Raw genomic sequence first — 72,089 nt, 5'->3', positions numbered from 1 at the left:
CTGCCCTGCCGCTAGCGTTTTGTCAGAGCGGGTTTTTAGTGCCGCTGGTGGAATTATAACTGATAAGCACAACCGCCTGTCAACTGAAAATGCTGACAGGCTGACTCTTATAAAAATGAACAAGGGCTGGATTGGGCCAGACTCTCTACACCACTGAATAATAACAGCGAACCACAACCTCCAATACAGTGTCTTTTTTTGGGAGGTGTATTCCCATGCACCACTTCACACCCACACATGGGTATACACTTCCTGATTTAGCTATTTGGTGTTATCCTCCTCCTCATCATCATCCACCACCACTAGAACACCAGGGTCAACGTGTTCTGTGATGCTACCGCTCCTTTAAATTGGGAATAGATTCTTAGGAGGACATGCTCCATGTCTCTTCAGACACCACCACTAGAACACGAGGGTGAACGTATTCCATGATGCAACAGTCACTCTATTTTTTGGCAAGGGTGTTTATGATGCCAGTAAATAATAATAAAAAAAATTTCACCCCCAAGCGGGAAATGTTTGTCAGCCCATACACTTAGTGACCCGCTCCTTTATAATAGGAACATTTTTTTATTAGGCACTCCTCCACATCTCTTTCATGTGGCATTGGAGTGCCTCCTAATATTTTGCAGGCCTTGCATTCACTGTATAGGCAAACACTATGGGAGACCCACTTCCTAATAATGGGAACATTGTTTTCAGGAGGCCCACCTTTATGTCTCTTCCAAGACTTATTGGGGTGCATGTTACTTTAGTGCAGGGCAGGCCTTGCATGCAATGCATAGGCTAACAGTATGGCAGTACCAAATGAAAAAATATGGGAACTTTTGTTTCATGTGGCCATCCAGTATGGGGGCTCAAAGACTTATTGGGGTGTGTGTTACTTTGGGGCAGGACAGGCCTTGCATTCAATGCATACACTAACAGTATGGCAGTACCAAATTCCTAAAAATGGGAACTTTGATTTCATGTGGCCATCCAGGACATCTGTTCAATGGGTTGTTTGGGTGCGTGTAACTTTGGTGCAGGGGAGGCTTGCATTCAATGCATAAGTAAACAGTATGGAAATACCAATTTCATTATAATGGGAAGTTTGGTTTCATGTGGCTATCCAGGTGTCACGCTCACGCCCTGACTGATAGGTGTGAGCCAAGGGGGTTTGTGGCCCCACTGTGCCATGAACCAGACTACCCTGAAAGGGGCGTGACTATGACAGCTGCCTTGGTTTTCACTGGAGCTACTGATGGTGAGGTCAGGTGTTATGATCCGGTGACCTTGGAGCCGCATGAGACTTTCTCAGGAGTAAGTGGAACCTATACTGACCGCAATCCCTAAACTGACACCGCAACTAGAAGTAGCCGTGGGATGTACCTAACAATCCTAGACACCTCGACACAGCCGGAGGACTAAATACCCCTATAGATGGAAATGGGAATTCTATCTTGCCTCAGAGCAGAACCCCAAAGGATAGACAGCCCCCCACAAATAATGACTGTGAGTATAAGAGGAAAGACACACGCAGGCAGAAAACAGGGTTTAGCAAAAGAGGCCACTCTAGCTAAACAGGAAAGGATAGGACAGAATGCTAAGCGGTCAGTAATAAAACCCTGAAAATATCCACAGCAGATAATACAAAAATTCCACCTTCTAACTAAAGATATGGAACGTATATCTGCATCTCCTGAGAATCCAACTTGACTGGAAAAATCCTGGCACAGTCTAAGCTGGACAAGAAAAAACAATGAATAGCACTGATCTGTAAAGCACACATCATGTGTGCTGCAGAAACAAAAACCAGACACTTATCTTTGCTGAATTGGCTGCAGGGCAGGAGGAACCAGACTGAGATCCAAACCTTCCAAGAACAATGGACAACTGGCAAGGACTAATGAATCCTGCAACCTTAAATACCCCAGTCAGCACTGCAATCAGCAGGGACACCTGCCCAGGATTGCAACCCAGGGACCACTGTATTACCACCAACAACCACCGGAGGGAACCCAAGAGCAGAATTCACAACAGTCAGGCTTGTGCGGCAGGCAGCTGCCAGGTGCTACTCCAGGGTGGTGTCTGGCTGTGGCTGCTGATCCCACTTGGAGAACAGGAACACTAGGACAGGTGCAGGCATCAGGCAGATGAGCACAGCTGAAACTCAAGCGAGTAGGTTGGCACGGCTGAGATACAGGGCTGGCAGAGACACAGGGCTGGCAGGCACGGCAGAGACACAGGGCTGGCAGGCACGGTAGAGACACAGGGCTGGCAGGCACGGCAGAGTCACAGGGCTGGCAGGCACGGCAGAGACACAAGGCTGGCTGGTGTGGTGTATGAAGGAACAGGTAGGGACCTGTTCACACAAGAGGTGCAGGTATGGAAACAAGCCAGAAGGAAAGGAGAATGAAGGAACAGGTTGGGACCTGTTCACACAGGAGATGCAGGTACGGAAACAAGCCAGAAGGAAAGGAGAATGAAGGAACAGGTTAGGACCTGTTCACACAGGAAGAGAACCGCAAGGCAGCGGATAGGAGCGGTAGAGCAGCAACAGATAACGCAGCAGCAAAAGCTAAGCAGAGCGGAACCGCAAAGAATGTGGAGAGGAGCTGCAGCAAGAGATTGCTGCAGCAACAGAAGCTAAGCAGAGCGGAACCGCAAGGAATGCGGAGAGGAGCTGCAGCAAGAGATTGCTGCAGCAACAGAAGCTAAGCAGAGCGGAACCACAAGGAATGTGGAGAGGAGCTGCAGCAGGAGATTTCTGAGCAGCTAGAGCAGAGTAGAACCGCAGGAGTGCAGAGCAGAGGTAAAGCTGCAAGAGAGCGGAGCACAGGCAAAGCTACAAGAGCCGCAAGAGTGTGGAGCATAAGCAAACAGAGGACACAAGGAAAGACACAGCAGGGAAAGAAGCCACAGACAAGGAGACAGAGGTAGGACAAGTTCAGACAAGGTAATGGGACAAGACAAGGTACCAGAACAAAGACACAGGGACCAGGATATTCTGCCTCCTGGAGGGCGGAAAACACTAACAAGGCAAAGCTAGAACAGAAACACTGAGACCAGGATATACAGCCTCCTGGAGGGCAGACAGACAAGATCAAGACAAGACTAGGAGTAGAACCTCCAGAGAAAGAGGAACACAGAGCAAGGCCTGGCAGCTCAGAAGCTAAACACTAACTGAGTTAACACATTGCACAGGCCCAGTTCACAGGGTGGAGCTGTCCTAAATACTGGAGGCCTGTTGGTAATTGGTCAGGAACAGATTGGACAGGTGCACCTGATTCCTATAAGAACCAGAGTTCTGGCGCCGCCCCCCTATGCACACAGCCAGGAAGCATGCAGAGAGCAGAGGCACAGAATATGGAGCTGGCAACAGACAGAACACAGCATGACATGGAGCAGTGAGTAAGATGGTGTGTGAGGGAAGGAAGGCCATGTAGTGATGCCAGCAGAGTTGTTACACCAGGACGTCTGTTCCAAGGGTGATTGAGGTGCGTGTAACTTTGGGGCAGGGCAGACCTTGCATTTACCGCATTCCCAAACAGTATGGGAGACCCAGTTCCTAATAATGGGAACTGTAGGGATTAGTCAGCTGCTTCGACAATGCAATTCTCCACTTTTTTTTTCTTCACCATCAATACTGCAGTTCTCCACTTCAATTTCTTCAGCCTCAACATTGCAATTCTCCACTCCAGGTTCTTGGGCATCAACACTGCAATTCTCCACTGCCAGGTATTCTTTAGCCTCAGCACTACAATTCTCCACTCCAGGTTCTTCAGGCTCACCACTGCAATTCACCAATGCAGGTTCTTTAGCTTCAACACTGCAATTCTCCACTTCAGTTTCTTCAGGCTCAACACTGCAATTCTCCACTGCCAGGTATTCTTTAGATGCAACACTACAATTCTCCACTCAAGGTTCTTCAGGCTCACCACTGCAATTCACCAATGCAGGTTCTTCAGCTTCAACACTGCAATTCTCCACTTCAATTTCTTCAGGCTCAACACTGCAATTCTCCACTGCCGGTATTCTTTAGCCTCAGCACTACAATTCTCCACTCCAGGTTCTTCAGGCTCACCACTGCAATTCACCAATGCAGGTTCTTCAGCCTCAACAATGCAATTCTCCACTTCAATTTCTTCAGCCTCAACACTGCAATTCTCCACTGCCAGGTATTCTTTAGCCTCAAAACTGCAATTCTCCACTCCAGGTTTTTCAGGCTCACCACTGCAATTCACCAATGCAGGTTCTTCAGCTTCAACACTGCAATTCTCCACTTCAATTTCTTCAGGCTCAACACTGCAATTCTCCACTGCCAGATATTCTTTAGCCTCAACAATACAATTCTCCACTCCAGGTTCTTCAGCCTCAACACTGCAATTCTCCGCTGCCAGGTATTCTTTAGCCTCAACACTGCAATTCTCCACTCCAGGTTTTTCAGGCTTACCATTGCAATTCACCAAAGCAGGTTCATCAGCTTCAACACTGCAATTCTCCACTTCAATATCTTCAGGCTCAACACTGCAATTCTCCACTGCCAGGTGTTCCTTAGCCTCAACACTACAATTCTCCACTCCAGGTTCTTCAAGCTCACTACTGCAATTCACCAATGCAGGTTCTTCAGCCTCAACACTGCAATTCTCCACTTCAATTTCTTCAGCCTCAACACTGCAATTCTCCACTCCAGGTTCTTCAACCTCAACACTGCAATTCTCCACTGCCAGGTATTCTTTAGCCTCAACACTGCAATTCTTCAATCCAGGTTCTTCAGGCTCACCACTGCAATTCACCAATGCAGGTTCTTCAGCTTCAACACTGCAATTCTCCACTTCAATTTCTTCAGGCTCAACACTGCAATTCTCCACTGCCAGGTATTCTTTAGCCTCAACATTACAATTCTCCATTCCAGGTACTTCAGGCTCACCACTGCAATTCACCAATGCAGGTTCTTCAGCCTCAACACTGCAATTCTCCACTTTAATTTCTTCAGCCTCAACACTGCAATTCTCCACTCCAGGTTCTTCAGGCTCACCACTGCAATTCACCAAAGCAGGTTCATCAGCTTCAACACGGCAATTCTCCAATTTCTCCAGTCTCAACACTGCAATTCTCCACTCCAGGTTCTTCAGCCTCAACACTGCAATTCTCCACTGCCAAGTATTCTTTAGCCTTAACACTGCAATTCTCCACTCCAGGTTCTTCAGGCTCACCACTGCAATTCACCAAAGCAGGTTCATCAGCTTCAACACTGCAATTCTCCAATTTCTCCAGTCTCAACACTGCAATTCTCCACTCCAGGTTCTTCAGCCTCAACACTGCAATTCTCCACTGCCAAGTATTCTTTAGCCTCAACACTGCAATTCTCCACTCCAGGTTCTTCAGGCTCACCACTGCAATTTACCAATGCAAGTTCTTCAGCTTCAACACTGCAATTCTCCACTCCAGGTTCTTCAACCTCAACACTGCAATTCTCCACTGCCAGGTATTCTTTAGCCTCAACACTGCAATTCTTCACTCCAGGTTCTTCAGGCTCACCGCTGCAATTCACCAATGCAGGTTCTTCAACCTCAACACTGCAATTATCCACTCCCGGTTCTTCAGCCTCAACACTGCAATTCTCCACTGCCAGGTATTCTTTAGCCTCAACACTGCAATTCTCCACTCCAGGTTATTCAGGCTCACCACTGCAATTCACCAATGCAGGTTCTTTAGCCTCAACACTGCAATTCTCCACTTCAATTTCTTCAGCCTCAACACTGCAATTCTCCACTGCCAGGTATTCTTTAGCCTCAAAACTGCAATTCTCCACTCCAGGTTTTTCAGGCTCACCACTGCAATTCACCAATGCAGGTTCTTCAGCTTCAACACTGCAATTCTCCACTTCAATTTCTTCAGGCTCAACACTGCAATTCTCCACTGCCAGATATTCTTTAGCCTCAACAATACAATTCTCCACTCCAGGTTCTTCAGCCTCAACACTGCAATTCTCCGCTGCCAGGTATTCTTTAGCCTCAACACTGCAATTCTCCACTCCAGGTTTTTCAGGCTTACCATTGCAATTCACCAAAGCAGGTTCATCAGCTTCAACACTGCAATTCTCCACTTCAATATCTTCAGGCTCAACACTGCAATTCTCCACTGCCAGGTGTTCCTTAGCCTCAACACTACAATTCTCCACTCCAGGTTCTTCAAGCTCACTACTGCAATTCACCAATGCAGGTTCTTCAGCCTCAACACTGCAATTCTCCACTTCAATTTCTTCAGCCTCAACACTGCAATTCTCCACTCCAGGTTCTTCAACCTCAACACTGCAATTCTCCACTGCCAGGTATTCTTTAGCCTCAACACTGCAATTCTTCAATCCAGGTTCTTCAGGCTCACCACTGCAATTCACCAATGCAGGTTCTTCAGCTTCAACACTGCAATTCTCCACTTCAATTTCTTCAGGCTCAACACTGCAATTCTCCACTGCCAGGTATTCTTTAGCCTCAACATTACAATTCTCCATTCCAGGTACTTCAGGCTCACCACTGCAATTCACCAATGCAGGTTCTTCAGCCTCAACACTGCAATTCTCCACTTTAATTTCTTCAGCCTCAACACTGCAATTCTCCACTCCAGGTTCTTCAGGCTCACCACTGCAATTCACCAAAGCAGGTTCATCAGCTTCAACACTGCAATTCTCCAATTTCTCCAGTCTCAACACTGCAATTCTCCACTCCAGGTTCTTCAGCCTCAACACTGCAATTCTCCACTGCCAAGTATTCTTTAGCCTCAACACTGCAATTCTCCACTCCAGGTTCTTCAGGCTCACCACTGCAATTCACCAAAGCAGGTTCATCAGCTTCAACACTGCAATTCTCCAATTTCTCCAGTCTCAACACTGCAATTCTCCACTCCAGGTTCTTCAGCCTCAACACTGCAATTCTCCACTGCCAAGTATTCTTTAGCCTCAACACTGCAATTCTCCACTCCAGGTTCTTCAGGCTCACCACTGCAATTTACCAATGCAAGTTCTTCAGCTTCAACACTGCAATTCTCCACTCCAGGTTCTTCAGCCTCAACCCTGCAACTCTCCACTGCCAGGTATTCTTTAGCCTCAACACTGCAATTCTTCACTCCAGGTTCTTCAGGCTCACCGCTGCAATTCACCAATGCAGGTTCTTCAACCTCAACACTGCAATTATCCACTCCCGGTTCTTCAGCCTCAACACTGCAATTCTCCACTGCCAGGTATTCTTTAGCCTCAACACTACAATTCTCCACTCCAGGTTATTCAGGCTCACCACTGCAATTCACCAATGCAGGTTCTTTAGCCTCAACACTGCAATTCTCCACTTCAATTTCTTCAGCCTCAACACTGCAATTCTCCACTCCAGGTTCTTCAGCCTCAACACTGCAATTCTCCACTGCCAGGTATTCTTTAGCCTCAACACTGCAATTCCCCACTCCACGTTCATCAGGCTCTCCACTGCAATTCAAAAATGCAGGTTCTTAAGGCTTAACACTGCAATTCACTGCATAGGCAAACAGTATGGAAGTACCAACTTCCTAATAATGGGAACTTTGGTTTCATGTGGCCATCCAGGATGTCTGTTCAATGGATGGTTGGGGTACGTGTAACTTTGCTGCAAGGCAGGCCTTGCATGCAATGCATAGGCTAACAGTATGACAGTACCAAATGAAAAAAATGAGAACTTTGGTTTCATGTGGCTATCCAGTACGTGGGCTCAAAGGCTTATTGGGGTGCATGTAACTTTGGTGCAGGGCAGGCCTTGCATTCAATGCATAAGCAAATAGTACCAAATGAGTAATGTGGCAGTACCAAATGAGTAATGTGAACTTGCTGTTCTTGTGGCAATCCAGTACGTGGCCTCAAAGGCTTATTGAGGTGCAAGTAACTCTGGGGCAGGGCAGGCCTTGCATTCAATGCATAGGCAAACACTATGGGAGACCCACTTTCTTATAATGGGAACATTTTTTCAGGAGGTCCTCCTGTACGTCTCGTGAAAGAGGTATTGGGGTACGTCCTAATTTTTGGAAGCCCAGCCACTCACTGCATAGGCAATAGCAGTATAGGAGACCCACTGTATAAAAATAAGAATATTAATGCCGCCTGATGCCACTATAAAAATAGGCTTTGTGACTTTAAGAGTCTCTCCTTCATAAATGAAACAAGATGTGTTTTACGATGTGTCACACACCAGATGGCCAGCTAAGGTTGCTAAATGTTACAATGACATTTCCCAGTCAATGCATTTGTATTGGTTGAAAGCAATGCTAAAGTTGAAAAACGCATCAAAAATGCTACGTGTGAACATAGCCCAAGTGGTGGAGGAGCATTTTTGTTTTGGGTTACTTAATTTGCCTTATATATAATTCATTACCCTGGAAAGGATGTTTATGAACATATTTCCCAGGAAAATCCATTTTGGTTTCGTTTTTGTATGTTTTTGGGTGCGCCTGTAAAAATGGCGTAAGACTCTGACAACATTGCTCAAAACTGTTACCTGGGAGTCAGAAATGCTTCCAGGGACATTCTCTATGAAGTTCCCATGTCATTTGAGCACTGTTTCCATCATTGTCATACGTTTTTAGACCTTTAAAAGACCCCCGGGGGGATCGCGGTAAAAATGCTCGGGTTTCCCAGAGACTTACATTAGGCTCGTTGTTCTGGCCGAGTAGACAAGTATTACAAACTGCTCGACCTGAGCAACGAGCACCAGAGCTTTTTAGTGCTCATTCATCACTACTCTGCACCAGATCTGCACACAGCTGAATTTCAGCAGCACTAAAATACAAGGTGAAATATGGAGTGTTGAATCACGTTAGTAACAGAAGAAAGAATTGTTTCAGTGTGGATAAGGCCTGTATATCAAAGAAGATATGCGCCAAACAATTTCAAACTAAGATCTCCCCTACCATATCACGTTATTATCAGAAGAAAGAATTGTTTCGGTGTGGATGAGGCCTGTATAACAAAGAAGATATGCTCCAAACAATTTCAAACTCCCCTACTGTATCATGTTAGTAACAGAAGAAAGGTTTGTGTGGATGAGTCCTTTATAACAAAGAACATATGCTCTCAAACTGAGAACTCCTCTATTGTATCACGTTAGTCACAGAAGAAAGAATTGTTTTAGTGTGGATGATGTCTGTATAACAAAGAAGATATGCTCCAAACAATTAAAAAATTGAGACCTCCCCTACTGTATCACATTAGTAACAGAAGATTTATTTGTGTGGATGAGGCCTGTATAACATAGCCTACATGCTCCAAACAATTTCAAACTGAGATCTCCCCTACTGTATCACGTTAGTAACAGAATAAAGTATTTTTTTTTAGTGTGGATGAGGCCTGTATGACATAAAAGATATTGTTCTAAACAATTTCAAACTATGATCTAGCCTGCTATATCAAGTTTGTCACAGAAACATTTTTTTTACTCTGCAACAACTGTGCACAAAGATGAATTTCGCCGCCACTAAATAACAAGGTGGGATATGGCGCACTGTATCATGTTTAGCAACAGAATTTTTTTTACTCTAAAACAGCTGTGCACAAAGATGAATTTCACCATCACTAAATTACAAGGTGAGATATGGCATGCTGAATCACGTTAGCAACTGAATTTTTTTTTTACTGTGCAACAACTCTGTACACAGAACAATTTCACTGCCACTAAATTACAAGGTGGGATATGGCGTACAGTATCACGTTTAGCAACAGAAAAATAAATATATTTTTATACTCTGCAACAGCTGTGCACAAAGATGAATTTCACTACCACTAAATGACAAGGTGGTATATGGCGGGCTGTGTCACATATGGCAACCAAATTTTTTTTTTACTCTGCAACAGCTGTGCAGAAAGATGAACTTCACTATTTAGCAATTGAAAAAATAAGATTTTGAAAGGTCTACTCGTGCATGGAGGACAATAAGAAGCACAGCACAACACACTTCTGTGACATGTGCCCTGCTGTCTTTGTCTGTGGACCTCACAGCAACACCTGACACTAGCCATCTAAACTGTTATGATCCGGTGGTAGGATCTCAAAACTGACCTGACACATATAACCAGAATGATAGGACAAGTTCTGGGGATGTGGAAGCTATACGGACCGCAATCCTGATCCTATCCAACACACTAAAGGCAGCCGTGGAGCGTACCTAAAAACCTAGACGCCTCTTCACAGCCTGAGAAACTGACTGCCCCTAGAGAGAAAGCAAAGACCTCACTTGCCTCAGAGAAATAACCCCAAAGTTATAGACAGCCCCCCACAAATAATAACGGTGAGTTAAGGGGAAATTACAAACGTAGAAATGAAACAGGTTTAGCAAATGAGGCCCGCTAACACTAGATAGACAGAAAATAGATAGGAATCTGTGCGGTCAGTACAAAAACTATCAAAAATAAACCACGCAGAGAATACAAGAACCCCCACACCGACTCACGATGTGAGGGGCACACTCTGCACCCCAGAACTAACCAGCAAGCAAAAAATCACATAAAAGCGAGCTGGACTGAACTCATCATATACAGAGAAACGTTTTCAAGGAAATAATGAGCAAAATGAACAAGCAAACTTAGCTTCACCAGCAGGAGACAGGTCACAAGGAATATTCAGGAGAGCTCAGAATCAGGACTGAACACACCGACAGCAGGCAACAAATGAAGGTCCAGGTGAGTTAAATAGGCCCAGCATAGAAGGAAATGAAGCAGCTGAGCCCAGCCATATCGCTAAAGGCCACCAGAGGGAGCCCAAGAACAAACTCACACAGTACCACTCATGACCACAGGAGGGAGCCCGAGAACGGAATTCACAACAGTACCCCCCCCTTGAGGAGGGGTCACCGAACCCTCACCAGAGCTCCCAGGCCGATCAGGACAAGCCGAATGAAAGGCACGAACCAAATCGGCTGCATGGACATCGGAGGCGACAACCCAGGAATTATCCTCCTGACCATAGCCCTTCCATTTAACTAAGTACTGAAGCTTCCGTCTCGAAATACGAGAATCCAAGATCTTCTCCACCACATACTCCAACTCCCCCTCGACCAAGACAGGAGCAGGAGGATCAACAGAAGGGACCACAGGCACCACATATCTCCGCAACAATGACCTATGGAACACATTATGAATGGCAAACGATGTTGGAAGGTCCAAACGAAATGACACAGGGTTGAGGATTTCCAAAATCTTATAAGGACCGATGAAACGAGGCTTGAACTTAGGAGAGGAAACCTTCATCGGGACATAACGAGAAGACAACCACACCAAATCCCCCACAAGAAGTCGGGGACCCACACAGCGACGGCGGTTAGCAAAGCGCTGAGCCTTCTCTTGGGACAACGTCAAATTGTCCACCACATGGTTCCAAATCTGCTGCAACCTATCCACCACAGAATCCACCCCAGGACAGTCAGAAGGCTCAACCTGACCCGAGGAAAAACGAGGATGAAAACCAGAATTGCAAAAGAAAGGTGAAACCAAAGTAGCAGAACTAGCCCGATTATTGAGGGCGAACTCAGCCAATGGCAAAAAAGTCACCCAATCATCCTGATCAGCAGAAACAAAACATCTCAAATAAGTTTCCAAGGTCTGATTAGTTCGTTCGGTTTGGCCATTCGTCTGAGGATGGAAGGCCGACGAAAAAGACAATTCAATGCCCATCTTAGCACAAAAGGACCGCCAAAATCTGGACACAAACTGGGATCCTCTGTCAGACACAATGTTCTCTGGAATACCATGTAAACGAACCACATTCTGAAAAAACAGTGGCACCAAATCGGAGGAGGAAGGCAGCTTAGGCAAAGGTACCAAATGGACCATTTTAGAAAAACGATCACAAACCACCCAGATGACAGACATCCTCTGAGAGACAGGAAGATCCGAAATAAAATCCATGGAAATATGCGTCAAAGGCCTCTTCGGGACAGGCAAAGGCAAAAGCAATCCACTGGCACGAGAACAGCAAGGCTTGGCCCGAGCACAAATCCCACAGGACTGCACAAAGGAACGCACATCCCGCGACAAGGAAGGCCACCAAAAGGACCTCGCCACCAAATCCCTGGTACCAAAAATCCCAGGATGACCCGCCAACACCGAAGAATGAACCTCGGAAATAACTCTACTGGTCCATCTGTCCGGGACAAACAGTCTCTCCGGTGGACAACGGTCAGGTTTATTGGCCTGAAACTCCTGCAACACCCGTCGCAGATCAGGAGAGATGGCAGACAAAATCACCCCCTCTTTGAGGACACCAGTCGGTTCAGAAACTTCCGGGGAGTCAGGTACAAAACTCCTAGAAAGGGCATCAGCCTTTACGTTTTTCGAACCCGGAAGATATGAAACCACGAAATTGAAACGAGAGAAAAACAGCGACCATCGAGCCTGTCTCGGATTCAACCGTTTGGCAGACTCGAGATAAGTCAAATTCTTGTGATCCGTCAAGACCACCACACGATGCTTGGCTCCCTCAAGCCAATGTCGCCACTCCTCAAATGCCCACTTCATTGCCAACAACTCACGATTACCAACATCATAATTCCGCTCGGCAGGCGAAAACTTTCTTGAAAAGAAAGCACATGGTCTCATCACAGAGCCATCAGAGCTTCTCTGCGACAAGACAGCCCCTGCTCCAATCTCAGAAGCATCAACCTCGACCTGAAAGGGAAGAGAGACATCGGGCTGGAGCAAGACAGGAGCCGAAGAAAATCGACGTTTCAGCTCCTGAAAGGCCTCCACGGCCGCAGGAGACCAATTCGTCACATCAGAACCCTTCTTGGTCAAATCCGTCAAAGGCTTAACCACACTAGAAAAATTAGTGATGAAGCGACGGTAAAAATTAGCAAAACCCAAGAACTTCTGAAGACTCTTCACAGATGTAGGTTGAGTCCAGTCATAAATAGCCTGGACCTTGACTGGATCCATCTCAATAGTAGAAGGAGAAAAAATAAAGCCCAAAAAGGAAACCTTCTGGACTCCGAAGAGACATTTAGAGCCCTTCACAAACAAGGCATTGGCACGCAGGACCTGAAATACCATCCTGACCTGCTTCACATGAGACTCCCAATCATCAGAAAAGACCAAAATATCATCCAGGTACACAATCATAAATCTATCCAGATACTCTCGGAAGATGTCATGCATGAAGGACTGAAATACAGAGGGGGCATTAGAAAGCCCAAAAGGCATCACCAAGTACTCAAAATGGCCTTCGGGCGTATTAAATGCTGTTTTCCATTCATCGCCCTGCTTTATGCGCACAAGATTATACGCTCCTCGAAGATCTATCTTGGTGAACCAACTGGCCCCCCTAATTCGGGCAAACAGATCGGACAACAGTGGCAAGGGGTACTGAAATTTGACCGTGATGTTATTTAGAAGGCGATAATCTATACAGGGTCTCAGAGAACCATCCTTCTTGGCCACAAAAAAGAACCCCGCACCTAAAGGGGATGAGGACGGGCGAATATGCCCCTTCTCCAAGGACTCCTTTATATAACTCCGCATAGCGGCATGTTCTGGTACAGATAAATTAAAAAGTTGTCCCTTAGGGAACTTACTACCAGGAATCAGATTTATAGCACAATCACAATCCCTATGAGGAGGTAGAGCACTAGATTTGGGCTCATCAAATACATCCTGGTAGTCCGACAAAAATTCAGGGACTTCAGAAGGAGTAGAAGAAGCAATTGACACCAAAGGAGCATCGCCATGAATTCCCTGGCAACCCCAACTTGACACAGACATTGCTTTCCAATCCAGGACTGGATTATGAGCCTGCAGCCATGGCAGACCCAACACGACAACATCATGCAAATTATGTAGCACAAGAAAGCGAATCACCTCCTGATGTGCAGGAGCCATGCACATGGTCACTTGGGTCCAGTACTGAGGTTTATTCTTGGCCAATGGCATAGCATCAATTCCCTTTAGTGGGATAGGGAATTGTAAAGGCTCCAAGATAAAACCACAGCGCCTGGCAAATGACAAATCCATCAAATTCGGGGCAGCACCTGAATCCACAAAAGCCATAACTGAGTAGGATGACAGAGAGCAAATCAAAGTAACAGACAAAATGAATTTAGGTTGTACAGTACCAATGGTGACAGACTTGGCGAACCTTTTTGTGCGCTTAGAACACTCTGAGATAACATGAGTAGAATCACCACAGTAAAAGCACAACCCATTCTGACGTCTGTGGTTTTGCCGTTCAACTCTGGTCAGAATCCTGTCGCATTGCATAGGCTCAGGTTTCTGCTCAGAAAATACCGCCAGATGGTGCACAGGTTTGCGCTCCCGCAGACGCCGATCTATCTGAATGGCCAAAGACATAGACTCATTCAGACCCACAGGCGTGGGGAACCCCACCATAACATCTTTAAGGGCTTCAGAAAGACCCTTTCTGAAAATCGCCGCCAGGGCGCACTCATTCCATTGAGTGAGCACAGACCACTTCCTAAACTTCTGACAGTAAACCTCTGCTTCATCTTGACCCTGAGAGAGAGCCAGCAAAACCTTCTCTGCTTGGTCTACTAGATTAGGTTCCTCATAAAGCAATCCAAGCGCCAGAAAAAACACATCCACATTTAGCAATGCAGGATCTCCTGGCGCCAGAGAGAATGCCCAATCTTGAGGGTCACCACGTAACAAAGAAATAACAATTTTAACTTGCTGAACAGAATCACCAGAGGAGCGAGGTCTCAGAGAAAGGAATAACTTACAATTATTCTTAAAGTTCAAAAACCTAGATCTATCTCCGGAGAACAGCTCAGGAATTGGTATTTTAGGCTCTGACATAGGACTGCGGACTACATAATCCTGAATGCCCTGTACCCTTACAGTGAGATGATCCACACTAGAAGACAGACTCTGAATGTCCATATCTGCAGCTGAGTTCAGAACCACCCAGAGATTAAGGGGAGGAGAGAGGCAAAACACTGAGCAGAGGAAAAAAAAAATAAATGGCTTCAGGATTTCTCTTCTCCCTCTTCTGCTGCATTAACACTTTGTGGCCTCCTGTACTGTTATGATCCGGTGGTAGGATCTCAAAACTGACCTGACACATATAACCAGAATGATAGGACAAGTTCTGGGGATGTGGAAGCTATACGGACCGCAATCCTGATCCTATCCAACACACTAAAGGCAGCCGTGGAGCGTTACCTAAAAACCTAGACGCCTCTTCACAGCCTGAGAAACTGACTGCCCCTAGAGAGAAAGCAAAGACCTCACTTGCCTCAGAGAAATAACCCCAAAGTTATAGACAGCCCCCCACAAATAATAACGGTGAGTTAAGGGGAAATTACAAACGTAGAAATGAAACAGGTTTAGCAAATGAGGCCCGCTAACACTAGATAGACAGAAAATAGATAGGAATCTGTGCGGTCAGTACAAAAACTATCAAAAATAAACCACGCAGAGAATACAAGAACCCCCACACCGACTCACGATGTGAGGGGTGCACTCTGCACCCCAGAACTAACCAGCAAGCAAAAAATCACATACAAGCGAGCTGGACTGAACTCATCATATACAGAGAAACGTTTTCAAGGAAATAATGAGCAAAATGAACAAGCAAACTTAGCTTCACCAGCAGGAGACAGGTCACAAGGAATATTCAGGAGAGCTCAGAATCAGGACTGAATACACCGACAGCAGGCAACAAATGAAGGTCCAGGTGAGTTAAATAGGCCCAGCATAGAAGGAAATGAAGCAGCTGAGCCCAGCCATATCGCTAAAGGCCACCAGAGGGAGCCCAAGAACAAACTCACACAGTACCACTCATGACCACAGGAGGGAGCCCGAGAACGGAATTCACAACACTAAACTATCTGACAGATTTTAGCTAGTTAGCTAGGTGGTTGTTTCTATCAGCACTCAGGCCCAGTGTCAGAAGCAGCTCCTGTTATCCTGACAAAATGGCTATAAAACAAGATGTCTGTTATTTATATAGAGAGGAACATGTAATTTCAATAGCCAATAATACAAGCCGTTGTGTCTGGACATTGTGGATGTTTCCTGCGCTCTGATTGGCTAGCTGCAATGTGCACACATAAAGTTAGAAAGAAAAAATTTGCAATCATGACGCTCCTCTGAGCTCTCCCCACCCCTACCCTTATCAAACATGTGCCCCATGCTCATTATACACCACCATTATCCTATCCAAAGTGCTCAAAATACTTTTGTGACAAAGCAAATATTTTCCCGCACTTTTACCAAATGTTAACAATTTTTACAGATTTTATGAAAATTTGCTTGTGTTTCTGATCATGAATCTGAATGTGCCATATTCGTGCCAAATTTGTTTGGCGATTGTTTTTTGAACATATTCGCTCATCTCTAGCCTCTACCAATGCTGTTGCAATCCTGATGTTGGAGATCATCATAATAATAATCTTTATTTACGGGCAGCACGGTGGCTCAGTGGACAGCACTGCAGCCTTGCAGCGCTGGAGTCCTGGGTTCAAATCCCACCAAGGACAACATCTGCAAGGAGTTTGTATGTTCTCCCTGTGTTTGCATGGGTTTCCGCCGGGTGCTCCGGTTTCCTCCCACATTCCAAAGACATAATAAAAGGGAATTTAGACTGTGAGCCCCATTGGGGACAGCAATGATAATGTGTTCAAACTGTAAAGCGCTGCGGAATATGTTAGCGAAGGAATATAAACCAGCTCACCCGTGGTGAATAAGCTGAGTTTCGGGAGCACGGACCTGCTGTGTCCAGGCGTGTAGAATCCAAAAGAAAAAAATGTCCATCTTCACCGAATCTGTGAACAAAAGTTTTCTTTATTCACAACATAAACATGGAGGTGGGCTTAGCTCCTCTTCGATTTTGGGGATGACAGGTTCCCTTTAAGACATACTCCCCTGTAGTGAGGTGCCTGTACAACACCCTCCTTAGTCTTAGTTTGAATTTGTCGCTGTTAGTTTGTTGCCAGGTTCCTGAACCTGTTCCTGAACTGTTCCCTGAAACTATTGTTAGTTTCTGAACCTGGGGTGAGGGGTGGTGAAGGGGGTGGGATTGGCATTATGCATGACGGATAACAAGTCAGGAGCTGGGAGGGATTGGGAAGTAGGTGAGCATCTAAGTGTTGTATAAAACTTAGTGGGCTGGAATAAACTGAATGGAATATTAGGAATTAACTCCTCAGCTTAGAATGTAACCATAGTGCAGAGTTAGGCTCTAGTGGTCAATCTACACGTAAACAAGCTGTACACTATGTAAGATAAAAGCACTCACAGCAGTAATGACAGCAGATAATAATAGCAAGTCAACTGAAAACTTTAATATTTTCATACTGCCTTAGACCTCTTTCACACGTCCAGATAATTCCGGTACCGGAGAAATCTGTACCGGAGTTATCCGTGTCCGTGTGTCCGTGTGCTCACGTGGCACATCAGTGTGGCACACGTGCAGCATCCGTGTGCCGCTCGTGTGCCGCCTGAGGACCACACGGACCGTGCAGGAGAGACAGCGCTACACTAAGCGCTGTCCCCCCTGCGTGTGGTGCTGAAGGCGGCATTCATCTCTTCTCCCCCGCAGGAGAGAAGAGATGAAAGATCAAGTTTTTTTTCTTTTTTGTTAAAAATAAAGTTTGCTGGTGACCTCCCGCCTCCCATCCCCAGTGCGCCGCCTGGCCCCTTGCATAGAAATACTCACCCAGCTCCCGCGATGTCTCCACTCTCCTCTCAGCGCTGGCCCCTTGTCCTGTGTGAGCGGTCACATGGGACCGCTCATTACAGTGATGAATATGCGCATATTCTTCCTCTTCCTCTCCATACACAGACTCCTGTCTGTAGTGTCCACCTGGACACATGGAAATCTGTCCACCCTGACAGACTCCCAAACACTCACTCCCATGTGCCAAACACACCTCCATAATGTAGCCTAAAACCACACCCAGGAACCCATCACATGATTAGACATGTGGTTCTGACATCACCACAGGTCCTGAAACAAACATAGATAGGCATGGTTATGTCCCTTACCCAGGGGTGAGGTATATGGGTAGCCAGACCCTCCCATCTCTCATAGCTACCCGTAACCCGGACCCAAATATACTAAACAATTCCTTATTGCTTTATGTGCATTACAGAAAACACTCCGGGTTACATCACAGCGACAAGCCTTCTCTGTGATACATACCTCCCGTCGACTATGCAACCTTTAGCCATGCTACAGCGTGTAGGGCGCTGTAGCTTGTAAAATAAAGGGTTAAATGGCGGAAAAAATTGGCGTGGGCTCCCGCACAATTTTCTCCGCCAGAGTGGTAAAGCCAGTGACTGAGGGCAGATATTAATAGCCTAGAGAGGGTCCACTACAGGTCATTCCCCTGCAATCCATTCATTCCCGGGGGTTTTACAGGCACGAGCACTGCTTTAGCAGAGCTCCTGGCTGTAAAATGATTTAACCCCTTCAGATGGATTTACTTCGTGGGACTTGACCTGAGCGACGGAAGGTATGAGATATTGTTGTTTTTTCATTTTTCCTTTGTTACAGAACGAAGGTCTTCAGGTGGATTACCAGTATAATAAAATATTACAACACCCCGTGTCTTTATTTCATTAAAATACTTTTAAATAATGTGTGTGTGTGTTTTATTAACCATTTCGTACTATTGGATTAATAATGGATAGGTGTCACAATTGACGCCTCTCCATTATTAATCTGGCTTAATGTCACCTTACAATAGCAAGGTGACATTAACCCTTCATTACCCCATATCCCACCGCTATACGGGAGTGGGAAGAGAGTGGCCAAGTGCCAGAATAGGCGCATCTTCCAGATGTGCCTTTTCTGGGGTGGCTGGGGGCAGATGTTTATAGCCAGGGGGGGCCAATAACCATGGACCCTCTTTAGGCTATTAATATCTGTCCTCAGTCACTGGCTTTACCACTCTGGCGGAGAAAATTGCGCGGGAGCCCATGCCAATTTTTTCCGCCATTTAACCCTTTATTTTACAAGCTAGAACGCCCAAATTTTGCACATACACACTACTAACATTAGTAGTGTGGAATATGCAAAAAAAAAGGGATATGAGATGGTTTACTGTATGTAAACCATGTCTCATATCCTGTAGGGTTTGGGAAGGAGAAATGAAAAGCTGGCAATTGAATTACCGGCTTTTCTCTAACACTGGTGCGTATTTCTCGCAAGTCACACGCATGGTCCGTGTGTAATCCGTATTTTCCTCACCCCCATAGACTTTCATTGGCGATTTTTTGGCGCAATACGGTGACAAACGCAGCATGCTGCGATTTTCTACGGCCATACAAGACCGTATATTACTGAAGCGTAATATACGGCAGATAGGAGCTGGGCCATAGAGATTCATTGGGCCGTGTGCAATGCGTATTTTACGGACGTAGTTTATGAGCTCATACGTCCGTAAAACTCGCTAGTGTGACGCCGGCCTTAGACGAGCACGTACTCCGTGGGTCTATGTGCTGTCCTATAAAAAACCAGGGGACACGTCGACATTCACAGGGATGCATGACTGTACCATTAACAGGGAAAATAAGCCTGCGTGGTATTTATGCTTCTTCAGGGTATGTGCACATGTTTTTTGTTAGGTGGGCAAACCAGCCCAATTGTTTCAAAATGCTTCAGGAATATGCAGCTTTTTTTTTCTTTTGTTCCTGAGGGGCCTTTTTCAGTGTTTTTAGCTGCAAGGCTTGTAACTGCTGGTGTTTTTTTCTTGCGTGGGCTTAGGGCGTTTTTTGCACTTTCTTTTTTTAACTGCATTTAGGCTATGTGCACACGTTGCAGATTTCCTGCAGATCTGCAGCTTTTTTTTCCGAGCAGAAACGCTGCAGTCCCGCAAGTGATTAACAGTACAATGTAAATCAATGGCAAAAAAAATGCTGTCCTAATGGTGCGGAAAAATCTGCACAGAAAGCGCAGCAATTCATAAAAGGACCATGTCAATTCTTTTTGCAGATCTGCTGTGTTTCTGCACCTATTCCATAATAGAAATCTGCAGGGGTAAAAAAAGGAATAAATCCGCACAAAAATCTGCAACGTGTGCACATACCATTAACCCCTTACTGACCTCGGACGGGATAGTACATCCGAGGTCAGAAGCCCCGCTTTGATGCAGGGCTCCAGCGGTGAGCCCGCATCAAAGCCGGGACATGTCAGCTGTTTTGAACAGCTGACATGTGCCCGTAATAGGCGCAGGCAGAATCGCGATCTGCCCGCACCTATTAACTAGTTAAATGCCGCTGTCAAACGCAGACAGCGGCATTTAACTACCGCATCCGGCTGGGCGGCCGGGAAATGATGGCATCGCCGACCCCCGTCACTTGATTGGAGGTCGGCGATGCTGCAGAATAGTAACCATAGAGGTCCTTGAGACCTCTATGGTTACTGATCCCGGATAGCTGAGAGCGCCACCCTGTGGTCGGCGCTCACAGCACACCTGCAATTCTGCTACATAGCAGCGAACAGCAGATCGCTGCTATGTAGCAGAGCCGATCGTGTTGTGCCAGCTTCTAGTCTCCTATGGAGGCTATTGAAGCATGGCAAAAGTAAAAAAAAAGTTAAAAAAACTGTGAAAAAAATACGGAACACGGAAAAACGGAAAATCCCAAGGTCATGAAGGGGTTAAAAATGTAGAAACAGCTAGCAGCTTATGAACCAAAAACACTGGCGAAATGCTTAAAAGGACGTCCAGATATTTTCCCATTGACTTGTATTGTAAAATAAAGCGCGTCTTCAGAGCAGAAAACGCCTGAGGAACAGACAGTCACTTCTTGTAACCTGAGGGGATGAAAAGCCTGAACCTATGAGCCGCCGTCGTTAGGCTACGTTCACATTAGCGTTTTGCGGCGCAGCGTCGGGCGCAGCCGCGGCGACGCATGCGTCATGCGCCCCTATATTTAACATGGGGGGCGCATGGACATGCGTTGTCTTGAGTTTTGTGACGCATGCGTCATTTTGGCGCAACTGTCAGGGCGCAGAGGACACTGCATGATGCAGTTTTTTCTGCGCCAAAAATCATGCAAAAAATGAACGCATGCGTCACAAAACGCTGCGTTGTGCATGCGTTTTGCATGCGTTGTGCGTGAACGTAGCCTTCAGGACGGTCATTCGTTTGAGCGTTTTCTACGTTTGGATTTCTTTTGCTGCTTGGAACTGACAAAATACAGCAGCTTTTTCGTCAGTGAACTCAACTGGAGGCTCATTGCAAGTGATTGGGACACGTAAATTTGTGCGGAATCCACGTTACTAAGAAAGGCTCAGTGTGAACATTGCCGAACGTGTGAGCTCTGAGTGACACAGCCGCAGTCACACACCGCCGGCTTGTGATAAAGTTCCACAACGTCAACGCTTGATGAAAGGGGGCGGGGCTCTTCACTCAACCCCGACACGCGTCTCCTCTAGTGAGTTTTCATTGGCTAGGGCTGTTGTCAATCTCGCGACCGGGAGTTTCCACCCAGTCACCCCGGCTCTAGCCAATCCCCGACGAGTGTTCAAGCCGAATCCTTATCCCATTGGTAATGGCTGGAGCACGGCCGTGACGTCACGGGGAAGTTAAAGTGCTGCTGATAAAGTGAAGTGTTGCAGTGCTGGAGCTGCGGATTGCGGGGAGGGAGGTGAGAGATGGTGCGGAGGGACTGCTGCTGTCAGGTGAGCGCTCGTGTCCAGCTTCCCGGTGTGGGCTCCGGGCCTGTCTTTCTGGGGTCTCTCCCCTGTAATGAGCGGTGTTCTGGGGGGGCAGACCTCGGTACAATGGGCACACTGCCCGCACTGGCATCGCCACCCTTTCCTAGAAGTATTGCAGCCTGGCATTGTACAGACTGGTGCCTGCTGCATTACTGAGAGCACAGGTGCCGGGCCGAGCCCCCAAATCTCACTCCGGTGGGCTCCTTGTAGTGTATCGGCTCCATGCATGTGTAAGTAACGTCTGCCTTACTGTTATTGCCCAGGGGCAGTCATTAGCGCTTACTACAGTGCCCAAAGGGCTTGTCTGGAAACGATGACCCTCGGGCCCCGCACTGGTCCGCAGAATGGGAAATCTGTATGCCTGGTACAAGGTATCTGAGCTCCGCTAAATCCAATCTCTGGGGCTGTTGGAAGAAGAGCGCAGCGCTTGGCGTAGGGAACGAGGTGAGCTGTGGTCGCACGTGGCAACGCCTCCATTCTATCGGGGGATAAAAGTGCCCGCTCTACCGATCTCTGTGGGTCTCAATGGTCAGAACCCCACCGGTCATATCGATGGTTTTGGTTTTTTTGTTTGTCTTTTTTTATACCAGAAATTACCCTTTAATCATCAAATTGACAATTACAGACAGACCTCCGACCGCCCCCAAATGTGGTGCCCGCAGCTCCACTTCTGTGTTTATCCTGACACTGGCAGAAACCTGCCCCTCTGTATCGGTGATGTGATGAATGGGGCTGACGGCTCAGTGCAGCATTTAGCAATATAAAGTATTTTATGTGGCCGTAATGGCGCTGTTATACTGATTACGCCAATACCTGCGATGAAGGAATCCGACATCTGGTTCTTGTTAAATCGGCCTATAAAGTTCTTGGCTAATGATATTTCTGTGCATCGGGCAGGACTGGAGTAGTGTCTCCTGTTCCTCCGCCTGCCTCCTGTGTTTCTGTATTTCACTATTCTAGAGACAAGTATACCGTATGTTCTACTGCAAGTCCACCTTAAATGACCGTTATACTTTAAGGGTATGTGCACACGCTGCGGATCCGCAGCGTTTCCCCAGCTGCGGATACACAGCGGTTTCCCATGCATTTATAGTACCATGTAAAGCTATGGGAAATGAAATCCGCAGTGCACATGCTGTGGAAAAAAACGCATGGAAACGCAGCGGTTTATTTTCCGCAGCATGTCAATTCTTTGTGCGGAATCCGCAGCGGTTTTTCACCTGCTCCAATAGGAAACTGCAAGTGAAAACCCGCAGCGGAAACCGCAATAAAAACCGCGATAAATCCGCAGTAAAAACCGCAGCAGTTTTGCCCTGCGGACTTATCAAAACCGCTGCGGAAAATTCCGCAATGGAATCCGCAGTGTGCACATGGCCTAAGGGCTTGTGCAGACTCTTATCAGTGCAGTCGACAAAACATCAGCTCGCACTGAGACCAGTGTTGTTCTATGGGGTCGGTCACATGTATGATTAGTTTTTTTTTTTTTCCGATAGAGCTGGTCCAGGAGAAAAAAAAAACAGTACACCCAAGATTGATCCAAAATTCAGATCACATGGGTGGAAAACATCAGACTGCACTGTGATGACATCTGAGTGCAGTCTGATTTCCATGGACTGACAGAATGGAGAAGACGGGGAGTTTTTTTTTTTTTTTTTTTTTAATTCTCCTCATCCAAGAGAATCAGATCACACTATGCTCACTCTTCTCATAGGGAGAAACTTTCAGCAAAAATGTACTGACTTCAATGTTTACCAGAGAAAAGTAAACAGGCAGATCAATAAGGACACGTCTCTGTATGTCACAAGTAACAAGAGGCCAACTTCATAATCTCCTGAAAAACTCATGTCCACAGTCCACCAGCACAGTGATAACTCTGATGTCATGAACTTCTACTACTCCCCTGCTGATCCTGGTGCCACGGCACATTACCGCTGAGGCCAGTGATCGGGGGCAGCTGGCACATGACCATAGCGTGTGATGAGCTAGAATGGTGGAGCTGGAACAGAGGGTCATTTGAGATGTACTATAATTAATAATAAAAATAAATCTATATAGCACCAACATATTCCGCAGCGCTTTACAGACATTATCATCACTGTCCCCATTGGGGCTCACAATCTAGATTCCCTATCACTGTCTTTGGAGTGTGGGAGGAAACCAGAGAACCCAGGGGAACCCCACGCAAGCACGTGGAGAACATACAAACTCCTTGCAGATGTTGTCCAATTGTAGATATGGTTGTCACCCTCCCCCCTGTGACCAAACCATATCTACAAAAAACCTACATGAACCCCTACATAAACAGTGGTTTTATGAAGAATGGCTTCAGGCAGCTGGATGTTGCTTTAATATCTGCATTTTATATTTTACTGCTTACACTTTTGGGGGTCGGCATTTGTCGTTTCTTCCCTTCGTCTTCTCAATAGTTAAAGTGCTGAAATGGTTGAGGGGAAAAGCACTATAAAAGTTTGTTACATATAATGGGGGGAGGGAGACAAAATTGATTTTCTTAACTGTAAATTCTTTTGTACTTAAAATGCCAGAAAACCTTATTCTATGAAGGTGCTCTATTGATGACTCTTCTCTTTGCTTCCTTAGCTTGAAGATGCCATGGAATAACTATGAGATGAGTTCTGGGAGACATCAGCATTCTTGTCCTTGACTAACCAGTTGCCCGTCCCTGCTCACCTTGAATAAACCAGTCCTTTTTTTTTTTTTTTTTTTTGCCTGGGACTTCATGTTGGGGCAGTTATTCTATATTTTTGCCTCTCGCCTGATCATATCTAAGTGATTAATGGGGAGCGACTGTGTCTCTTTAGCACTAAAGGCCATAGAGGGCAAAGACTGCTTTGGACGGCTCTCCCCGAAGTGTGGGCGAGTGTCACACTCGCCATATAAGCATTGTTTGGACTATATACAGGCTTAGAGGCTATCACAATGCCCCCTGTTCCTGAACATCGAGATGATGGTGCTTCCACTAACATTGTCCATCCTGTCATGGAGGACCACCAACATGTGGATGTAGATAACAATCCCCTCATGGTGAACCCAAGTTTTCTGGAGCAAGATGAAACCGAGGTGGTGGTGATAGGTTCCCGTGCAAATACCAAAGGGGTGCAAGAAGAAGATGCCTTACTAGAAAATGGTAGCCAGAGCACAGAAAGTGAAGATCCCAATATCGAGTCTTCTTGTGAGGCTGTGGTGCCGCTGAAGGAAACTTCTTTTACGATTGGCCTCCAAGTTCTGTTTCCTTTCTTATTGGCCGGATTTGGAACTGTGGCTGCAGGGATGGTTCTCGACATAGTGCAGGTAATTTTTCCATAGATGGCAGAACTTGACTCCAAGCTGACAAGCATTGTGTTATCTGTCACATTGTCAAGGGATATTGCAGTCTTACTTCAAGCTTCATTACGACTCCTCTGTTCTAATTAAGTTTAGGTATGTGTGCTGGAATGTTCTTATAGGTTTGTATGAGTACAGGTAATCAGTCACATGGTATTTGTTCGGCATATGTTCACCTTGTCTGAATTAGGCCGCACCTAACAATCATTATAGTGTAAAAAGCTTCTAGTGTACACGCCTAATTGAGTCGTAGGTTCCCATTGACCCAGTGGATACCAAAAGTTTCATTTTGGCCTTCATAGGTATAGCATGTATCACTAAACCTTTTTTTCCAGGTCATCCACCTGACAGCACCATGGGAGGTTGTCTTCTTATCCACAGTGGGACAGGAAACCACGAGCATAAAAGGACCCTCCCCTTACCAATCATCAGTGTTTTTCCTGTCCCACTTTGGATAGGAACTACGAGGATTCCGGCAGCTCCGTTTGGGGGAGTGTGGATCGGGGGGTCTCGGCCCTTATTACCCTTCCCACTACAAGTCCCCGTAAGCCGAAACCCGACACAGGGTCCCTCAGCTCACCCGGTGCAGCGCTGCTCCTGGGATTGCCGGTCGTTTCCTCCTGGAGAGGCTCTCGACCGAGCACGCCGCCGAGCGTTTCCGGGTCTGCCTTTGGAACAGAGCAGACAGCCTGGACGCTCACCGCAGCTCTGTCTCCCTGGAACGCCGCACGCTGAGCCCGGCATAGCACTTCCGGGTCGCGGTCGACAGGGGGCGGGGGCGGCGTCCCCATCTCTCTATGGGGAAGATGCAGCACTTCCGGGGCATGCCGGCGAGCGCGAACGCTCCAACGCCAGGAGGACAAGCATATAAGGTAAAAGCCGTAGTTAGACCTCTATCCTGCAATATCCGAGATGGAGGATTCCGCCAGGATAGAGGGTGATAGCCAGGCTCACGTAAGTCCCCTTGCAGAGGGCAACTGTTAAATGCCTACCTCCCGGGTGTTTCTACCTCCTTCTAAAACAGGGCCACTTCTATTATTATAGGTAGCCTCCACCGCCGCAGCTAAGAAAGGGAGATGTAAGAAGTGCCCGTTATGCTCCGCTAAACTAAAGGACACATGGCAGAAACCCCTGTGTGAGCCCTGCACTAACCGCATACTGGGCGAAGAGCAGGCCTCTCTCATGTCTAACATGCGGACTATGATCAGGGAGGAGGTACAGGCATCAGTCTCGGGCTTAATGACCCCTCAACCCTCACAGCCAGATAAGAAGAGAATGAGGGATTCGGACTCTTCATCTGAAGGGGCCTTGTCCGATTCAGAGCTGGAGAACGAGGAGTTTAAAGACCCTCCCGGCAGGGGGAAAAAATACTTATTTTCCTCTGCGGACACCGACGAGCTCCTGGGCGCAGTAAGGCACACCATGCAAATTGAAGAGCCGCCAGCCTCTTGTTCAATCCAAGATGAAATGTTTGGCGGATTACGAGCCCAGACCTCAAAAGTCTTCCCCGTCAACGCTCATATTCGTGGAATGATTCTGGAGGAATGGGAGGAGGCGGAAAAACGCCTAATCATTCCTAAAGACTTTAAGCTACGCCTCCCTTTTGATCCAGCGGAGGTCAAAGACTGGGAGGATGTCCCTAAAATAGACGTTCCCTTAGCCAGAGTCTCCAAAAGAACTGCAATACCCTTTGAGGACTCATCTAATTTAAAGGAGGCTATGGATAGGAAGGCAGACAGTCTCCTAAAACGAGCCTGGGAGAGCTCAGCAGCTGTAATGCGTGCGAACATAGCAGCAACTTCAGTAGCACGGTCTATGCACCTATGGGTGGACGACCTAGCGGACCAGCTTTCCTCTAAAACCCCTAGAGAAACAATATTAAAATCCCTTCCCCTCCTTAAAATGGGTACAGATTTCTTAGCAGATGCGTCGGCGGAAACAGTAAGGTTTACGGCTAGGAATCAATCCCTATCAAACGCGGCCAGAAGAGCCATCTGGCTCAAGAACTGGTCCGGGGACGTTCATTCCAAAAATAAGCTCTGCGCCATACCATTTTCAGGGGGAAGAGTATTCGGTCCGGTACTAGATGACATCTTAGAGAAAGCGTCAGATGATAAAAAGGGGTTCCCAGAGGACAAACGTAAAAAATTTCAGCCCTTTCGGAGACCACGTTATAATCAAAAAAGTGATTATAGGGGGAAAGGGAAACAAGGCAGGTGGAGTTACCCAAAGGGCGGAGAATCCAGAACCAAGAATAAGGAATCCACCTTTTCAGGTTCAACACCGAGCTACCATAGAAAATGACGCCACCAGAGTGGGGGGGCGTTTAACCAGATTTTCAGGAGGCTGGCAAAAGATCACTACAAGCCCATGGGTGTTACAACTAGTTGCTCAGGGCTACAGAATCGAGTTCTCTTCTCCTCCCCCACAAAAATTCCTGATCTCCAGCCCCCATCTCACCACAACATCGCCCATGTGGGTAGATATTCAGGATCTGCTAAAAACAGCTGCGATTGTCCCGGTACCTCCCCAAGAGATAGGACAGGGATTTTACTCAAGCCTATTCTCTATAATAAAACCTTCGGGAGAGTCAAGAACTATCATAAATCTCAAACACCTAAATTCTTGGGTAGTATACAAACGATTCAAAATGGAATCGATAAAATCTACGATTCCCCTCCTGGACAGGGAAGTGGTTATGTGCACTCTAGACTTAAAGAGTGCGTATTACCACGTTCCTATCTGCCTAAACCACCAAAAATATCTGAGGTTTGCAGTAGAAAAAGGAGGAAAAGTCCTTCATTACCAGTTTCGTTGTCTGCCGTTCGGTCTAGCTTCAGCGCCAAGAGTTTTTACAAAGATTATGATAGAGGTAGTAGCCTACCTAAGAAATCGAGATATCTTAGTCATCCCGTATCTGGACGACTTCCTAGTGGTAGCAGACACGGTAAATCAACTCAGGACCGACTGTCAGTTCGTAATCTCCACACTGCAGAATTTGGGGTGGATCATAAACTGGAAAAAATCCGATCTAGTACCCAAACGGAGGATAAAAATTCCTCGGGGTCATGTTAGACTCAGATGTCAGGATGTCCTTTTTGCCGGAGGAAAAACTCCGAGGCATAATAAGCAAGATTCATCTCTTCGCGAAAAACAGAGTTTCCATCAGGGATGCTATGAAAATCCTAGGAATGATGACGGCATGCATACCTTGCGTAAATTGGTGTCAGTTTCACTCCCGACAGCTTCAACAGGCGATTCTCTCATCCTGGGACAGAAGACAGGGGTCCTTGGACAAGGTGATACAGTTGCCAAACCAGGTGAAAACCTCGTTGCGTTGGTGGACAGATCCCAAAAACCTCAAGCAGGGAGTACCCTGGAGTCATACTCCCGAAGTAATAATTACCACGGACGCAAGTCAGCAAGGCTGGGGAGGCCACATCCAGGGAAGGTATTACCAAGGTCTGTGGACCCGAGAAAACAGCATGCGGTCCTCAAACTTCAGAGAGCTGCTCGCAGTCTGGAAGGTCCTATCTTCAGCGCAAGCCTTGGTGAAGAACAGGCACGTGAAGGTGCTCTCGGACAACACGACAGCAGTGGCGTTCCTTCGACATCAGGGTGGCCCGAGACACAGAGCTCTACAGCAGTTGGCGGAACGAATCTTCAGGTGGGCAGAAGTGACGGTACTCTCGATCTCCGCAGTTCACCTGGAAGGTTCCAGCAACCAAGTAGCAGACTTCCTGAGCAGGAGGACGGTGCTATCTACGGAATGGGAGCTAAACAACGTGGTTTTCAGAGACCTGTGTCGTCATTGGGGGTATCCGGAGATAGACCTCTTTGCAACCAGACAGAACGCAAAGACCAGCATCTTCTATTCACTAAACCCTCAGGAAAACCCAGCTGGAGTCGATGCCTTCTCCCAATCATGGGACAGAGGCCTGTTGTACGCGTTCCCACCGCTTGCCCTAATCCCAAGAACTCTCAGGAAGATCGCAGAAGATGGAGCCAAAGTCCTTCTTGTAGTACCGTACTGGCCGAAGAGGAGTTGGTTTACCTTACTGAACAAGATGTCAAAGGGGAAACCAGTTATTCTTCCACAAAGAAGGGATCTCCTCTTTCAAGGTCCCGTTCTACACCAGAATCCGGAATCCCTCCGTCTATCAGCCTGGATCCTGAGCGGCAAGTCCTAAGAGCAAAGGGTTTATCGGACGAGGTGATCTCTACGTTAAAAGCAAGCAGGAAGCCAGTAACCTCTTCTATCTACTTAAAAATCTGGAAAAAATTCTGCAGCCACTGTGGAGAAACTGCAGTCGATACTGACCGGCCTAATGTTCCCAAAATCCTTGATTTTCTCCAGGCAGGGTTTAATGCAGGTCTCAGACCCAGTACCTTACGGGTACAAATCGCGGCCCTTAGTGTTTTCTACGACTGTACTTTATCAGCTCACCCATGGATAAGTCGATTTTCCAGAGCAGTTGCAAGACTAAAACCTCTATTAAGGAAGACTATCCCACCATGGGATTTAAATCTGGTTCTTAACGAATTATGTAAAATTCAGTTTAATTTGGACGATAACCCAGACATAGGTAAATTGTCCCTAAAAACGGCCTTCCTTGTAGCCATTACTTCCGCTAAGAGACTGGGAGAGCTTCAGGCCCTCTCTATTCAAGATCCGTACTTACAGATTTTTCATGACAGGCTGGTTCTGAGACTGGACCCAGCTTTCCTTCCGAAGGTGGTCTCCGATTCAAATATTAATCAGGAAGTCATACTCCCTTCTTTCTTTCAGTCTCCCAGAAATCAAAAAGAGTCTCTTTATCATAGTCTGGACGTTAAAGAATCGGTTCTTAAATACCTAGAAATTACAGCACCCTGGAGGGTAGATAATAACCTTTTTGTTCAATTTAGAGGCCCGAATAAGGGTAAGAAGGCATCTAAATCCACAATTGCGAGATGGATTAGATCCGCAATAATCTCGGCCTATAAAGCCCGGGGGAGGGATCCACCGGGTTATATCAGAGCACATTCGTCTAGGTCAATGGCAGCCTCATGGGCAGAAAAAGGGGGGGCTTCAGCAGATCAAATTTGTAACGCCGCTTCCTGGTCTAACCTTAGTACTTTTTCCAAACATTACAAACTAGACGTGATGTCAACACAATTAAGTTTTGGCAGGAGGGTACTCCAGGCAGTATTCCCACCCTAGAAAGTAGTCTGCTTTGGTACTTCTCCATGGTGCTGTCAGGTGGATGACCTGGAAAACGGTAATTAGTCTTACCGGTAATAGTATTTCCAGGAATCCATCCTGACAGCACTGCTAGTTTCCCTTCCCATGCTAATTTACTAAGATCTGATGTGACGTAAACATTTGTATCTTGTTTGTGTTTAAATAAAATATTCTTTTTTGGCATCCATCCAGATGTGGTACTTTGAAAATCACTGATGATTGGTAAGGGGAGGGTCCTTTTATGCTCGTGGTTTCCTGTCCCACTGTGGATAAGAAGACAACCTCCCATGGTGCTGTCAGGATGGATTCCTGGAAATACTATTACCGGTAAGACTAATTACCGTTTTTTATTTTATAGGAAAGCCCAGCAGACTAATATGCCCAACACTTACTGCTATATGACTGCGGTATATAGCCTGTTGTGAAACCCAACCTTCTTTGAAAGGAACAGAATATGTGGGATTATTTTCTTGTCAGGCACATTAGGTTGAACACTTGGATCTCCCATACTTCATTAGAACTGAAGTTGGACCACCAACAGTTTTTACTTATTGTATTTTGGAGTTTTTTTTTTTTTTTTTTTTCATATATAAACCATTGATTAGGCAGCTTCTGCTTGAAAGCCAAAGAGCGGAAAAGTACCGTAATTTGTTTTAGCTGCTTCATGGCTCTCGAATTTGTTAAAATAAGCTTAAAAAAGACTGAACATATGCATTGCAAGTCGTTTTGAAATTTTTTTTGTTTACAGACAGATTCAATCCCCCTCTCCCCACCAAAAAAAACAAACCTCTGGGGGGTTGTCAGAAGTAGGGGAGCAGACAAACAATAGTATTGTGCTCTTTATAAACATACACAATCTGTTTAATTTAAATGTTAAAGTTGTGCCAGGTTTGAATAATTAAAAGATATTCAGGTTTGTTGTCACTAATTTAGAAGCTTAAAAATCCTGGCTTGTGAATAATCCTATTAAAAGCAGGAGCAGATGTTTCTTCTTGGACTTTTGTTTGAGAACCTAAGCAAAGGCTTGGAACTAATAGAAAAAATTGTAGTTTTTCTCAACAATGAAGCACAAATACAGTGGGGGAATATAAGTATTTGATACACTGCAGAAAACTTGCAAAATCTGCAGTGTATCAAATACTTATATTCCCCCACTGTACCTAGTTTAGCCCACTCGACCCCAGCCTGTCTTCACATTCATGACCAGGCCAATTTTCTGAATTCTGACCCATGTAACTTTGAGCTCCACTCCTGGATTGCTTCAATGTATCCCAGTAATTGAGATTTTTTTTTTTTTTTGTGTGACATTAATCTGCTTTTTATATTAGGCCAGAGACGCACCATTGTATCACTTCCAATGCGAGGTTCTCATGACACTCTGCTCCTGCGAGCGTGAGCCCAGTGTCAGTGCTCCGATCCGCCCTAGCATGAGAGAATTGCCAGCACATCTGCGGAGAAAACTGAGTAATTTCTCCATCTACTCCATTGCCATCACCGCACTGCACTCTGGTGATATCCAAGTGCGGTGCGATGTTTCACCCGCACCCACAGACTTATATGTGCGCGATCTGATTTTTGCATGCAATTGTAGCCCCAAAGTGACACTATTTTAAAAACTGCACCCCTCAAGGTGTTCAAAACCACATTCAAGAAGTTTATTAACTTTTAAGGGGCTTCACCAGAATGTAAGCAATGTGAAAGGAAAAAAATGAAACTTTAACTTTTTCCCACCAAAATATTGATTTGGCCCCATATTTTGCTTTTTAAAAAGGATAACAAGAGAAACTGAACAACAAGTTATATGGTCCATTTTCTCCTGAGTACGTAGATGCCCCATATGTGGTGGAAAACTACTGTTTGGACTTATTGCCTCAAAAATATTGGTTTAACCCCAAATTGTTCATTTTCACAAGGGTAACAGGAAACCGACTGTACAATTTGTTGTGCAATTTCTCCTGAGTACACAGATGCCCTATATGGTGGAAAACTAGTTTTTGGCAGGGCTCACAAGGGAAGAAGCACCATTTAAAGGGCCACTGTCACCCCCCCCCCCCCCACCCCAGCCGTTATAAACTAAAAGAGCCACCTTGTGCAGCAGTAATGCTGCAGTCTAACACGGTGGCTCTTTTAGTTTTTGATTCATTTATTACCTCAAAAAAGCGTTTTAAAAATTGGCCACACATACCAGATATTGTACCAGGAGGCGGTCCGAATCGTCCTGTATGAAGCTCCCAACTGCCGTCACTCTTCTCTTCAGGGGCGATGGTACCCGCCCCCTGAGCGCTGTTATCTTCTGAAATCCGGCGCCTGCGCTGTGCGTGCCTGCCTGGGGCCTGCGCAGTGTTCATTGTCAGTGCGGCCACACTGTTGCTGAATCCCCCGCCCCGCACTGTTATTCATTATGCACACTGCGGGGCTGGGGTTCCTGGGCATGCGCACTGCGCTGTTTAGACGCTCCCCAGCTCCGACGCTCCCCAGCCTTCCCAGGAACCCCAGCCCCGCACTGTGCATAATGGCAGGCGCCGGATTTCAGAAGATAACAGCGCTCAGGGGGCGGGTACCATCGCCCCTGAAGAGAAGAGTGACGGCAGTTGGGAGCTTCATACAGGACGCTTCGGACCGCCTCCTGGTACAATATCTGGTATGTGTTGGCCAATTTTTAAAACGCTTTTTTGAGGTAATAAATGGATCAAAAACTAAAAGAGCCACCTTGTTAGACTGCAGCATTACTGCTGCACAAGGTGGCTCTTTTAGTTTATAACGGCTGGGGGGGGTGACAGTGGCCCTTTAGATTCTGGTGCAATTTTGGTTGGAATAGATTGCGGACGTCATGTCACAGCCCTTGACGTGCCAAAGCAGCAGAAAGGCCATGCTATGGTGCACATTTTGTTGGAATGATTTGAGGTGCAATGCCACACTGGCACACACCCTGTGGTAAAGAATAGCAGAACCACCCCCTTTGCCCATAAGTGACCCCATTTTAGAAACTACACCTCTCAATGAATTTATCTAGGGATGCAGTGAGCATGTTAACACCAATGTGCTTCCCAGAGCTTTGAAGAGAGAATTACATTTTTACCACAAATTTTGCTTTAACCCCAGATTTTAAATTTTCACGTGCGGAAACGAGCAAAGCTGGCAACAAAATTTGTCAGACAATTTCTGCTGAAATGTGGCTGTACAGTAATGCTTGGCCGTACTGTGAGACTCGGGAGAGAAGGCGCTCTGCTTGACTCTCGGTGAACACGTTATTGTAGAATAGTTTGCAGACTCCAAATACAGAGCTCTTAAGTGTTTAGAAGAACATAATCCCCCTCAAGTGATCCTCCATTTTGTTAATTACACCTCTCTGGGAATTTATCTACATTTGTAGTGACTATTTTGACTCCACCTGTGTTTTCTAGAAACTAGCAGCAATGGATGTTGCTGAGTTAAAATTGCAAGTCTGCCATTGTGGTAACCATTTCATACTTCTGGAGACATGGACCCCGTAAGCTAGGCGGGCTCTCTTGGCTAGAGAAATGCCAACCATGTGGATGCTATATGTGGTTTAGTCACACTGGGGCTCAGAAGGTTGAGGGGGATTTGGGAGCACTGGATTTCTTTTGGGAGTGAGGAGCCATTTTGCTTTTCCAGAGCCCTTTGTATTACCAGTAATGTGGAGGCCCCCTATATTTCCATTGACAGATGACTGACCTGAATGAGGCTTTTCCTTTATTGGCAACATTTTACATAACATTTGGATCACATTTATCCTGTGCTCCATATCCTGTATCATCATCCTCCATCCTGGTCCCTATACAGCAGCCATCATCCCCTTTCTGCCAGTCTTCACATTACCCATTTAACAAAAACCTTCTCTCCCGTCTTCCACAGCCGGGACAGCGCCTCGCAGTGTCGTCAGATGCTGCCAACATCAGCTGCTGGGCTCTGACTAGTGGCTGACACTGGTATTGGCTTTTTCTCGTCACCTTGACTTTAGTATTCTTTGGTTTACACTTGCCTTGTTTTGGAGCTTCCATGGACTTTATCCTCTTATTACCACTTTTTACGTTTTTTCACATATTGTGTTAGTCTTTTGTTACAACTATTTAGACTCCACTATATCAGTGGATAGGTTATATTTGCATGTATGGTCTCTTGTATACTAGCATATATGACCAGTTGTGATGAGCAAACATTCTCTGATGCTAATCGAGTGACATGCGTGCTCAAATAATATTGCCTCAAACATATTTTTCGAGAACACTGAAGATGCTCGGTAAGCACATGACCATGCTCACATAATGCCTTGATGATGAGCGAACATGCTCAGATAATGACCAGTGATCAGATTGCTATTAATTTCCTTTCTTATATATTATTGCATAGGGATAAATTGGTGATTGGCTCTACACTACATATACATATATACCGGTATATGAACAGACAAACAACAAACACTCCACAAGCACACCATACAAAGATCATGGGGTCAATCATTTTAGTCTAACAGTTGAGTCAACAGTAACCACACAATGAGGGTTAACATCTGGGTTCAAGGGTACCTGAGCCGGGCTAGGCCGTGATCTTACCTGGTCCCGGTCGACTAGAAGCAGGGAAAAACCCATCCACAAGTGGAATGACCTAGGCAGAATATAATCAGTATTCTTACCCCAGCGCTGTGTGATGCCACTAGTCCCGGGAAGTCCCCTGGTCCATTACTGGAGTCGGCTGGGTCTCAGATGAAGCACTCAGGTCCCTGTTCGGGCAGCCAGAATTGTTGTCGCAGGTCTCGACCTACTCTGAGCCCACTGTAGAGATTAATTCACGGCACCGGAGAGATAAGACACAATACACCAGGGCTGTATCTGAAGTATTTCTAGTTTTATTAAGCTTACACACACTTCTTATGCATTCTTATGTCGGAGGCGGATTCTCCATATATGGGCTAAGCGTCGGAGTGTTTTACTCCCTAGTCTCCCTATGGTTTCGAAAACAAATTTTTACACAGAACATTATTCGTTATCTTACCAAGGACATTTCATCCTCCATGCTTCTGCTACAATTAGTTCTTAGCAATCAGCAATAACAGCACAATGAAGAATAGTGAACAATGTCTTGTTTTCCTGACCTTTAATAACACTTATATAAAATGGAGGCAAGCAAGATAAAATGGATCCTGCTCTAACATCATCACTGGAGCTTGTGGGCCACATGAAATAACCTGAGGGGCTGCATGTGGCCTGCGTGTTTCAGACCCCTAGTCTTTAGCATTGGTCCTCAGTTAGTGGCATTCTTTGCTGATACTCCCATGGTATGCAGGTGCATCATATTAACGGTGTCTGCAGTTACAGATGCGACTCCTGCAATAACATTAGGTGCTTGTTTATAGATTCTAGTGGACTTATGTACATGGATGTTTTAGAAAATAGGTTCCAAATACAGGCAATGTAAAGGCCTCAATGATGGACTGCTGAATGATTAACTCCATTCACTGCTCATTGCCCGCACTATTCTCTACTTTTTGCTGAACTTCAATCTGAAAAGCGTTAAACATTAAATTTGATTTATCAACTAGAAAATTTACCATGCAAAATATTAATGTTGTTGCATAATATAGAAATAACTGTTATGAATGCCCCACTGTGCATCTTGTTAATCCTGGCTGAGCTTTATTGGCAACAGCTTTGCATGTAAATCCAGGGATGAGATGATGGAGATCTGTTCCTTCCTTGCGCTCCCCTCCACCCTTGGGTGAAATAAGACTCTTGCTGCTTCGCTACATGACGGGGACAGTTGGCTCCATGTCCTTTTTACAAGTATGTGCTGCCTGTACACGGAGGACAGTAATTGCATCTTTGGACTGTCTTTTTTTTTTTTTTTTTTTTTTTTTTTAAGGCAGCTTCTTGGATGAGACTTAGATTTTATGGTCCCATGGTTATGTATCCCCCATCTACGTATAAAAGTTGCACTTGAGCAATGTACCGGTAAATAAGTTGTCAGTCAGTGTGAAGTTGTCCGAGATTAAAAGTGGAACTGTAATTTCATACCTTTCGGAATAAGCTGTTCTGTGTGAGCACATGACGAATAACCCTGTATAAGAACCATTATGTGACTCGTAGCTTGCATTTTCACCAGTTTTCCCCTTTTGCTGGCTCTATCTCTAAATGTACAATGGACAAGCTATGTCATTTCCAATAATCCATGCCTCCTTGTCATCCACTTTTATTTTTTAGCACACTGAGTATATTGCCAGCATGGAATACATTATACAGCAGTACTGAGCAGTGTAGATCTGAATCAAGCTCTGGGCTAGGTAAAAGACCTGTTAGATCATGCTGAGTGTTGTAGGTCTCTCTCTGCTCCTCGTGTTTTATAGTTACTTGACGTGTCATGGGGCTGGCATTCTGTGATAGTTGAGCAGTTTTTTTCAGAGTGGATGGTGACCTTAGAAGGCATTGAAGATACAAAAGTTGCTCATAAGTTAGGAAGGACGCATTGGACCCATGTAGTTAAGATGGCGGCAGCACAGGTGCAAAACTACCGATGAGGCAACCACTCACGGCCTACCAATCCATGGAGGGGTTCGTTGCTTGGTATATTATTGCACAGTAGAGGCTTGTATGTGAGGTATTAGTCAATATTTTGGCCAAGATATGCAAGCTTGCAACACACATCAAGGGTCCTCATGCTTGCAAGTCCTAACACTAAAAAGTTAGGACTCGCAAGCATGAGGACCCTTGACGCGGGTTTCGAGCTTGCATATCTTGGCCAAAATATTGATTAATGCCTCACATATTTTGTGTATTTTCTGCACTTTATTTTTCAGGGCACAGCAGGGCCCATTTGGTCTTGTAAACTGTGGTATCTGTTCACATGGGATGCATTTGGATAGCACTGGGCAGTCCGCCTGATCGAATAGTATGGGCGTCACTAATGGGCTGTTAACCTGGATGCTGTGCATCACCTATATGTGAACAGCTCCCCATACAAGCCTTTATTGTGCAATAATATACCAAGCAACCACCCCCTCCATGGATTGGTAGGTCGTGAGTGATTATCTTATTGGTATTTTGCACGTGTTGCCGCCCTCTTAACTACATGGGTCCACTGCATCCTGATAGTGCATTTGTTTGGAGACGTGGACAGGTAAACATTGCTGACTATTTGTGTGTGTGGGGTTTTTTTTTTTTTTTTTTAAATTATTGGAGAATTTGTAGTCCTCCTTTTTTGTGGCTCTGCTTTTTAGGTTCTCCTACATCCACTATTTGGGTGCGCCACCATAGCTGTTATCTGGGTTACTTTTGACGCTCTCAGAAGTTTCACCGACCTCAACCAAAACCCTAGCTACGGCTCTGGCTGGCTCCCTCGAATTCATATTTTAGCTGCTTCTCCTCGTTCCTGCCTGCTTTGTGAGTTTAGTGTTTATCTATACACAAATTGCTCCTCTGCACGTGCATGATTGTTCCTCATGCAGACATAATATTAACATGCTCTTTTTATAGTAGCTGATCTTGGCCATGTTTAACACTAGTGTAATGTTACCACCTTCGCTGGGCGGTTAGGACTGGATATCCACATGATGCCCCCATCTGACCTATTCCATGACAAGTGCAAGTACATTTGTGTGTTGCCTTGCTGGGTTCCATGAATTTGTTTTTAGGCTATCTTCATACATTTCATGTGCACTTTTTAAAAGGCATCTGTCTGCAGGATTCTGCATGTTAAAGTAAAGGCGCGGCCATAATGGCACTTTTTCAGATTAAATACCTTTTTTAGTGAAGAAATCCGCTTGGTGGTTCTTGGCATTTGACGTTTGGCGCATAAGAGCGAGACTGTGGGTAATGTCCTTGGCTCCTGCCCCTCCACCGGCGTCTTCTGTCTATATCTGCCTTTGGTTAACAACTGTATCATGGCCAAGGCTTTACTGTAAGGGCCTGTGCACATGTTGCAAAGGTGTCATATTTTTTTTTTTTGTTTGTTTGTTTTTTGTTTGTGCAGATAAATCAGTCAGAAGGGTTTCCTGATGCCAGCAGCATGAATGAGATTCTTGAAATCTCATGCACACGTTGCTTATTTTTGACTTGCAGATTTGGTGCATCATGTGGATTCTTTCAGGGTATGTGCACACGTTGCGGATTTGGTTGCGTCATATCTGCTGCTTCAGTTTTCCATGCGTTGTACAGTACCTTGTGAACGTATGGAAAATCAAATCCGCCGTGCACATGCTGTGGAAAAGCTGCGGTTTATTTTTCGCAGCATGTCAATTCTTTGTGTGGATTCCGCAGCGTTTTACACCTGCTCTATAATTGGACTCCACAGGTGTAAAAACACAGGTGAAATCCGCACAAAAAATGCGGTAAAACGCAGGGTGTCTTGACCTGCGGATTTTTCAGAATCTGCGCTGAAAAATCTGCACACAAATCTGCAACGTGTGCACATACCCTCAGTGTTTTGCATCTGATTTCACCCATACTAATGAGTGAGGAAAAATTGCCAACAAAAACGCACCTATTTTACTATGTGTTTTCCTGCCAAGAGATACAGAAGTACTTAACGTGTGCCCATACCCTAACATGGAAAATCGTGTATCGAAGTCCTATAGAAAGGCATATGAAAAAAATGCATACCCCCCTCAAAAAACAAACACACACCAAAGTAAAACCTGCCACAAATGGGTGTGTGTGTGTGTGTGTGTGTATCCGTGTTGGACTAGCAGTTGTCTGCATATCGGACCTGGCAGTGATAATGTCCTAGTGATAAAACCTTCAATATAAGTAAACGACACACAGCTTGATTAGTGACATGTCGTTGCATTCTGTGTTTTACCCCTACCCCATGTTGTCCTCGATTATAGCAAAATCCTGCTGACAGATTCCCTTTAAGAAATCTTGCAAAAGCAATATAGTGTTTATGTATGTTTAAAAAAAAAAAAAAACCTTTTACATGCACATACCTTTTTTGCTTATCTTTTTACCAGTGTAATGGTGAGGGGAATATTTTACCTCTTAACTTGCTTTAAACCTAATGTGAACTGTTGGAGAAATACCCACAGTGAAACATAGTGGTGGTAGCATCATGCTGTGAGGATGGTTCAGCAGCAGGGACAGGACAAAATGGTACAAGGCCGAGTGATTTGAGAGGGGCAGAGGTTCAGCTTACAAGAAGACTATGACCCAAAGCATGCTGCTAAAGCAACACTCGAGTTGGAAAGCTCATGGAGATGTATTCAAAGTGACTTGCCGCAAAAGGAGGCTCTACAAAGTACCGACTTCAGGGGTGAATACTTCTGCACACAACCTGATCTCTTGGCAAGAAAGAAGCTGCAGAAAAAAACACATTTTTTTGTTTCAAAAGTTCAGGTTTTGGCACAAAAATGCAGCAAAATATAATTCCCCAAAACATTTTTTCACCACCTGTTCAAGTCAATAGGTGAAACGCTGAAAGTAACATGCTCTGTCCAAATAATAACATGGAAAGCACAAAATACTGATAAGGTGTGTGTGTGTGTGTGTGTGTGTGTGAGACTTCTGAAATCTGATAGGCTTTGCTGGTACTGTGAAAAGCAGCTGAAAATAAAAACGCCTAGTGTGAACTTAGCCTAAAAAGAGCCAAAAGTTAACAGTTGTAGGAATGTTCTTTACATGAACTGATGCAAACCTTCAAAAACAATAAAACGAAAAAAAAAAAAACCACAGGGAAATTCCTGGTTGTGAGGTAGGAAAAGATGAAAGCTGCCGAGGCGGTGCATATACACTTCTAGTGTGCGCAGTGTTCTTGGATGATGTGACATTTCGACATGGCGCTCCATTTTGAAGACTTATTGTCGAGCAAGATAACAAATGTTAACACTCCCCTAAAATTTTTCTTGTTTTTATAAATCGGGTTATAACTTAAAGGGAAATAACACCGTTAATCTGCAGGTTATGGTGCTGTCTGGCACCTGCATGTAACCAAATGCAGCAGGGAGAAAATGATCTTTATTCTCCCCACTATATTCGGCTGCGTGCAGGTCCCGGGCAGCATCACAACCTGCAGATTAACCCCATATCTGCAGGTTAACAGCTTCATTCCTGGTGACAGGTTCCCTTTAATTTACAGTAAGAAGGAACAATACAAGTTTTAGTTGGCAAGAAGCCTCATGCCTTTTATCTCAATGCATATAATGGCATTTTGGTGGGATCCTCAGAGGATTAACATGTGTTTCCACCAATTACAATGGTGAAGACACCTACAGATATATGGAGACCTGCAGATTTGTTGTTGCCATACAAGAAATTGTTCAGGATGATCGAAGAACAATCAGTAGTGCTAAAAATGATAAATTGCAGTCTAATAAAAGATCTCCAACAAACGCGATAACCATGATTTTATGTCATTATAGGTATTTTTAGAAGTTCTATCTCAAACGTTTTATGGCTTAATGACATGTTTTCTAAGAGTGCTTTTCGGTAACAGAATGTATGTTCAATTAATTCTGTATTTTTCTATTGCCTCAAAGAAGTGAGACCTCCAGAATGAACGCTGCTGCATGATCGTAAGATGAAACGTTAACTTCAACTGTCTTCCATTCATTTAAGAGACCCCAACTTCTTCTTCTACTTTTGCCTGTACTTTCAGCACTGGGAAGTCTTTACAAATGTTACAGAAGTGTTCATCTTGGTGCCAGCTCTTCTAGGCCTTAAAGGGAATCTGGAGATGACTTTGGCATCGCGCCTCTCAACTGCGGTGAGTATTCTGTAGCTTCCTGAAAGCATTATGTAAAAATAGCCCAGGCCGTTTCATCTGGCATAGTACCTGAAAACTTAAACGTATGTTTCATCAGATGTTAGGCTATATAATGCTGGAGCTTGAAGTATTTATACTTCTGATATTTCGAGGGTATATCCAGGACTTCATGAAAAACAAAAAATGTGCCTAAACCCTCAAAGGCAGGTAGTTGCTACCCACCTGCCTTTTGTGCAATGCACAGTTCTTCCCTGGAACAGAGCGGTGACCGTTCTTGCCGGGAATTTAGCTGACAGAGAACGGCTTATTTTCCGCCCTGCTGGATGGACTTGGAGTGACACCAATTTTGATTGACAGCTCCTCCAGTTGGGCAGCGGGATTCCAGCTGTCAGTCAGAATGATGTCTGAAGTCACACCCTGTTGACAGAGTAAGGTGGAAAAGAAGCCTCGGCTCTGTGGATGTGACATCCGCAGAGACGCATGTCACTGGCAGGAGCTGTCACCGCTATGTTTCGGGGAAGAACGGTGCTGTGCACAACAGGCAGTAAGCTGCAATTAACAATTACCTGCCTGATAGTGCTTAGACACTTTTTGTCTTTCCAGATTTACCCTTATGTTGTTGGACTGGTGCATTGGCATTGACCTTGATATTACAAAGTTTCTTGATCAGAGAAATCTGCTTCTTTTTCCACGGCAACTTATTCATTTTCAAAATTCTCACTATCCAGTAAAATCTGTATTCAGTGAAGACCAATTATTACGTTCCTGCAATAGGATAGTGGCAGTTGCTGCTCATAAAATTCTATGTAGACTGAAGGAGATGAAGGGGTGGAGCTAAAGGCAGAGCTCCTCCCCCTCCCTTCTACATAAAATCTCCTCATTAATCAGATTAGTAACCACTTGTATGCAAATACTATGTCATGCACCAATAGATACAAAAATCCTCCCAAATAAAAAAGTGCAAAAACGACTGTATAAAACATATATATTTATTGAAAGTAATACAGAATATAAAATAATATATAAAACAAAATATAATATAACTGATAAATAGGAACACAATATAATGGTATAAATAAAACACTCAAATATTATATTATGGAAATAAAATAATAACCTACACTCCAATATGATATATCCTAGCACTATTTCAGAAAAATATTCGATAAATATTTAAGTATATCAACCCTGCACTACAAAAAGTGCCTAATGCAACAAAAAACTGTGCAAGAATTAATATTGTGCAATAGTGCAACTAAAATCAAAACAATATAAAGATATCATATGCAATAATAAAGTGCAACAACCACAATAAAATAAATATATATATAAAAAATATAATACAAATTTATGTGGTATAACAATGCACCAAAAGTGCAGTAGTGCAAATGATTTATATTTTTATATATATAGTATTGTGGTTGCACTTTATTATTGCATATGATGTCTTTATATTGTTTTGATTTTGGTTGCACTATTGCACAATATAAATTTTTTTGCAATTTCTTGCACAGGTTTTTGTTGCATTAGGCACTTTGTAGTGCAGGGTTGATATATTTACATTTATCGAATATTTTTCTGGAATAGTGCTAGGATATAACCTACACTCCAATATGATATTTTATTTCCTTAATATAATATTTGAGTGTTTTATTTATACCATTATATTGTGTTCCTATTTATCAGTTATATTATATTTTGTTTTATATTCTGTATTACTTTCAATAAATATATATGTTTTATACACTGTCGTTTTTGCACTTTTTTATTTGGGAGGATTTTTATAAAAGCTCCCCAGTAGCAGCCATCTTCTCTTTCAGTAGTGTTACACACTCCTCTTCACAGAATACAAATTTTACCTCTAAATTGTGAGTTTCAAAAATGAAAGATCGGTCCAGGAGGAGGAAGAAGCAGGTTTCTCTTATAAGGTACAGTACAACATTTCTTATTTTCACATGTTCATTTTTTTTAAAGACTGCTAAACTTTTATGGTACGTTTCCCACGATGAGTTTTTGACGCCAAGTATTTACATGCACAAAAAGTTTACAGTTCCAGCAAAGTGGATTGAACTATAAAAAAATATATATATATATATATATATATATATATATATATATAGGTATGAGATTTTTTATGTTTTATTTCACAACTTGTCAGTTTCTTTTGAGTATGCTGTGTTTTTTTAGGCCTCTTTCACACGTCCGTGTGTGTTACGTGTGGTGACAGTTTCCGTGTGTACAGACACTTGCACACGTAAACCCATTCAAGCCTGTGGGTCTGTGCACATGTCAGTGTGTTTCCACGGACTGTGTCCATGTGCAAAACATGTTGACCTATGAGTTTTCTGCCAGCAGCACGGTCTACAATACGGAATCCTTTATGACTATTGGCCCCTTCTCAGAATATTAACACCAGCCCCCCAGCTGTCTGCTTTCCCTCAGCTGATTAGGATATTCACCCCTTCCTGACCTATGACGCATATGCTGCGTCATGAAAGTCGGTGCCAGTCCGACGTGTGACGCAGTGTATTCGTCACGGCGGGATCGTGTTCCTGCAGGTCGGGTGAAAGGGTTAACTGAAAATTCACCTGACAGCCCCCGCCCCAGTGATCCCCCTGATCTTCCCCCTGATCCTCCCCACTGATCTTCCCCCTGCCCTGTGGATGTCCCCCCTGCCCCGCTGCTCTCCTCCTCGTCCTCGTCGTCCTCCTCCCTGCCCCAGTTTTCCCATTAGGGTTAGAGTTGGGGCTAAAATTAGGGTTAGGGGTGTGTTGGGGTTAGGGTTGGAGTTAGAATTGGGAAGTTTCCACTGTTTAGGCACATCAGGGGCTCTCCAGACGCGACATGACACCTGCAGACTATTCCATCAAAGTCTGCATTCCAAAACGTCACTACTCCTTTTCCGAGCACCGATGACCAAACAGTGGTTCCCCCCCCACATATGGGGTATCGGCATACTCAGGACAAACTGAACAACTTTTGTGAACCAATTTCTCCTGTTACCCTTGTGAAAATGAAAATAAAAAATTGCGGGCTAAAAATAATTTTTGAGGAAAAAAAATGATTTTTTATTTTCATGGCTCTGCGTTAAACTTCTGTGAAGCACTTGGGGGTTCAAAGTGCTCACTATGCATCTAGATAAGTTCCTTGGGGGGGTCTAGTTTCCAAAATGGGGTCACTTGTGGGGGAGCTCCAATGTTTGGGCACACAAATGCGACATGGTGCCTGCTAACGAGTGGAGCTACTTTTCCATTCAAAAAGTCAAATGGCGCTCCTTCCCTTCTGAGCTTTGCTGTGCGCCTAAACAGTGGTTTACCCCCACATATGTGGTATCGGTGCACTCAGAAGAAAGTGGCAAACAAATTTTAGGACCCATTTTATCCTGTTGCCCATGTGAAAATGAAAAAATTGAGGCTAAACGAAAATTTTTCTGGGAAAAAAAAGTACTTTTTCATTTTTACAAATCAATTTGTGAAGCACCTGGGGGTTTAAAGTGCTCACTATGCATCTAGATAAGTTCCTTGGGGGGTCTAGTTTCCAAAATGGGGTCACTTGTGGGGGAGCTCCAATGTTTAGGCACACAGGGGCTGTCCAAATGCAACATGGTGTCTGCTGATGATTGGAGCTAATTTTCTATTCAAAACGTCAAATGGCGCTCCTTCCCTTCCAAACCCTGCCGTGTGCCCAAACAGTGGTTTACCCCCACATATGAGGTTTCAGCGTACTCAGAACAAATTGGACAACAACTCTTGGGGTCCACTTTCTCCTTTGAGAAAATAACAAAATTATTGCTAAAAGATCATTTTTGTGACCAAAAATTTAAATGTTCATTTTTTCCTTCTACATTGCTTTAGTTCTCGTGAAGCACCTGAAGGGTTAATAAACTTCTTGAATGTGGTTTTGAACACCTTAAGGGGTGCAGTTTTTAGAATGGTGTTACTTTTGGGTATTTTCAGCCATATAGACCCCTCAAACTGGCTTCAAATGTGAAGTTGTAAAAATGAGAAATCGCTTGTCAACTTTTAACCCTTATAACTTCCTAACAAAAAAAAAAAATTGTTTCCAAAATTGTGCTGATGTAAAGTAGCTATGTGGGAAATGTTATTTATTAACTATTTTGTGTCATAGCTCTCTGGTTTAACAGAATAAAAATTCAAAATTTAAAAATTGCGAAATTTTCGCCAACCTTCCAATTTTTTTCACAAACGCAAAAATTATCGACCTAAATTTACCACTAACATGAAGCCCAATATGTCACAAAAAAAGCAGTCTCAGGAACGCTTCAACGGATCCTAGCGATTCTGAGTTATAACCTCATAAATGGACACTGGTCAAAATAGGCTGGGTCATGAAGGGTTAAGGGGGACACCACGTTGTTGTTTTTTTTTTTTTTTTTACATTTAATACACGCGATACAGATGGCCGAAAGTCTCATCGGCAGCGTCTGGTCTCGTTGATCATAGGAAGACCAGGCGACCGTGGTGAGGGCTGCATTCGGCACCTGGCGCGTGGGAACAGAGCTAACTGTACTGCTTTTCCCAGGTGCCGGTTTGGGTTTGTGTTGCACTGGCGCGGCACACTGATGTCACATGTATGCATGTGGCGCCCCTGAGGTTCCAGTCGCCACAGAGGTACTGCACCTCAGCCAGAGGTGTGGTACTCTGCTCTCGGGTAAGGAGGAGCACTACCCGAGACTCATACTAGCATCCAACACCACTCCAGGCCAGGGGATCTGGGCGGACCCTATTTAGGGAGGGCCCCATCTCAGGCTGGAGGGGAAACTAGGTAGAGGGTGTGGGTGGAGGAAGTAGAGTGATAGTTGCCATGGAAACGGGAGGAGGAGTCAGTTGGTGGGCAGGAGTTGATCGGAAGAGAGAGACCGACTAGTAGAGGAACTGCAAGTCTCAGCTAGCAAACTGGAGGCTGTAGTATCTGCATGTGCTACAGCCAAATTCACACACATTCACTGAAAAGGCAGCCACATAGGGTCAAGGGGACCAGGAGAGCATCACCTGACAGGACCCAAGGCTGCTGGCTTAGGACACTGTGTGTGAGGTGCAGGGCAGGAGGGCGACAGCCTGGGAAGGTACACAAGAAACGGGAGTCTCGGGAAAAGTGCACCCAAATTACCTGAGAGCTGGCTGGACCACAGACTCGGAGGACACAGCACCCGGTTGGAGACTGTAACCATCGACAGTGAGTAAAGTGAGAGAACTGCACCCTGCTGTGTACTAAGAATTATTACTGCGCCACCTGCCCTGCACTACAATAGTCCATCATTGCCTTTAACTGCCCTGGGGCCTAGCTCTACTCGTGGAGAGCTGTAATATCTCAGCTGCGACACCAACAGCCCCAGTGGACCTGAACCGCAGCGTCGGCCATTTTCTTATTGCCGCACACCATGGACAGCGTCACAAACTAATCCCCTATAAACTTTATTCCCCTTCGATTCAATTTTATTGAACGCCCAGGACCACGGAACGGGTCACAGCTGCCGTGAAAACCCCCGAAGAACCGTCTGACCCGGCCCAAGTACCCCACGACCCTGGCGGGCATCGCATATGGATAGTACCGGAAATATCAGTGTGTGAAGGAGGCCTTGGGTGCAGATTTTTCCCATAGACTTGAATAAGATGTGGTGAATCTGAAGCTAAAGAACACAAGCTTCCGCTGCAGAAACGCCCTAAAAAATGAAAAATGAACGTAATCCACACAAGTCTGTATCAATAAAGTTTTGTCAAAAACTAAGTGGCTTTATTTAAAACATGTCAAAAAGACAAACTGCAGCGTCAAAACTTAACGCTTGTGTAAAAAAAAAACAAAAAAAAACACTAAAATGCAATGGGGGAAAAAAGCACAGGTAACCCAGTTTGCTCAATAGGTGCAGAAAATCTGCAATATTAATAACTGACGTCATTGTGGGAACGTAGCCTAGTTTTGCTTTTCTAGATGCACGTGAAAAAACAAACCTGTTGCCTGCGCCAGTGCCGCCAGGGGTTTCTTCTTGCATCTGCAACTTTCTGCTCATGTGCGAGATTGTGCTTCCAGTACAGCCTTTTGTTTTCCTTGCTCAGTTACCACTGTCCACCTTCTAGAAATCGGACTCTTCCTGCAGTATACTTCTTTCAGCCCTGCTATTTATGGGACTGTCCCTCTATATACTGAACCATCCGGCATTACATCGGTGCCCTCAGGTCATCTATATACATTGCAGGTCTCTGCCGCTGTATATACAGCCTACCCCTGCAGTATATTGCTGCCCAGCCCTTGTATATCTAGCCTTCTGCATTACATGGCTTCTCTCAGCCACACTATATACAGCCTATTGCAGTATATCACTCCACTCATGCCCCTCTATGTATAGCCTCCTTGTGCAGTATAGCACTGCTATCACGCCCCTCTATATATAGCTCCATCCTGCAGCTCATTGCTCATCTTCATGCAAGGAGCACAATTCCTACACTCTCCTATTCTACACAGGATTCTTAATGGGTAGGAAAAAAAGCTGGAGTCCCAAGTACAGAAGTGGGTGCAGGATTGTGTTCATTGATCATCAACAAGCAATTTTTTATTTTTTTTCCTCCCGGCAACCCAAACTGAGACAGAGTGGAGATCTCACATGTATAATCCAATCTATTGTGCATCACTGAGCGTGCAGGCGAGAAATATGTGATCACGCATACGCAACCTTAGAACTTCGGTGGTGTTGCGCACACTGGGCAGTTCAGGTCGGCTGCAGGCCATGTTAGCTGTATATGAGACGCATGACCGGCATGTATAACATTAGACAGAACATTTAATACAAGTGTTACACTCACATGCCTATATTTCTTAGAGAAAAATATAAACATGTTGGACAACCCCTTTAAGCCATTATATCTCAGGCTGTGCTATGACTACAGTGGTGATTGTCTCATTTTGAAGCTGAAAGCAATCTTTGTTGTAGCGGTTATGCAGGCTGAAATACCTCCTATTACATGCTTTATTAGGCACCTTTACTGGTGGTGGGACCTCATATTGTAGTGTGCATGGTCAGGGGACAGTAACATGGTATGTTCTGTGCTAGTAATTGTATTCACAACACAACCTCACTTCTTAGCTTTGTCCTCCAGGAGACTGAGGGCTTTGTTTCAAAGGTTAATTGGACATCTCCAGCTGTTCAGTACTGGTGACTTCCATGACATGGTGTTCACATTGAAGAAGTGCCCAAACTACAATGTAATGTTTAGCACTTGGCAGGAGAGTTGACGTGTGAGAAGAGTACAAATAGTGGCCAGGTCACATTGTCCCTTGAGAGGACAAAGTAACCTGGAGGCTTTTTAGAAAGTCAAATAATTACAGCACAGCATGGTAGCATTTCATAATCCTGCATAGCCGGCTATTAGTTTTAATGAAGAGCTTCATTCCACAAAACTATTAACTTATGATCTGGGCTTCTGACAAGTATGTTCTCAAGCCTTTCCTGCCCATGATCCTTATTGCCCAATGGTATGCTTGCCGCCTTATTTAACCCCAGAAAGGTTTTTGTTTTATCATATTACCTTGGGAACTACAAGCTATGGATTCGATTAAAGCTTGGTTTCTCAGCAGCTGGAGGTGTGAGTCTTTTGTGAGCGAGCCCTTCAGACTGGACGATCGCTATCCGGTGCTGTGATTTCGCTTTGAAATCAGATGCCACTCACTCATTCAAGTCTATGGGTGCGTGGAAAACAGGACTATACTTGGATGACATCTGAATGCAGTCTGACTTTCCACAGCCTAAGGCTGGTTTCACACTTGCGTTTTTGTCTGCAGCGTTTTTTGCACAAAAAACGCATGCGTTTTTTTCCCTATATTTAACATTGAAAACGCATGCGTTTTTTTGCACATGCGTTTGGTCGCGTTTTCAAACGCATGCGTTTTTTGTCTGCATGCGTTCATTTTCAAAAATGCTACCTGCAGTATTTTCTTGCGCGTTTTTTTGCCGCGAAAAAACGCATGCGTTTTTTCGCGGCAAAAAAATGCATTGCTGTCTATGTAAACGCATGCGTTTTTAAGCACATGCGTTTGTTTGCGCTAACGCATGCGTTTTTATAGAAAAAAAACAGAAAACACACTGAAAAGCCACCCACCACCATCAAGGTGATAAAGGGATCCAAACCCTAACCCTAACTCTACCCCTAACCTCACCCCTAACCGTTTAATGAACATTTTCTGACAGTCATATTGCCACGTATTTCAGTGCCACGTATCACGTATTTCAGTGCCACGTATTTAAGTGCCACGTGCCACGTATTTAAGTGCCACGTGCCACGTATTTAAGTGCCACGTGCCACGTATTTAAGTGCCAAGTGCCACGTATTTAAGTGCCACGTATTTAAGTGCCACGTATTTAAGTGCCACGTATTTAAGTGCCACGTATTTAAGTACCACGTATTTCAGTTGCACGTATTTCAGTGCCACGTATTTCAGTCACGTTTAGGGTTAGGGGTAGGGTTAGGGTTTTCTTGTGTTTTTCTATAAAAACGCATGCGTCTAAAAAACGCATGCGTTTTACCGCGTTTACATGCGTTTTTCACACATGCGTTTTTTTTTTAAAAACGCATGCAGACAAAAACGCAAGTGTGAAACCAGCCTTACACAATGGAGAAGATGGAGAAATTTTGGACTGCATCTTCTCAGTGTTCTCAGATCACACTATGTTGACACTCTGATCAGTATCTTTTCCATAATTTGCCAGATTCTCTCGGATAGGTGACTCTATGGCCACCTGACTGTATCCTAATATATTTTCGTGTGAACCTACCCTAAGAAGGCACTACTGCGTAACCACATGTAAATACAGAAGTTTGGAGCACAAAGTATGCGCGCTATAAAAATGTCCTGTGCTATAAATTCTTCAAAAAGGAAGCTTGGACCGAATGATTGCAGCTTTAGTAGTAGCACTTTTAATAAACACTAATATATTCCTTTTTGTAATATTTTCAGCTGTAAAATAGGCTATGTAAAATATATACTGTATATACTCGAGTATAAGCCGAGATTTTCAGCCCAAAAACATGGGCTGAAAGTGCCCCTCTTGGCTTATACTCGAGTCATGGTCGGCGGGTGAGGGGAGCGACGACTGTCACATACTCACTTGCTCCTGACGCGGTCCCATGGTCTCCGGCGCCGGCAGCTTCTTTCCCTGTTCAGCGGTCATGTGGTACCGCTCATTAAAGTAATGAGTATGGACTCCTCGCATAGGGTTGGAGCCGCATATTCATTACTGTAATGAGCGGTACCAATGACCGCTGAACAGAGAAAGCGGCTCCCGGAGACCAACTGTCCGGGAGAAGCTGCCAGGGACCACGCTGGGAGCAGGTGAGTATTTCATATTCACCTTTCCCCATTCCACCGACGCCTCGTCTTCTGCATCCTCTGCAGTGACTGTTCAGGTCAGAGGGTGCAATGACATATTAGTGTGTGCGCCGCCCTCTGCCTGAACAGTCAGTGCGGAGAGACGGGACACTGAGGAGCAGCGGGCAGCAACGAGATGTAAGTCTTCTTTTTTTTTTTTTTTCTTTTTTTTTTTTATTGCAGCAGCATTATATGTGGCACATTGTTATATGGAGCATCTATGGGGCCATAATCAGCATTTGTGCAGCATTATATGGGGCATATTTTAATATAGCATCTTATGGGGCCCATCATAAATTTTATGGAGCATTATGAGGCGTATTTTGTATGGAGCATCTTATGGGCCTCATCATGAACTGTATGGAGCAATATATGGGGCTCCTGATTCAATATGGATATTCAAAAACACTTAACCTACTGATGTCTCAATTAATTTTACTTTTATTGGTATCTATTTTTATTTTTGGCATTTACCATTAGCTGCTGCATTTTCCACCATAGGCTTATACTCAAATTAAATTTTCTCAGTTTTTTGTTGCAAAATTAGGGGGCCGGCTTATACTCGAGTATATACGGTATATAGTTATTTATTCAATAACTTTTTTTTTTTTCTTCTTCTTAAGGCCAATATTGGACAAATGGAAACTGCTAAAGAGAAGTGGGCAATGATTGTTGGTAATATGGCACTAATACAGGTAGGCTTTGCAGTTCTATTTTGATACATATTGGGGTGTTTGACATTTTTGGCAAAATCAATAGCCCTAAGCTAGGATATGGATGATAGTAAATGGAGGCACTGATTTTGCCCATGCTGTTTTTAGAATTGTATGCATGTTTCTGAAACTGGCAGTCTTGTATTAATCTCGCAAAGATTAAATGGGTTATTTCCTCCCAGCCTTTTTCTGCATAGAGGATGGGTCTTGGTTATAATGGCTGAGATTAGTTCCCCTAATCTTTATGGGAAGATATGTCTGCCATAGCATATTAGTTGCACTGGTGCTGTTCTGCTCTAGTCCATGTCTAGAGCCTGCAGCTGCCGAAGAAAACTAATTTCTGATTAGTGTGTATCAAGATGTCCACTGATGTTGATGACCACCTACCTTAAGAGTACCCAACACCAAAAATTACACCTGCTTTTTTATTTTAATATATTACTAGTAAAAATAAATACGGTATGTAATAAATTCTAGATGTCATTCTAAAAATAAAATAAAAAATCGCGAGCAGGACTTTTATTAATATGAGAAAAATATGCAAATTATTTGCAAATATAACTGAATAAAGTCACCGCCATTTCCCGACATACTTAGCGGTTCCACATCACACCACAGCATGGGAGTGATGGATCTGTTCTCAGCAGTTACTATGTTCAGTGTTGTGGAGTGTGTTTGTGCTGCTACTTTATTAGATGACTTTCCCTTCCTGTCAGCAGCTTCACTATCTGCCATAAGGTTATGTGCAGACGATCCGGAAGTGGCAGCGCTTAGGGTGTAGCTCATGTTTGCTACATCCAAAGTACTACCATCTATTGAATGCAGGTGAATCTGTGGAATCTCCGCGTCCAATACATTCAATGGGTGAAATTGACATGCTGCAGTCTGGAAAGATGCGCCGCATGTCCGTCTCCACAGGTAGGCCGCGGGCGTCTGTGGACGCATAGTGGACATGGAATTTCTTGAAATCCCATCCACTATGCTGTAACATCTGGACTCTCAAGTACACAGTGTCCAACCCACAGCTTTTACTGATCGATACCCTAAAAGCTCCAGTGAGAACAAAGACCAGTGTGATAGGGGTCAGATAATGAAACTGCTGACAGGCAGGGGGGACAACTGTAATATACTGATCGCTGGTGGAGCTGCGGAGAGCGATGTCCCCAGAAGACACGCATGTAATAACTTGCGAAATCTCACTGCTTAGTGAGGAGACCGATCAGAAGGTATTGTGGGATTTCTTGGTGAGGAGAGGGACCAGAAAGTGTCACTATATGCGTTGCTCCCGGTGATATCGCTGCACTCGCCTACAAGACAGACTACCTCGTTCTAGCAGTGATTTAAATATTAGTTAAAATTACAACTTGGATTGCCCTCATTTTCCAAAGTTACAAATTAAAGAAATTTATACATTTAAAAATTAGATACGGTATTTAGTACTGCCAGGTTCTGTGAAGTCCTGTCTCAAATTATAAAATTACTTAAACGTAAAGAGAAAAATTGCCCTTTTTTTGCCTTACATCCCACAAAGCGATCCACTTAATATGCACCATTTAAAAACTGCAGCTTGGTGTGCAAAATACAAGCCCCAATACAGCCCCATTTTTCTTCCCTTAACCATTTCGCCGTCACATTTCCATCACTATAAGATTGTTTTTGTCAGAAGCTGTTCTTTCGAACGACGCCATTCACAACCTGTCAAACTGCTATGACTACAGAAACAAGTCATGGCTTTTTGAAAAAAAGTAGAAAAAATGACAAATTTAAAGACTGAGCCAACTTTTGTTTTAAGGGGTTAAGGTAATCAATATTAGCCCAGACGACCCCTTTTAAATAAATGATATCCTAGGTCAATGTTTTTGCTTTTTAGCCTTCTTTCACTGCAGACATAAATGCTGGCTTATGCTATTGCATTTTTTTCCTCTTCTCTTAGGTACAAGCAACGGTTGTGGGCTTCCTGGCTTCTATTGCAGCAGTTATTTTTGGCTGGATCCCAGATGGCCATTTCCTTATGGAAAATGCTGTGCTGTTATGTGCGAGCAGCGTCTCCACAGCATTCATTGCTTCTCTCATCCTGGGTGAGCACTCCTATATATATTATGGGGCTATTTTCACACTGGTATCCTTGGTGATCCATAAAAAAAAGTGTAAAAAAAATCCAAAAATAAAAAAACACTGGTATGATGCTTGCTACTTTATGTATTCTTTTTTTGTAGGTCTTGTGATGATTGGGGTAATAATCGGTTCTAAAAAGCTTGGTATTAATCCTGACAATGTGGCTACACCTATTGCTGCCAGCCTTGGCGACCTGGTGACTTTGGCATTGTTATCTGGTATTAGCTGGGGCCTCTACAAAGAAATGAGTAAGTAACCAGTAACTACTATAGGAAATGTAGGCCTTTTTAAATAACAAAAAAGGACTTTTCACCAGTTTTAGCATATGTAGGATATGTTCACACTGGGTGTTTTTGCTGCATTTGTTTTTTCTCTGCAGCAAAACCTGTCTATTTTATTTATTTTTTTGGCAGGAAAGAAGGTGCGGCAAAAACATGTTTTGGTGTGTTTTTGTTTGCGTTTTTGGTGCTTTTTTTTCATGCTTTTTGGGGGCTAACTTGTCTTTGTGCATGCTAATAAAGTTGAGTGCGCCCAGACAAAAAAAAACTACTTCCTGTAGAACCATACCTCTAGATTCTTTGAAAAGCTGGCAATTCATATGCCGTGTACTGTATTATCACAGCAGGAGTTGACAGCATAGAAGAGAGAGATTACATACAGTATATACACATAGAATAGGTAGATATACAGATGTCAGTGACATACAATTGGTGCAGTGTGTGCAGCTTACTGTACATGTATTTAATAAAATACCAAAGGCTGGGGGCTAATGTTTATAGCCTGGGAAGGGGGAAATACCCATGGAGCTTCCCAGGCTATTAATATCAGCTCACAGCTGTATACTTAGCCTTTACTTCATTGTAAGGTACGGGGAGGAAGGGGCGGAGTTTCGTAATCCATGTCTAGGGGATTTTTTCAGTTTTCCACCTGGACAGTGCCAATGCCTTTTTTTTTTTTTTTTTTCCTTTCTTTTAAATTGTATAAATTTTTAAAAAACAGCCTGGGACCCCTCCATTCTTGATAACCACTGACAGCTGAGGGTTGCAGCCTCCAGCTGTAAATTTGCCTGGCTGGTTATCAAAAATATGGGGAAACCATTAGTGTGGTGTTTTTTTTTATTTTTTTTATTTTTTTTATTTACAGCACAGGAGCAGCTGATGAATACTCATTAGCCGCTTCTGCTCTCAATTTTATTAGTGGCAGGTGTCAGATTACGGAAGCGTTGGTCCCATCAGCTGACACCAGTGACCGGAGGTATACTGTATACCTCCGGTCACAGCTGAGCACTCACGCTGTCTTTTGACAGCGTGGGAACCGCAGCTATCTCACCGGCGGGGATGGTTTCACCTCTGATCAGAAGCGGTGTTTGCTGCGCTGTCATGCGTATGATGGGTGTGTCAAACACTGTATTTTTGGGCCCCCCATTCAAGTGAATGGGGTTCGGGTCCGCTGCTCAGTGTCTCTGCTGGATGACATGCTGTATGGACGCATCAGGCAACCATGCAGCCTGCCATCTAGATGTAGCGGAGCTGACCGTGAGGTCACATCCTGCTGTCCTTGCCTTTTCTGCAGCAAATATTCTGGGGTGGAAAAAAAAGTCAACTTTATTTGCAGCTTCAAGTCAATGGGTGAAAAACGCTGCAAACACGCTGCAAAAATCCGCTAAAAGAAGTGAAAGGCTCTATGTAAAAAAAAACAAACAAAATCCTGATGACAAAAAGCAGTGTGCGCATGAGATTTCTTAAAATCTCATAGGCTTTGCTGGTGCTATAAATGGCAGCTGAAAATTGGCATAAACGCCACAAAAAAAAGCAGCAAAAAACGCCCGAACATCCGAACACCCCCTTATCCCAGCCTGCAGCAATGCTCCACTCTTGCCTCCTCCTTTCCTATTTTTATCTCCTCAAAGTTTGAGGGGCGTCTTATAATCTGCAAAATACAGTGTTTAGTTTGTAAAGTTTATATATGCAATTTTTTTTGTAAGAACCAAGGTGGTGTTAGCAAATCCTTTTCTGGGGCAGTTACATGATGCTTGCATGTTGTTGACCGATCATAGGCAGGAGGCATCATGCAGGTAGGGGGTGAAATCTGCCCCCCAGAAAATGTCATAACCAGCTTTTTCTAGCATTACATATACTTCTGCTGTGAGATGAGAGCTGCAGATGCAGAGCTGTGTAATTACAAACACTTTTTGCAACTCTCCTCACAGTGTCTGCTCTGCGGTAGTACCCCACTGCTATAAGAGAACTGCAAAATGTTTATAATGACACACAACTCTGCTCTACTACCACACCCTACTGCCTGTAATCACAATAGGTGCCATAGGGAGATCTGTGAAGAGAGCAGAGTGGTGTTTCATTGCTTTTCTCACACATAGAAATCTTGGTCTGACCTGCAGGAAGAAGGAGAAATTCTGCCTACCCAAAGGATGATCTCTCATGCTTACTATTAGTCAGAAAAGTGGCTGCCATCAGCGAAGAATCTCTAACGGACCCTTGCTGCAGGAATGCATTGGTTCAAAATAATTTGATTGTCAAAAGAAAAGAACTGGCTTTCAGGGTATATTCCCATGGTCAGGATTAGTCAGCGCTTTGGACGCAGCACATGTCCGCTCTGTCCAAAGCGCTGCCAGCTTTTGAACGCAGGTGATTCTGCATGTGTTCATTGAACCGTGTGGAATCACCGTGCCCAGTACATTAGACTGGTGATATTTATCTAGCGGAGACAGAGATAAATAGACATGCTGCGGTCTGGAAAGACTCGCCGCTTGTCTGTCTCCGCAGGGGAGCCGGAGGCGTCTGTGCACGCATAGTGGAGATGGGATTTCTTTAAATGCCATCCACTATGCTGTAACATCTGGCCGCTGCAGATGTACGCAGCATCCATCCCGCAGTGTTTACTGACCGTGGGAACATACTCTAATGCAACGCTTTCCAGCTTTAAACCAAAGCACGTGCAAGCACTGCGCTCTTTGTCCAGTAAATTGGCCAGCTCTGATAGACTGCAGCAGTTCCCGGTAAACTAGACATTGAGCAACAAGCTGATAATTTTTAAAAAGAGAGAAATTCAAAGTTGCCTGTCTCTGCAAACACTTTCTCATTTGTCTAATGGGTACAATTGCAATGAGACAACCTCTTTTAAAATCCTAGTGTTCACTATTCGCACTGGCAGAGAAAGTAAAGTATAGAACTGTTTAGCAGAGTGACTGTTGTGTAATTTTCGCCCCTTTTTCCCTTCTACAGAGGTCAATGTGTTTGTCAACCTTATTGTGTGCCTGCTGTTCATAGCTCTGCTACCGGTGTGGTTTATTGTTGCAAGGAAAAATCCAGCCACAAGGCAGGTGCTGGCAACTGGATGGGAACCTGTTATCATTGCTATGGCCATCAGCAGGTGGGATATATGTACGACTGCTTCAAAATTGCTTAACCTGTTAGTGACTAGGCCGTGAAGGAAACCTGACGGCTGATTCATGCTGCTCGATACACAGGCTGCATGATCTTGGGCATGTATGTTTGACTTGAACACTGTGGCTTTTGAGAGAAGCGGCACTGGAGACTAGCCTGACAGGCAGGTCCTCGGCTGCTTCTACCTGCCCGTGGCCAGTGACTCAGTCTGTCCCTGTGCATGCATGGGAGAGGGCAGGGAGAAGCTGCCGGGTTTTCCCCTGTATGACTAGTCTCTAGCTTTTCAAAGTGTGTTTCTCTCTGAAACCTTTCAGCATTTAAACCAAACCTATATGGCTAAGATCGTGCAGACAGTGCTACCTGATCCACTGGCAGCAGGTCTCAGGCATCGAGTTCCATTTAATGACTGTCCTGTGTTTTTTCCGTTTTTGTACCTCATCTTTTCCGCATCCATAAATTTAATTTTACATGGTTGTGTGAAGGGTCCATAAAAACTACTGTGCAAGTGTCACACTACATAACCCGTTGAATGAATTCCCCAGATTATTACTGCCATGTGGCTGCTTAATGTGTTATGCATGGAATATTTATATTAATATTAAAATTAGTAAATACATTTTGGCCATTATAGATAAATTTTATTTTTATATTTTTTTTCTGAAACTGCTTAGACTTCACACCTAGTTTTTGGGAAGATGTTTTACATGCCACTGCTTGTAACTTTAAAAGGGAAACTGCTCGGTACAATAAAAATGGATTCATATGTAACCTGTCAAACATCTGTCAAGACACTCTTCACATGCAAATTTGTGCTTAAATTGTAACTTTTTTTATTTATTTTTTTTCCTTGCAGTGTTGGGGGATTGATTTTGGACAAAACTGTATCTGATCCGAACTTTGCAGGAATAGCCGTTTTCACACCTGTCATAAATGGTAACCATGTTTCCCTGCGATCGCTCACATTTTTAACCATCCCTAAAACTGATAAGAGCATGAAGACTAATTTTAAACTCAAAATTGTCCTTTTTCGGTTTCAAATTTGAAGCTGAGGCTAGGGTCGCACAAGCGTATATTTTATCATCTGAGAGAATCTGGTCAATTAGGCGAATCAAAAAATTTGATCAAAGTATGATCTTGGTGTGTTCAGATTCTCTCGGATGAGGAGAAGATGGAGAAAGGAAAATTCTCTATCTATTCCATTCTGTCAGTGGAAATCGCAGCACGCTGAATGTCATTAGAGTGCAGATTGATTGTTTCCACAGGCTCATTGACTTCCATGGCCGAGTGTGATCCCAATATCTGCTCCAAATTGGACATGCAGCAAATCCTGCCCCCCCATACAGTTGGAGGAAAAAATCAGATGTGCGAGGCCCCAAAGAATAACATTTGTCCGAGTGCAGTCGGCTCACACTCTATGCTAATAGCCGTCATTTCGATCAAACGTTAAAAATGGTCATTTATTTCTTGTGTTGTGGAGAAAATCCAGTGCATAAATTTCAGCATTGTAGATTTGACATTGCAGTCTATGAATGCCATTGATATTTAGTGGATTTCATGTTTTGCGTTTATACTGCTGAAACTTCAATTAAATCTGCAGTTTTTTGGACTTATCCCTAATTTGCATACCACACTTCTTACACTTTGCTGGGGGATTGAAGGCTTACATTCAAGGTGCTCAGAATATATGAACTAGATTTATAGTGCATGCCTTCTTTATTGTATCTTTTTGGCAAGTATGATTCTGCTTTTGTTTGCGCGGTCACTCCATTTCAGAGATATTCGCGTTTGCTCCTTCTGTAGCGCACTGTGAAAGCTCTGCTTGCAGTCCAATTGGATGTTTCTTCAGTCTTTCTAGGAGCATGCGCTTTTACCCCTCCCTTTCCAGACACTGACCATCACAGATCAGTATCTGACATGGCAGTTCTGGCGCTTAGCAAGCTGTTGTTGGCAGCATTTAGGATGGACAGAAGCGCATAGTCTCAGAAGACTGAAGAAACACCTAGTTGTACTGCAAGCAGAGACTTCACATGATGTGCTACAGAAGAAAAATGTTTTGACTGTCTTTGCAATAGAGTATACATCACAAAACAGGAAAAAGCAGCAGAATCAAGGGAGTTCTAAGATTTTTACAAATTTTTTTTTTTTTTTGGTGTGGGGGGGGGGGTTTAAACAAGTGAGACTTAATGTGATTTTATATTTTTTGATCAATATTTTTTTATTTTTTTTTTAACTAGGTGTTGGCGGGAATTTGGTTGCTGTACAGGCCAGCCGTATATCTACATACCTTCATATGATGGGATCACCGGGTGATGACATTGGTCTTGTCCCTCGTAAATGCCCCACTCCTTGTAGAACATTCTTCAGTTCTGGTACATAATGCACATTAAAAACAAATGTTCCTGAAAGCATGTTGGCTATTTTCATTTGACCTAGCCTCTAAGCTGACCTTGTTTAAAGACTTCACGCAGCCATCATAGGGGCAGATCTTTCAAAGACCGAGGTGGCTACTATTTACAGCCTTCATTGCATAATCTGCTATGGAAAAGACAAGGTCACATATCAATTTGCCATTTACCACCTAGAAATGGTGGGGGTTATTAAAAACCTGTGTCACTTGAAGCAGATTACTTATGACCTTTGGGGTCAATTCCTGTGTCTTCAGAATTTTTTTTCTTCAGTTTTTGCCAAAAACATTTTAAGGCTGCTATGTGCACATTTTGTGGATCCGCAGCAGTTTTTCATTCGTTGTACAGTACCACGTAAACCTCTGGAAAACAAAATCGCACATGCTGCGGAAAATACCGCCCGGAAACTCTGCTGTTTATTTTCTGCCGCATGTCAATTCTTTGTGCGGATTCCAGTGTTTTACACCTACTCCTCAATAGGAATCCGCAGGTGTTAAAACGCAGGTAAAATCAGCACCAAAAATGCTGTAAATCCTGCGGATTTTTCTAAATCTGCACAGAAAAATCTGCACACAAATCCACAACGTGGGCACATAGCCTTAGGGCCTGAAGAGCCCAAAAGAGAAACCTAAGGCACAATGATGTATGCAGGAATCCGATCAGTATATTTATTAGCACAGGCTGTTTTGTATTTTCCCTTACAAATTTCTTTGTTAATGCACAGATGTGAACTCTCGTTCGGCCCGTGTGTTGTTCCTCCTAGTGGTACCAGGCCATTTGGTCTTCTTATACACTATCAACTCAATGAAGGGTGGGCATACAACAATGACGCTGATTTTCATGGTCTTCTACATGATGGCAGCATTGCTCCAGGTTAGTCTGTATTTGTAAAGATGAAAAAAGTGTTTGGTTTACCCCCCCTCTACTTTTTTTGGACTATAAGGCTATTTGCACACGTAAGAAAAGAGGTGCAGAATTTTCTGCACAAAATCTGCATCTCCTGGCAGAATCCGCAGCCTCGAATTTGCTGCGGGTTTTTATGTGGAATTGCTGTGGATTTTGTGCGGTTTTTGCCACTGCGGATTTTTAACATGGAGGGGTGCAGAAACGCTACAGATCCGCACAAAAAAAGTGACATGCACTTCTTTGAAATCCGCAGCAATTCCGCACTGATTTTTCTGCACCGTCTGCACAGCTTTTTTTTTTTTTTTTTCCATAGAATAACATTATACTGTATATCACAGTGCGGATCTGCAGCGTTTCTGCGCTGAAAAATTCCGCTGTGGATCCGCAGCAAATCCGCATCGTGTGCACATACCCTAAGACACACATGTTTTAAAAAAAAAAAAAAAGAGAGAAACTCTTGTTAAAAAGTGTTTGCAACTTCTAGTCTGGAGACAGCTTTCTGTGATGGAGAATGAGAACACTGTGTCCTTCCCGATCAGAGAGCTGCTGTCTCTTCTCCTGTCTGACACTAACCTATGTGATCGGTATGTGATAAAAAAAAATTTGCATGGACACAATTAGTAAAAATAAAGACTTGCTAAAAAGAATTAATGTAATATTGGTTCAAATGTAGAGTGGTGTAATCGGCTTCCTGGGCATCTTAGACTTGGAATATATGTAGATTATCAGGGAATGAACACACATCCCATATAAATAGATGTATTCTGTGTTCTCTGTACAGAATATGTGCAGCTTCGAAACCAGAAATGTCCTCCAACTTTAAAATTTATTTTTTAATCACCAGGAATACAATATACATTTTTGTACAGGATGTGTTCATTCCACTGTAGTCTGCTCACATTCTGTATTTATTCTTCACCTAACATGTACAAGTAATTATATGTACTCATTCCCCCGTAATCTGCAGATATTTCATGTCTAAGATGCCTGGTAAAACATCGTACATCTTTATTTTTGGACCACCAATAAGTTCTGTTCTGTCCTTTATTCATTCCTCTTGTTTATTATTATTATTATTATTATTATTAATTTATTTTTTTCTACAACCCATAAAAATAAACCGTTTAATTGATTAGTGGTGATTTCTTCTATGCTTGTTTATGCAGGTTCTAGTCCTCCTGTACATCGCAGACTGGATGGTTCATTGGATGTGGGGAAGAGGAATGGATCCTGACAACTTCTCAATTCCCTATCTCACAGCCTTGGGAGATCTCCTGGGTACTGGGCTACTTGCCCTTAGTTTCCATGTACTTTGGCTGATCGGAGACCGTGACACTGATGTGGGAGACTGAACGTCTTCTTGGTTGGCGTACACAGTATGGGGACCATTATATGGCTTGGATGACCAGGAGACTAAATAGAAATAAGTGCAATTCTTAAACCTATGTAATTCATTGACGTTTGTTACAGATGTGCTAAATTACTTTTAAACAGCTTTGTTTTGCACAGCAAGGCACAAAACCCCAATGTGTGCAGCTGGACCTGCCTCTGACCCCCTCCTAAGTCCTCCTGTCATCCCCTTCAGTGGTGGTAATATGCATGTTTAAGGCACATGTTGTCTTTACTTTTTCAAGGTTAGGCATTCTTCCCAACTTCCAGAAATTACCTTTTTTTGTGTGTGTGTGTTTGTTTGTGTTTGCTTGTAAAAGTGGAAGAGCAAGTTAAGAGACTTCTAAAATGTTTACATTTGTGAACTGGTGTGAAAAATGAACGTCACTGGGAAATCTGTCATGGGCAGCGTGCAGGGTTTCCAAGAACAATGCCTTCACTAAAGATCAGTGCTACAATATCTAATGAAGAATCATGAATGTTGTGGAGGGCAGTTTGTCACGTTTATATATCGATTAAAAAACCTATACTGGAATATAGATTGGCCAAAATTAGTTTTGGGCATCATACACTCATCTGTATTAACTTTTAAAGGAGTTGCTTAGGATTAGAAGAACATTGCTGTGTTATTCCAAAACCTACGACACCATTCTATGAACTACGTATGGCATTGTTGTACTGTGGTGGAATTGGTATTGTGGGGTTTTTTTTGTTTTTTTTTTTAAATTCTAGACAGCACCCCCTTATCCATGGGCCTGTATAGAGGTGCATGGAGTCCTACTGTACCTCCTTTAGATCTCCGTTTTCATGGCATTTTTCTTTCTCCTCTGATTATCTAGAATATATTTTGCAGAGTCCCTGCAGCCACTTAGTACAAATACATATGGGACTCCATATGCCATGAGAAACTTACACACAGCTCTGATAAGGCTGGGTTCACACAGATCAGTATTTGAACCTTTGCAGTATTTTGCCATGTTCAGTGTCACACCTGGTGAATAAACCTCTAACAGACGTCATAGATGTGCAATACTGGTGAATAGAAAAAGAGCTACTTTTCATTTGCTATCCAAACTTCAGTTTGCCATTTTTGTGTCCGTTTTAGGCAATGTTCACATGTAGCAGATACTAATCTATGGACTTGGCAATTAGTTTTCCTCCTTGATGATTTCCTGCGATATCTAGAACAAATCTGTGGTGGCATAGCGCATGCTCCACACTTGTAAATGTACCGCTTCTCCCTACCCAACAGCTGTGGATACATTATGTAAAAACTCATTTGTGCCCCACTTAACTGCACATCGCTATGGATTTTCAAAAGAAAATCTGCGTCATGTGAATATGGCCATGGAACATTCTGGTGTAATTTAAATGTTCAGGTTTTTTGTTTGTTTTTTACTATACCCATGTACAGAGGAGGTATGTATGTATTAAAAACTGAGGGGAAAAAATGAAACTATGCACAATGAACACTATGCAGTACTGCACATGTAGCGTAAATGGACTGTTTTAAGAAATGCATTTAAAGCAATATGAATTTTATTTTTTTTTCTTTCACGACTGTGGAGCATTTATAAACTTTCTGTACTATCGCACAGTGTGAACCCGGCCTGCGTGTCATTTCGGACAGACGTTTACCAGTAGGTACCAGCACTTCAGCTTGGCAAGAGGTGCAAAATATTAGGCTTTGAGACCTTTTGGCTGCAGCACGATCCTTCTACAATGGAGCATTTGTGGAATTGCCTTGTCGTGATTCGATCAGCTACGTCTGTTCTCGAAGTGCAATTGCGCCTGGAATGAAGTTGGTGACATTGCCATGATTGCTTACTAAGAATTCAGTTTGCTTCTGCTCCTAGAACAAATATGCCTGTTGCATTCAGCTTCTGCAGAGGATCTGGTCATCTCATTGTGTACACTGCCTGTCTGTTGGGGGCGCTGTAAGGTCCTTACCTGATAAATACACTGAGCATTTGAAGCGCCTGTGAAAACTGTAATTATTTGCTACCTCCCCCTAATCTTAGTAAAACCTTGCAACTCTCTATTAATTGGACTTGGTTTACAAGGTTATTGATAATGGCTGCGCATGTCAGACCCTAGGCCCCAATGGCCGCTTTTAAAATCTGTAAATTGCACTGCTGCATAGGATATAACGCACATATGTTTTTGATCACCATAATATTTGCTATTGAATCTTTGCCAGAAGATTGCTTCCAATTTCTGCTAATTTTTTAGCAGTTTCCCTCTCTGTGATGAGGAGTCTACATTACTCTAATATCAATTCACACAAAACACTTAGAGTCTTTTTCATCCCTTTTCTGGATTGTCACCTCTCATGTGCTTCACTAACTAAATTTGCAGCAGATTGTTTCATTACTTTTATATTAAATTGCCAACTGTCTTATGATTAGTTACTTCCAGCCTTGGCGAATATCTGAAAGGGCTTGTCCTCAGCTCTGACAACCCTTGACAATCATTTTATTTCCCCCACGTAAACTTTTACAACAGCCTATATTCTTGTCTGGGCGCTGTTCCAGTGATGTCAGCACCTGGTCTCCCGGCGCTTACATGACATTGGCTGCAAGGCTCGCTTGATATAACAGTGTCCGTTTCACTTTCTTCAGACAAAATTGACATCTGAAAATCAGAGGGCATCAGCGCTCATATTTTGCGGGTGTCCGTTTCATCTGAAGGAAGTGGGAGAGAAGTGGCTGCGAATTGGCTGGGCCCAGGCGCCAATATCGCTGGAATGGCTCCTGCACTAGAGGGAGAAATAAAGAGATTAAAGGGGTTGTCCACTACTCAGACAACTTTTCAAAGACCAGCTTCTATATGGAAATCTCCCCCTGTAAAGGAGCGTTTCTAGTCAGGTGTAGGTGTCGGCCTCATCCTGGAGATAAACTGCCACAGATCAGTATTTAGATTAAAGGAAATCTGTCAACCTGTTGCGGTTACGTTTTTTTGAAATCTGTTTGGCTATCTAACTGGAAGAGCCAGTACAGGGAGAAAATGAAGCTCTATTCTCCCTGCAGCTGTTTCTTTCCAGTCATTGGGGCTGAGCAGATCACTGCTCACTACACCGTGAGCACGGTCATCATTCCTCCTGCACCTTGACGGACGGCCTGCTTAGAGCTTATATTGTATGTTTGTTTTTTTTGTTTTCTTTATTTTTGCTATACAGCCGACAGACTTGCAAGACAATAGAGACCATACATTTATAAGAGAGAGGAAATCTGAGGAGGTGTGAAGACCTATTGGTACCTTTGTAAGCCTGTTGGTGAACCATTTTACTTCCGGCCGCTGGGGTCCACATAATGGATCATTGAGGTGCTGCAATGTTTGAACCAAAGCATCTTCTATTTATCTCTATGAACACTGAATGTCTGTTTTATTTGTACATTTTATAAGTGCAATCTGATTATATTGTATCTTGTTGTGATTTTATCTGTATTAGCCACAATACGGATTTATGATTTCATGATTTTTTTTTTTTTTTTTTGTTACAACCCCTATAGAAATCGGGGTCTTCTCGCTAGTGATACAGTTCCTTAGAAAACTGCTGCCTCTTGAATTATGACAGGAGCATTTTATTGCTTACAAATATTGGGTTGCTCTATTGAAATGGATTTAAATTATTTGTTTATGAAAATAAAGATATTTACTAAAAATAAAGTTATTTAAATACACATCTGTCTTTTATAATATGTTACCTTCAAAGTGCATATTTAAACTATCATACACATTTTGTCAGACCAGGCTTGCACAACGTGCTGGGTGCATACTGTGAAGTATGGCGAAGGGTATTTTGGGCAGTGGGGGTATGAGAAAGGGGCAGTGTGGGTGGGATATTTTGGGAAGGGACTGTGTGTGTGTGTGTGTGTGTGTGTTGCATTCATGTACCGATGGCGGTTCTGATTTTACACATGTAGGAATCCATAATGTTTACCTGATTATGTTAAAACCCTGTCAAAACCTAGAGATTGAGGAGGATTTGGAGCCTTTCTGCTAAAAAAAAAATAATAAAATCTGTGTGTTGGCATGTTTTTAACACTAATTTGTTTGGAGCAGAAACTCTCTCTCCAAATCCTTCTCAAATTTGTTTCCGGTGATGTATTAATGCACTGATGGTGGTTCTGGTGATATATTCATGCAACTACCATTTTCTTAAAAAATAAAATAAAATTGTGACACTAGGTTTCAGTATGGCAATGTGGCCCTTGCACCAAGAAATTTTGTGCACCCTTACATTAGATTAAAATCTATATTATAAAAGGAAATATGTAAAGGTACCGTCACACAGTGCCATTTTCATCGCTACGACGGCACGATTCGTGACGTTCTAGCGATATCGTTACGATATCGTTGTGTCAGACACGCTACTGCGATCCGGAACCCCGCTGAGAATCGTACGTTGTAGCAGATCGTTTGAAACTTTCTTTCGTCGTCTAGTGTCCCGCTGTGGCGGCATGATTGCATCGTGTGACACAGTTTGTATACGATGTGCGCACAGTAACCAACGGCTTCTACATCGCAAATACGTCATGAAATTATCGCTCCAGTGCCGTGTATTGCAACGTGTGACCGCAGACTACGACGCTGGAGCGATAATCATACGACGCTGCAACGTCACGAATCGTGCCGTCGTAGCGATGAAAATGGCACTGTGTGACGGTACCCTAAGACTAACTAATCGAGGATAAAAGTGACAGGTGATACGTGCTCCCTCAGTGATAAAAGTGGAAAGTTAAAAATCTCACCATAAGGCTTGTGCACATGGCCGTATTTTCTGTCAGAGTACGATCCAACAAAACATTGCATCACACTTGGACCAATGTTGTTCTATCTGGCCATGCACATGTCAATATTGTTTGTTTTTCTTTATCTGAAACTGTCCAAGAAACAATACTGTATGCCCTAGCCTAAAAGTGAAAATTTTGATAAATTTTTCGGCCTTCATCAGGCAGCTGGAGATTGGGCAGTAAAGTGTGTGTCTAAAGTTAAAATTACATGAATCGCCCCTATAAATGGAAAAAATGCCTATATTTACATTGCTGATGTAAGGAAAATATATGTAGAAGACAAATTTGACTGTAGTCGATGAGGTATAGAAAAGCAAGATAAGCTGGCAACTTCACAGCAGGACTGTTAAAACTAACTGTATTGCAAATGCAACTGAAGCCCATAGGACTCAAAGCAAATAGTAATACAACACAGTGAGACCAATTTACGTTATATTTTTTTCTAACTCCCTCTGGACTGGAGGATTTTTTTTTCTTTTTTTATAGATTATTCCCTTTCTTCCATGAGCCAAAATTGTATTTTTTGTTGATTTATTCCTGTACATAATTAGACAAGTGAGTGTTTTTACCATCTCATCCAGCTATAGAAATGTGAGTGCATATTGGATGAAGCAGATCAGGTGACGTGTATTTGGGTAATGATTAGATACAATGGTCTGGGGCATATCATGCAAGATGGGGATTAGATGCACTGGCCTGGGGCGGATCTAATCCCCATCCTGTGTGATACACCCAAGACGAGTGTGTCTAATCACCATCCTGTGTGATACGCCTCAGACCCATATATTTAATCCCATCATTGTCATGGGTGATATGCCCCAGACTCGTGTAGCTAACCCCATCATGGGCGTTGGTGATACACGGGTCTGGGGCGTATCTGATATCATAGACATACAATACATGGAACCCTGTATCTAGATACACGGAGTATAACATGCTGGAATTAATCGCAGCATGTGACACATTCCACGTAGCTAACCTCAGGTTGATAGAGAGCAGTACCAAATAACAATCCTTGGTAACCGCCTACTTGTCAGTATCACTTTGCAAATGCATGTAGAAAAGCCGCGGAGTCACCATCACGTGTTTCTCAACGCAAGCAATGAATAGCCAGGTCTTTCACCGGGAAGGAACAACCACGGGAAGGGCAGCATCCAACAAAGGAAAACCACCTATGCCAAAACATGGGATGGGGGCAGTGTTCTGGATCACTGCATTGAGAAACACGCAATGGTGTCACCGCAGTGTTGGATGTTTTGATCTCCCCGAGGTCATTCACCCTTATGTTTATAGTCTTTTCACCAGGTACTGCTCCTAATAGCCAGTTTCCTACTCCACACTGATGAGGGGCAAATACCCGAAACAGCTGTCTGTGGATGGATACCATGTTTTGGCATAGGTGGTTTTCCTTTGTTAGATGCTGCCCTTCCCGTGGTTGTTCCTTCCCGGTGAAAGACCTGGCTATTCATTGGTTGCGTTGAGAAACACGTGATGGTGTCTCCGCGGCTTTTCTACATGCATTTGCATATTTCCCATTAGGGATGGGGGCAGTGTTCTGGATCACTGCGTTGAGAAACACGTGATGGTGTCTCCGCTGTGTTGGATGTTTTGATCTCCCCGAGGTCATTCACCCTTATGTTTATAGTATCACTTTGCAGTCACCAACAAAATGGCTCCGCACTGTGATGCTAAACTTCGTCCTCTCATATCCTTTATCAAACACCCGGAAGGAGAGGATTGATGTCACACACATGAGCAGACGCCGTCCACATTTACTGCACTCCTAATGTGAGCCAACACAACACTACGCTTTCATGGCAAATTTCAGCAGCTGCTCTCAGCCCCTCCCCCCTGTGTTGAATAGTGGAAATACCAAACATTTTTTACATTAATTTTTCAGATTTTACTCCATTAAAAACATGTTTTTGTGTTTTTTTTTTTTAAATTAAAACCTTTAAATATTTTCAATTGTTAAAGGGAATGTGCCATAAAAAAAAATAAATAAATAATACTTGACACATTTTTAAGATTAAATATCAAAAACCTATTGACAAATTCCCTTTAAAGAAAATAATAATGGCCCCTTCCTCACCTGACTTAAACTCTATTGAGATATTTTGTGCCCTTCTTGTATGAAAGACTAAATTTACAGTGATAGATTGATGCCTATCTGAGTGTCTGGGAGGCTGTGGTTGGTGAGGCCCAAAAAGTTGATCACCAAGAGATTAACCCCTTTCTGACATTACTTACTATCCCGTCGAGGTGGTATGGGCTCGTATGACCAACGACGGGATAGTACATCTAACGCGATCAGCTGCGCTCAAGGGGGGGATCGCGGCGGGGTGTCAGCTGACATCTGGCACTATGTGCCAGGAGCGGTCATGGACAGCTCCTGGCACATTAACCCCCGGAACACTGCGATCAAAGATGATCGCAGCGTTCTGGCGGCACAGGGAAGCATCGCACAGGGAGGGGGGCTCCCCTGAGACTCTCGGAGCAACGCGATGTGATCACGTTGCTCCGAGGTTCTCCTACCTCATCCTCCCTGCAGGTCCGGAATTAAAATGACCGCAGGGGGCCTTCCGGGTCCTGCAGTGAGGTGGCTTTCAAGTGCCTGCTCAGAGAAGGCGGAGAGAAGCCTTCCTGCAGTGCCTGTCAGATCGCTGATCTGACAGTGCATTGCAAAGTGTCAGATCAGCGATCTGTCACTATACTTTGAAGGCCCCCGCCCTGGGGCAATGTAAAAAAAATATATATATTTACATGTGTGAAAAAAAATACTGTTCCAATAAATACATTTCTTTAATTAAAAAAAAAAACAAAAGTACACATTTAGTATCGCTGTGTCTGTAATGAGCCGACCTATAAAACTGTCCCACTAGTTAACCCCTTCAGTGAACACCGTAAAAAAAAAAAAACGAGGCAAAAAACGACGCTTTATCATACCGCCCAACAAAAAGTAGAATAACGCTATCAAAAAGACAGATATAAATAACCATGGTACCGCTGAAAACGTCATCTTGTCCCGCAAAAAACAAGCTGCCATACAGCGTCATCAACAAAAAATAAGTTACAGTCCTCAGAATAAAGCGATGCAAAAATAATTATTTTTTATATAAAATAGTATTTATCGTATAAAAGCGCCAAAACATAAATAAATTATAAATGAGGTATCGCTGTAATCTTACTGACCCGAAGAATAAAACTACATCAATTTTTCCCAACAGTATAAGCGCCCCCCCCTCCAAAAGAAATTCATGAATAACTGGTTTTTGTTCATTCTACCTCACAAAAATCGGAATAAAAAGCGATCAAAAAATTTCACGTGCCCAAAAATGGGACCAACAAAATCGTCAACTCGTCCCGCAAAAAACAAGATCTCACTTGACTCTGTGGACCAAAATATGGAAAAATTATAGCTCTCAAAATGTGGAGACGCAAAAACTATTTTTTGCAATAAAAAAGCATCTTTTAGTGTGTGACAGCTGCCAATCATAAAAATCCGCTAAAAAAAAGCTATAAAAGTAAATCAAACCCCCCCTTCATCACCCCCTTAGTTATGGGGAAAAATAATAACATTTAAAAAAAGGATTTATTTCCATTTTCCCGTTAGGGTTGGGGCTAAAGTTAGGGTTTGGATTACATTTACGGTTGGGATTAGGGGTGTGGTTAGGGTTATGGTTGGGATTAGGGGTGTGTTTGGATTAGGGTTTCAGTTAGAATTGGGGGGTTTCCACTGTTTAGGCACATCAGGGGCTCTCCAAACGTGACATGGCATCCGGTCTCAATTCCAGGCAATTCTGTGTTGAAAAAGTAAAACCGTGCTCCTTCCCTTCCGAGCTCTCCCGTGCGCCCAAATTTTTAGTGAAAAAAGTTAAATGTTCATTTTTTTTTTTAACATTCCAAAAATTCCTGTGAAACACCTGAAGGGTTAATAAACTTCTTGAATGTGGTTTTGAGCACCTTGAGATGTGCAGTTTTTAGAATGCTGTCACACTTGGGTATTTTCTATCATACAGACCCCTCAAAGTGACTTCAAATGTGATGTGGTCCCTAAAAAAAAAAAATATGGTGTTGTAAACATGAGGAATTGCTGGTCAACTTTTAACCCTTATAACTCCCTAACAAAAAAAATTTTGGTTTCAAAATTGTGCTGATGTAAAGTAGACATGTGGGAAATGTTACTTATTACCGTAAGTATTTTGTGTGACCTATCTCTGTGATTTAAGGGCATAAAAATTTAAAGTTGGAAAATTTAAAAATTTTTGCCAAATGTCCATTTTTTTTTTCACAAATAAATCCAGGTAATATCAAAGAAATTTTACCACTATCATGAAGTACAATATGTCACGAGAAAACAGTGTCAGAATCATCAGGATCCATAGAAGCGTTCCAGAGTTATAACCTCATAAAGGCACAGTGGTCAGAATTATAAAAATTAGCCCGGTCATTAACGTGCAAACCACCCTTGGGGGTAAAGGGGTTAAGAAACTGACAGTCCATGGATGGAAGGCTTATGACTGGCCTTAAAAAGAAGGGTGGCTATATTGGTGATAGATGGATATATGTATCTATCAGTGTGTGATTATATAGATATATTTTTTTTTTTAAATGGCAGAAATTTATCTTTGTACATTTTACTGTATTTATCAGACTATAAGACTCACTTTTTTTCCTCCAAAAATGGGGGGTGCGTCTTAGGCTATGTGCACACATCCGGAATTGCAGTGGAAAACTCCACGGAAATTCCAGAACTCCCTGCCGCGGGAAAACCGCATGCGGAATTGGCATGCGTTTTCCTGCTAAACCTTAGCGTAATTAGCTTGCAGAATGCTAGCGTTTTCCAAGCGATCATCGCTTGGAAAACTGATTGACAGGTTGGTCATACTTGTCAAACATAGTGTTTGACAAGTGTGACCAACTTTTTACTATTGATGCTGTCTATGCAGCATCAATAGTAAAAAGATCTAATGTTAAAAATAATTAAAAAAAATAAATCACGATATTCTCACCTTCCGGCGTCCCCGGCAGTCATGCTGCTCCTCGCGATGCTCCCGTTCCCAATAATGCCTAGCGGCAATGACCCCAGATGATGTAGCGGTCTCGTGAGACCGCTATGTCATCCAGGTCATTGCCGCAAAGCATTAATGGGAATGCGAGGCGCGGGAAGACTGCCGGGGACGCCGGAAGGTGAGAGTATCACAATTTTTTTTTTTTTTTTCTTTTTAACAATTATATGGTTCCCAGGGCCTGGAGGAGAGTCTCCCCTCCTCCAGCCAGGGTACCAACTGCACATGATCCGCTTACTTCCCTCATGGTGGGCATAGCCCCATGCGGAAAGTAAGTGGATCAATGCATTCCTATGTGTGCGGATTCCCCGCTATTCTGCACAAAGAATGAACATGCTGTGTTTTCTTCCGGAATGCGATTCCGCCGTGGAAAAAAAATGCAGCATGTGCCTGCTGTTGAAAAGAAATGAATATACACTGCATTCTATGCCCATGGGCATCTTGTTCCGATGCCAGCACCTGCTTTATGCTTGTAAGCAGCGCATGGCAGGGATGTCATGTGTTGCTTGCAAGCTGAAGGGCAGCTGCCGGAATACTCGCTGCTCTGCACGCTGGGACTGTGTGTGCGCAGAGAGCGTGAGATTCATTGGTCTTCAGTAGTGTGCACAGTGTCAGCTGGAGCCTTCCTGCAGCTGCCAGCGGTCACGTGTGCTGTTACTTAAGAGAAATGAATATTCACCTCTCCACGCCCAGAGATGTGAAAATTTGTATACATGAAGGATGCAGAATGCAGTCTTATCTATTCATGGCAACCTGAATCCTTTTAGGAGTGTCACTATACAGCAAGATACCCACATTCGAATATAGAAATTCTGCACCTACTCTACTGAACCAGTTCTGACGAAGGTCATTTTGTGGACCAAAAACGTTATTGTTGGATGTACAATAAATGGAACCTTTTTTCTTGCGCCAAACTGCTCAGAGTGCCAAGTTTTTTCTAGGTATGGGGTGCATTATGCTATGTGGAGGA

The 72,089-nt window shown here is 43.8% G+C and overlaps 1 protein-coding gene across 2 annotated transcripts; it reads left to right on the top strand.

The window, feature by feature from the left end:
- The first annotated feature begins 21,471 nt into the window (after nucleotides 1-21,471).
- Nucleotides 21,472-64,937, top strand: SLC41A1 (solute carrier family 41 member 1). Of its 2 annotated transcripts, XM_077295141.1 has the most exons (11): nucleotides 21,472-21,632; nucleotides 24,267-24,977; nucleotides 40,837-40,944; nucleotides 50,946-51,017; nucleotides 52,969-53,113; nucleotides 53,252-53,398; nucleotides 56,393-56,540; nucleotides 57,408-57,487; nucleotides 58,789-58,923; nucleotides 59,684-59,832; nucleotides 61,032-64,937. In XM_077295141.1, exons 2-11 carry the CDS (start codon nucleotides 24,606-24,608, stop codon nucleotides 61,215-61,217), a joined length of 1,542 nt encoding a protein of 513 aa, XP_077151256.1. In that variant the 5' UTR covers nucleotides 21,472-21,632; nucleotides 24,267-24,605; the 3' UTR covers nucleotides 61,218-64,937. The 2 variants fall into 2 exon arrangements, with proteins under 2 accessions (XP_077151256.1, XP_077151257.1); XM_077295142.1 differs by lacking the exons at nucleotides 21,472-21,632; nucleotides 40,837-40,944 and having other exon boundaries at nucleotides 24,468-24,977.
- The last annotated feature ends 7,152 nt before the right edge of the window (nucleotides 64,938-72,089 follow it).

The sequence above is a fragment of the Ranitomeya variabilis genome, chromosome 3 (assembly GCF_051348905.1).
Source record: "Ranitomeya variabilis isolate aRanVar5 chromosome 3, aRanVar5.hap1, whole genome shotgun sequence".
NCBI lineage: Eukaryota > Metazoa > Chordata > Amphibia > Anura > Dendrobatidae > Ranitomeya > Ranitomeya variabilis.
Note: the sequence above shows the minus strand (reverse complement) of the source record. Positions and strands in the feature narration are given on the sequence as shown.

What these genes read in the sequence shown, in the direction of transcription:
- SLC41A1 (XM_077295141.1), top strand. Translation starts at nt 24,606, where the DNA reads ATGCCCCCTGTTCCTGAACATCGAGATGATGGTGCTTCCACTAACATT. An exon ending in TGGTTCTCGACATAGTGCAG is followed by an intron (nt 24,978 to 40,836) that starts GTAATTTTTCCA and finishes CTGTACTTTCAG; the next exon opens with CACTGGGAAGTCTTTACAAA. An exon ending in TGATGGCAGCATTGCTCCAG is followed by an intron (nt 59,833 to 61,031) that starts GTTAGTCTGTAT and finishes TTGTTTATGCAG; the next exon opens with GTTCTAGTCCTCCTGTACAT.